This window comes from Acipenser ruthenus, chromosome 11, assembly GCF_902713425.1.
Source record: "Acipenser ruthenus chromosome 11, fAciRut3.2 maternal haplotype, whole genome shotgun sequence".
Taxonomy (NCBI): domain Eukaryota; kingdom Metazoa; phylum Chordata; class Actinopteri; order Acipenseriformes; family Acipenseridae; genus Acipenser; species Acipenser ruthenus.
This window is the reverse complement of record NC_081199.1, coordinates 3,524,348-3,596,436: the sequence shown is the minus strand read 5'-3', so window position 1 is coordinate 3,596,436 and position 72,089 is coordinate 3,524,348. Positions and strand designations below refer to the sequence as shown.

Sequence of the window (72,089 nt, the reverse complement as noted above, 5' to 3'; positions counted from 1 at the left end):
TTATAACACAGCCTTGTGGCTCTACATCCCAGGCCCAGAACCTATTGATGTATTTTTGCGGTTGGGTTTGAGAGATAAAATACCATCTCCGCTTATCATGCTGGCATCTAAAACTGCAACGCAGTAGTGGTCTGGAGTGTGGCTCTGCCTGCCAGAGATTTCACTTAGCATATTAATGAGGTGACCCTCCTGAAATGACTGCAGACCTTCCCATGCCAGCCTTCCTGCTATGCCCGGTAGGCAATTCCAGCAACTGCTGGTCTGCCAGTGATCTGCAGCCAGTGAGAATTGATATTTACTGGTTTTGTGTGTGGCAGTAATTGACTAGACCCCTATCAATTTACAGCCTGCCAAAGCTTAAAGCACAAATACCCTCCACAGTGAGCATTACCTACTAGATAAATGACCCTTACTTTGGGCGCAGGACTTTTAACTGTTGATCCAATCAATTACCTGCACCTACTGCCTACAGCGATGAATATTAATACTGTATTCTGCTCCTGAGTGAACACAGTTATCATTGAAACAGATACAGGTTGAAGCCTGTGTCTGCTAGACATTTCTTTAAGTTTTAATGAGAGGTGTCACTGAAATGACTCCAATTGAATTTAATAAAAGGCTCCTTTCTATTAATATGTTTATATTGCTGTGCCCACTACAGTGCAGAGGCAGAACTGTGTTAGTGGTGAGGATGTAGATGGTGATTTGGTGGCCGTTGACCCATACCACTATGATAGAAACCCAGTCTGCTCAAAGATAATATTCTCATAACTTGCAGTCTTGGTCACATCTGCACTCACTGTTGATACATTAACGCTGTCCTGGGTATCCTGCAGAGGTTCAAGCGGTGGTCAGTAAGTACAGGAACAGGAAAACAAGACCATTAAGGTCTTCAAAACTGTCTCTCTTTCTCTCTCCCACTGTGGTGGAAAACTATACTCTCAAAGCACTCTACCTTTCAAATAATCATATATCATAACTAAAAATTTTTTTTTTAAAAAGATCCATCAGTGCTGAGACGTTAGATTGCCTAACCACTTTAGTAGGACTTGTACCTAATAATGGGTTGGACCACTGTTTGACCTGATCACAGCTTAGAAGCGATGTGACACAGATTCCACAGGTAGCTGTAAGGTGTCCATTGAGTCATGTATAATCTTTCAGACTTGACAAGCCTCTCTGACCCTCATTTCCCTCTGTCCTTCACTGTTTGCAGCCACTGCTGTCTCACTTGGTGACCATTTCCCCTTTGTTTTGTCATTGCTGATACTGTGGCACCTGCTCGATGTTCGCTCACTATCATTCCTGTTAGATCGTTGCCTGTGCTATTCTCTAGTAGAAACAATTTTTAAAATTGTGCTGCTCCCACAGCTTTATAGTGCAACAGAGATCACATGTCATATCACATGTCAACCTAATTTGCATCTGTAATTCAGGGTGATACCAAATCTAATTGGAGAGAAAGGTCCTAATAAAGTGGCCAGGCTGCATGTAATAAAAATTGCAAATAAAGTAAATCAGAGAATGACCTACAATAACTTTAAATGAGGTCAACATGGAAAAATTATAGTCGCACACCTCACAGGATGGTCAGATTTGAGAGTTGACCTACCTGATTCTCATTCAGGCTTGCATCTGCTAGAACTGGGGCTCGTATGTTCAGTCACCATTCTCTTAATCTCTAATCACAGGCACATCCTGCCAAGCCAGAGAGAAACCATAAACAACACATGGGCACATTTATTTAAGTGTTTTAATCCTCATGCAAACCTATTTTTATAATATACCCTACAGGATTTGCGACGACATTACCCAAATTAAAATGAGTACGAGTTCCGGCAAGGGATTTGAACTCCTGATTAGAATCTAGTAAGACATTAAACAGATCTCCATTCTATGTGTTGGCATACAGACTGTCTGCAGACGACAGTGTAATTGTATAGACTTGGAAGTCCATGACGAGCAAACAAGATGACAAAAATCATTAACAGAGGTATTCCACAAGTTATACTACAGGATATGCAACTTGATATTGACGTCTTAATCTTGTAAATACTAGCGGTATCTCTGGAAGCTTCCTGGCTGAGAGAATAGTGTTTTTTTTCCCATTTGGGAGCAAACGTAAATACACTTAAATCGATAGGCTTGCGAGAAGCTGGCCACAAACTCAAGACTCCAGAGTTAGGCATTTCACAACCAGCAGCACAGTACTGACAATGTGTATGCGTTTGTAAAGTTCCTGCACTGCCAACCTGCATCGCTGAATCCTTTACTTTGAAAGCTTGCAGTCGTTTAGTGCTTGGATCCAATGTCTCATAAAAGGCATTTTATCATTATTTGGGTGGGGGGGGGGGGGGTGAATAGTAAGTGCTTTGTTACTTGTGTGGATGCAAAACAAGGCTGCAATGTAACATTATTTTATATAAATATTATTATTAATTCCTTAGCAGACGCCCTTATCTAGGGTGACTTACAATTGTTACAAGATATCACATTATTTTTACATACAATTACATTATTTTTTTACATATTATTTTTACATACAATTACCCATTTGTACAGTTGGGTTTTTACTGGTGCAATCTAGGTAAGGTACCTTGCTCAAGGGTACAGCAGCAGTGTCCCCCACCTGGGATTAAACCCACGACCCTCCGGTCAGGAGTCCAGAGCCCTAACCACTACTCCACACTGCTGCCCTTAGTTACAGAACCTCCTGCAAATCATGCTAGTGCCTTCATTAGTGTACTGATGAATATTTTGTTTCACTGGGTATATGTTGTATCTATTGTTACACACACCCAGATGATGGGTGCCATATTGCCGATGGGACAGAAATTTGTCATCATTATTTAAAGATCCACTGAAGAGCAAACAATAACTGAACACAGTTGGAGACCCAGAAACTAATATGTTTCTTATGCTCTAGGGTTTTGTTTGTATCTATTATTGGCTACACCCCACCCTCCGTTTTCCCAGCAATGCGAGCTGTCAATTCTATTCCCAACAGTTGACAGACGCTTTGGACCAGTAAAGCAATATTGTTTTGGCCCTTTGCTTACAAGAACAATCTGTTCCTATTGCCTGCAAACATCCGTGCCTCCACTCATAATCACATTAGGCCTGGAAGCGACTCAAAAGACGCAGAATTATTTATGAGAACTCTGAAATTTGGATGTAACGTTTCCATGTAATAGAAGGTGCAGCGCTCAGGCAGAGCTATTAGAAAGGAAGCAGGCTCAAGTGAATCATAAAAGAGCCCATGAAATGTAGCAGTTTGACAGTCTTTGCAGCCCCTTGTAAAGAGTTGTGGCTTTACTGCTGCTGAAGTAATGCAATGTTTTCTTTCAAGTGCAATATCGGAAGTCCTCGGAGCCTCTTCAACACCCCCCGCAAAAAAAGAAAACAAATGAAAACTACATATGGCAAACAGTCTAAATTACACAACAGAGGATGGGCACCAGGGACGGTCGGTAAACAGGCATGCAACAGTGAAGTAGAACCTCAAAAATATGAACATTACATTGACAGGTGAACCTTACACACCTGAAATGAGAAATATTATTATTATTATTATTATTATTATTATTATTATTATTATTATTATTATTATTATTATTATTATTCCACAGTATGAAGATGCATGCATTTTATTTCTACAGCACAGGTGCATTAAATCAATTGAAAATACAATTGAAATTACAGTATTTTAGAGTTATGGACACCCCTTCATTCCTGTTGTGTTTGTATTTTGGTGTTCTGCTGTAATTGCATCCATACCGAGAGGAAGGTATCACTTTGTGTCTTAGGCTGTATTTCACTGGGAAACAAGGCTGTTGTTTTTCTTTATGTTTTTGTCACTCCAGGTGAGCATGATTTTGCATATTTTTCAATGTACTTTAAAAATGTTGACGTTTCTAAGTATGATAAAGAGAAAACATAATTGTTCCTTATGTATGACACCAAAAATGCACAGCATTTTGAAATGAGATAAATAGAATAACTCATACCTGCAGACGTGCAGAAAACACAACTCGCTCTTTCTGTAAGGAGGACAGGTCATCAATGCTTTGGAGAGCAGCTGACAGAATTAAGCACGATTACAACAGATTAACTGTTAAGCAGAGAAGCCTAATGATCTCATGCAAAGGTATTCTGCCTTCATCTGTGAAAGCAGGATGACAACTATCTGTTCTGGGGAGCCTAGATCCCAGTAAAGATTACAATGACCTTTACATTGGGAAGTACTAAAACAAGAACATTTCACGAGCAAGAAATGTTTGCAAATTTCGTGTTTATTAAAAAATCTGCAGAATTAATATGCCGTGAAATATATTATTCATACATGTGCCATACATTAAAAGAAAAAGAAGCACAAACATTTATTGCAGCAAAAACGGACCTTGAAGGCCATTAGCAAAATTAAGTTGCCGCAAAAAAATCCTCTTTTACAGTATTTTTAAATAATAATGCCTCGCCTACCTAATGCCTGTCCATTGTACAGCTGTAGGGCAGACTATTTGATTATTCTGTAGGTCTGTTGCCCTGGTATACAGTGGTGTAGGAGACATTACATACTCTAGACCCCGATTAGTGCTAATCTTGGACTGCCTTACAATAGGTAACATTAACTATTCCAGAAGTAGTGTTAATTGGGATCTGTGAAGCCAGACAAATGATGTATAATCCCAAGAAAGTAGTCTGAGACTTATACTGTAGAAGACGAAGAAATAACCAGAAACATCAGCCTTTATGAGGATCTGACTTTAAACTCTGTTGAAGTGGAAACATGGCATTCTGCATCCACAGCTAGCATTCTCATTTATTTTATATATGATTAACTTAGTGAGTCTATTGATTGAAGATCAAATAGATCAAATATATATTATACAATATGCAAACATAGGTCATGGGGGATTATGCCACAGTAAGTTGTTATTTTGGAAATCAGGACACACTAGTATGGTAGTTATGACAAGCTGATATAGCGACTGGTGATTAAAAAGTTTCAATTGACAATATATTTTTAGACAGTGGATTGTTATCAATTTGATTTCTAGCCAGCATGGTGATGAATCTAACAAATCCCCTGCTCGATATGTGCTCTTCATGGGTTTAATGAATAGCCACTTAACTTCCCTGAAGGTATACTTGGCAACCATTTCAGGTCCTGTCAATGCCCTCTCCTTCCAAACACTGCATCCCGTCATCTTAAACAGTGGCTTAAATCTCCTTTTGGACATCAGATGTTTTTCCTTTCAAGCTCAGAAGCTAGGAAAAAGAATACAAACCAGGAAAGAATTAAAAAGGGAGCAATGGTTCACCTTTTGATCCTGGCTTTAACTCATAAATAAAGCAAATATCACAGTGGAGCAGAACAGGTTCCACAATGCTTCAGACTTAGTCATTTATGAAGTAATGATGCTTTTCAGAATGAGACCGAGGCAGGTAGCCAATAGGTTTGCAAAGCATTAACAATGGATGCAGAGGGATTATGGAGTTTCTGGTAGTTTTACACTATCTAAGAGGCAGGTATTTGATTTAGCTGATTGGTTTTGTATTTGTGCAAGGGGATAAGCTGCAGGCTGGTGCCCCCAGCAAAGTAAACCGAAGAGGGGTAGCTGGGGTTGCAGAGGGAAGGTGGAGAAGCGAGAAAACACAGAGGATAGAGCTCAAGGTGGGGATAAACTAAAGGAACCAATTAATTTTACTATTTATTACTTATTTTTTTATAAATCAAAGTCAATATTGTGGTAAATCCTGAATTTAAAGGGTGCAAACATGGTTTTGTGTAATTAGATCTGTGGGAAATCCCTGTAGAGAAAAGTGAAAAGGTTACTGTCGTGATTACAAAGGACATTCATTTTAAAAAAAAAGAAAAAAGAAAAGAAAAGGCTGCTTTGGAACCATTTTGCTTTGTATGTCTGGAAGTGTTCCTGGTGTTCTTGTATTTTCAGATGAGCACAAGGGCGAATGTGGAAGAGAGAGTGGGCGATTGCTCATGGCTATTCGTGAGCAGAGGAGCTGATGAGGAGGATGTGCTCCAAGCTATTTCTGATAGGAATAAGCCAAATTAAAGGGGATTACTTTAAAAGCACTTGAATCTGAATTTACACCCCGCCCCCTTTTCCCCAAGCTGCCAACCCACAGCAGAATCAATGTCAGATGCACTGAATTAAGCAACGTGCTAATGTCATAATGCACTGACACCCTCCATCCCGTCCTCTGTGTCTGGGGCATGTATTCAGTCGAGTCATGCTTGGTTACTAGATTTTTTAGCATGTGTAAGTAAAAGTTAAAGTGCAGTCCATTAGTACAGACAATACAAGCCAATGTTCCTGCTGAGATGGCCCTGTCTGTATGGTATTGGCCTTGGTTGTCACTCAACCTGCTTATGAGTCTACTGTATCTGTATCATAAGTCGCTAGGATCAGCTGCAAAAAATGAAAGTTGATTTTAAGCTTTGACCTAAATCATTTACGTTTTTGTTTTTTTTAGTTTTGATCTGAAAAAAAAATCACTTTGTCAACTTTTTTTTTTTTTTTTTTTAATATTTGAAATGCCATATTCAGATGTGTACAACACTGCCGCCTGCTTAGGATCTGAAGATCCACAAGCAACCTCCATTCCTGCTGTCACATTGATTATTGAAGGGAAGCAATCTTCCAACACGAGTAGCTTGAAAGCAGTAGTTAAAATAAAGTTTGTAGCCAGACTTTGCTATGGCAGCACTGTGGACTAAAACAAGTTAGGCAAAGAAGACAAAAACATGAACATTTGTTTGAGAAAGAAATACTGAAGCAGTGTCAACTGAACTGATACAAGCCTGTAATCAGCAATCATTCATTTGTTTGCTCAGCGCAAATATTTTGCAAACAAATTAAAGCTGGCCTCCTGCAAACATCCAGAAATTGTGATCTTTCAGATCAGGGGCTTATACCACGACTATATTAGTGATACACTGGCATATGGTAACATTTCAAAGAGCATGACAAAGCGCAAATCCCTCTTTTAAAAAGTTTAAGCTCTTCCTCATGAATTTGGCTTATTCTGACCAAAAAAGAGTTCTGGAGTTCATCCTTGCTTTCAGCCCTCCAGCGTGAATAAATATAACAGCTACGGCACACTCTCGTATTAGTGGAATAGCGGCAGTGACAGCCTTATTGAAAAACTTTGTACTGTCATGTTTCTGCAGGTTTATCATTTATCTGATTTAAAACAAGACCGGAGATTTTTCCATTACCATCTAAAACCCACCTTGCCTGTTAGCAAACCAGAAAGACGTAATAATATAGACGTAGACCTTATATTATATTAGATGAAATGTTTAATTGACTAAATAAATAAAAACAATACAAGAGGACTTGATTTTATAGCTGACAATATTTTTGTAAGTGTTTTTTTAAATTGCTTTTATTATTATTATCAAATTTCTTATAGAAATAATAAACACATAGACAATAAAGTTAACAAACCAGAAATAAACAACTCAGCTGTTTTATCTAAGGGCTTGTAGGTAGTCGTTTGCCATTTATTTAAGAATCATTACAGAAAAAAATACTCATGCTAATGACACTTTGGAGTGACTAACTTTGAGAATCTAGACCAGGGGTGGGCAACCCTGGTCCTGGAGAGTCATAGTCCTGCAGGTTTTCTGGGTACCTTTAAATCATCAATGGATAAAGACCTGGAAAAAAAGTTAGTGTTGACCAAGTAAGAAAGTAATTGGTTCAATTAAGTAATTGAGTGGAACGAAACAAAGAAGACCCTGCGGCTCTCCAGGACCAGGGCTGACCCCCCCCCCCCCCTGATCTAGCTCGTACTGCTTTATGCTTAAATACCTAATCCAGTAATTTAGTCAAAGTTCTTTATAACAGTTGGCAAGTTAATTTAGAAGACCCCAAGGGGTAGATTCAATAAAGAAATACACAGCCTGTGCTAGTTCCCTGTAGTGCGACAGCATTCAATCAGACTTGCCGGTGGTGTGCTCTTCATCTGTTTTTAATTAAGGTTTTTCCTATTTTTTGTAATGCAAAGGTGTGTTCAGGGTGTGTCTCTCTGTGTCTGGAATTACAACTGAATTGTGCCATATTCTCATGAATATACTGCATGAGAAGGCCACACGACCATATATACAGTACTGTACAAAAGTTTTAGGCAGGTGTGAAAAAATGCTGTAAAGTAAGAATGCTTTCAAAAATAGACATGTTAATAGATTATATTTATCAATTAACTAAATGCAAAGTGAGTGAACAGAAGAAAAATCTAAATCAAATCCATATTTGGTGTGACCACCCTTTGCCTTCAAAACAGCATCAATTCTTCTAGGTACACTTGCACAAAGTCAGGGATTTTGTAGGCATATAGTCAGGTGTATGATTAAACAATTATACCAAACAAGTGCTAATGATCATCAATTCAATATGTAGGTTGAAACATAATCATTAACTGAAACAGAAACAGCTGTGTAGGAGGAATAAAACTGGGTGAGGAACAGCCAAACTCAGCTAACAAGGTGAGGTTGCTGAAGACAGTTTACTGTCAAAAGTCATACACCATGGCAAGACTGAGCACAGCAACAAGACACAAGGTAGTTATACTGCATCAGCAAGGTCTCTCCCAGGCAGAAATTTCAAGGCAGACAGGGGTTTCCAGATGTGCTGTCCAAGCTCTTTTGAAGAATCACAAAGAAACGGGCAACGTTGAGGACCGTAGACGCAGTGGTCGGCCAAGGAAACTTACTGCAGCAGATGAAAGACACATCATGCTTACTTCCCTTCGCAATCGGAAGATGTCCAGCAGTGCCATCAGCTCAGAATTGGCAGAAAACAGTGGGACCCTGGTACACCCATCTACTGTCCGGAGAAGTCTGGTCAGAAGTGGCCTTCATGGAAGACTTGCGGATAAAAAGCCATACCTCCGACGTGGAAACAAGGCCAAGCGACTCAACTATGCACGAAAACACAGGAACTGGGGTGCAGAAAAATGGCAGCAGGTGCTCTGGACTGATGAGTCAAAATTTGAAATATTTGGCTGTAGCAGAAGGCAGTTTGTTCACCGAAAGGCTGGAGAGCGGTACATGAATGAGTGTCTGCAGGCAACAGTAAAGCATGGTGGAGGTTTGTTAGAGGGTAGTGGGAGTTGTCTTTGGGAGGACCAGAAAGGACGTCACACACACAGGAGACTTGTGGGCAAACCTCAGCGCCAACTAGCAACTGAGTAGAAGTTTATTAAAAAAACAGCAGGGCCAAAACCACAGTCGGTACCCAGGCAGAGTACCAGGTATTCCAAAACAAACACAACAACCCCCGGTAGTACCAACTATGGTAAAACCGGGTTAAAAATAAAAAGAGTAAATAAACCAGTCCCACACAATAATTAAGTAGTGCTCCAAAGGAGAGTAGTTGCCGTTCTCTAGACGGCCACGTTAGTGGTGGTGGCGCTGTGTCTGCCGTTGGCTCCTTCCCACACTAGCTGCAGCGTACTTCAGCACTCAGAATTAGACTTCCGGATACTTCCCAACATACGCTCCAGGAAGGAAGAAGGTAGTCGGGACGCAGGCAGCCGCCTGTTCAGGGGTCTGGAATATGTGCAGAGGTAAGTAGCAACACACACGCAGCAGCCCAGCGAACTCCTGTTGCTAGCCCAGGACAGAGAGCCCGAATGCAGAAACCGCGCAGCCTAAATACTGCCCAACCCCGCCTCCGCAATCAGCTAATGCCCCCGCCTCAGCCAACCGGCGAACACAGCACAGCTGATTGCAGAAAGTGAGCCCGGCGACCGAGCGGTTCCGCGTCAGGGCAAAACGACCCACCACACCAGAACTCCCAGTATGATCGTTTTCAGGTCGTTCGCCCCGACTTCGGGCTGCCCTATGCAACGCCACACGAGATCGGGAGGGCGGATTACAGCGGGACCCTATTACATCCCCGTCACAAGGTTCCTTGCAAGTTTGGGGCTGCATTTCTGCAAATGGAGTTGGGGATTTGGTCAGAATTAATGGTCTCCTCAATGCTGAGAAGTACAGGCAGATACTTATCCATCATGCAATACCATCAGGGAGGCATCTGATTGGTCCCAAATTTATTCTGCAGCATGACAACGACCCCAAACATACAGCAAAAGTCATTAAGAATTATCTTTAGCGTAAAGAAGAACAAGGAGTCCTGGAAGTGATGGTATGGCCCCCACAGAGCCCTGATCTCAACATCATCGAGTCTGTCTGGGATTACATGAAGAGAGAGAAGCAACTGAGGCTGCCTAAATCCACAGAAGAACTGTGGTTAGTTCTCCAAGATGTTTGGGCCAACCTACCTGCCGAGTTCCTTCAAAAACTGTGTGCAAGTGTACCTAGAAGAATTGATGCTGTTTTGAAGGCAAAGGGTGGTCACACCAAATATTGATTTGATGTAGATTTTTCTTCTGTTCACTCACAGTACTCTTTCCTTCATCTTAATAGATGCTAAGACCTTCTGCACAGCTTTAATTCTTTCCACAGGAACTATTCTCATTGTATGGACAACACAGAGGCTTAATGTAAAGAAAGACACGTATAACCGTAGATTACATTACACTTTCATGACTAAAGAGATGGGCAAATGGATTCAGGGTTGTTGTTGTTGTTGTAGTTGGAGTAGTTATAAACCAAAAAAAATCTGACAATGACATTATAAAACATACTGCAGGACAGTTTCTGGCTACCGTATGATTTTAACACCGCTGGTACTTATAAGCTTACAAAGGGGACAAGGACCAATGCCAGGTTAAACTCTGTCTCCCGTGAGGTGCTGCACTGCAACCCAGAAAGAGCTGCTAGGATACGGTGTGGTTGTACAGCTGTTAAAATAGGACTGGTAATGAGATTCCGAATTTTAACAAGAACCAAAATCCTGGCTAATTTCCCATACATGACTACAGCTGTTTACTGGCACTTACTCCCTCAAGTTGGCCATTAGTTATAAACAATGCAAGGTCCTAGAAATAAACAGAACCCATAACTTCAGTAATTATATATGAGATAATCAGCAATGCTGAGCTGCCCAGGGAATATTTTAATGTGTCCAGCATAGTAAAAACACGAACCAGAGGCGAGGGTCAGCACTGGCAGAAGTTTAAATCCTTCCTAAGGTGCATGGTATTGCTATTGGAAAGACATAGACAGAAACACACACTATTAACCAGACCTGGGCTCAATTACAATTGTAATTGTGCAATTCGTAATTCATTGCAGTTACAATGTAAATGTAATTGTAATTGAAGCGGTTCATTTTAATCTTGTCAGGAAAGGGGGAGGGGGGTCCCCACAATGAACCAATGAACCCTTCTCTTTCACTCGCTGCAGCTGATGCTGTGCACACAATGCCATTTAAAATGCAAGGACATTCTCCTTTATAATTAATTAATCAAGCCATCCACTTTTCATCAAAACTCATTATCCATCATTGTGTGAAGTGAATTCAGGAATGCCCAGCTCTTTCAAGCCAGGTGGATGGACAGAGACGGGATTAAGAAGGTCTGTATTGTCTGGTGAAAGGAAATGCTGTGACAGATGTGCCGTCCAGAGGATCGGGTAGAAATGCAGTCTTGCAGCTTCAAGCTGATCAAGGAGTATTACATGACATCTCATTTCATTAAGACAAGCAGGAACATTTTCATGCTTTAAGTTGAGCCAACTTCCACAAAGAATCTGCAGCCTTTCATTCTGTAACTTTGTTTTATGTGTAATGTAGTATCTACTGCTCCTGCCTGCACTCAACTTAAACTGAGGGAACACAAAGCCACTTTTTCAGGAACAGCGGCTTAAAACCTGGTTCCGGGAGACTGGGAGACCTAGTCTGAGGAACCTTTGTTGTATCAAACCCCAAGTCTGTCTTGGTGTGCCATGCAGTGGCCTGAAACCTAGTCTCCTGAAACCAAGTTCCAAGACACAAAGTGGCTTCATGTTACCTCAGATTTAGATTTCAGCAGCATTTGCCTTTAGCTATTTTCAAAGCAACACCAAAGGAAAAACATATTCAGAGAAGAATAAGATCATTTTAACAGTATAAAACATGCATTAAAACTACTCAGAGTTGTTATGTTAATTCTTATACTGTAGCTTCTTCCAGCAAGTATTCTTTCTAGCTTCACTCCAGAACAATTCTGCAATCGTATGGCATACAGAAAATAGCAGTAAACAGTTTCAGCTTTCCTCAGACTGAGATTAAAAACTGGCAGCAGTAGAGGTCTTTCAATTGATGTTGGAGATTCTGCATTTGTATTTAAATGTAAGTTTGCTATATACAGTGCCATGCTATAAAAACAGTTAAACAGGTAAGCAATGAAGGGTGAAGACATTTGCATGTTACAATCTTTTTCCCTTTGCTCCAAGTCCTTGAGTCAGCAGGATCAAAAAAGAACTTTAACTCTGCTCCCCAAATCCCTCTTCAATAAATGACTTCAGTTCTTACCACACATCAAAACAAATAGACATCCTGTCAGCACCCTTGCCATCAGACACAATGCAAAACAGGGGTGGCTTTAAAAGAATATTTCTCATTTCAATTATCGTCATGTCTAACTCGATTTATCCTTGTGTCAGATTTACAGGCTGTGAATGAAGGCTGTGGTGGATATATTGTAAGCTGGGTAAAATATGCAATGTTGCTCTCAGCGTCATATTGATTTTTCAAGAGGATGGCAGCCCTTGAGTCTACCCAGTTTATAAGGATATCAAAGAGGGATTCTATTAAGAAAGCCCAGGAGACCAACTTTAATATATTCATTAATGTGTAATATACAAATATATTACAGTATATTGACTCTACACTACGTAACAGTTTGTTTTAGAATAATGCTAGGAAGTGACATTGAAATATCATCTCAAGGGTTTCACAAAAAAAAACTAAGCTAAAAACTAAGCTGCACTTTCATTTTTTTTTGTTTGTCCATAAAGTTGTCTTGACAGAATTACATAACACAGTAATGCAGTATACTCCTCCTACAGTAAGTCTTACAGGAGGAGTATACTGCATTTTCCTAAGGGTGAGGGCTGCACAAATCTGTGTGGGAGCTGGTCTTCCTCAGAAGGAATGCAGATCTTTTTCAAAAGATATATAGATGGTTTGTAACCTTTTGTATGTGTATTGTTTGGCTTTCTGTAGTGTGTGTGTGTGTGTGTGTGTGTGTGGGCAGGTATCAATGTGCGGACAAAATTTGAGAAAATGTCCCCACAAAGATATTAACTCCTGAAAAAATGACGTTGTGGGGACGTCCCCACTTTGTAAAATACCTTTTTAAGAACTAAATATGCCTTCAAAAATATATATATATATTTAGTTTGTTGTCAGCTTAAACCCAGTGTGGAGTTTTGTCTGACTGGAGTTAGAAATAGTAAATAAAAATATAGTGAGAGTCAATGAGAAGTCCCCACAAATACTGGAATACAAACGTGTGTGTGTGTGTGTGTGTGTGTGCGTGCGTGTGTGTGTGTGTAGGGCGTGCGTGCGTGCGTGCGTGTGGTGTGTGTGTGTGTGTGTGTGTGTGTGTGTGTGTGTGTGTGTGTGCGTGCGTGCGTGCGTGCGCGTGGTGTGTGTGTGTGTGTGTGTGTGTGTGTGTGTGTGTGCGTGCGTGCGTGCGTGTGTGCGTGTGTGTGTGTCTGTGTAGGGTGTGTGTGTGTGTGTGTGTGTATGTGCGTGCGTGCGTGTGTGTGTGTGTGTGTGTGTGTGTGTGTGTGTGCGTGCGTGCGTGTGTGTGTGTGTGGTGTTTGTGTGGGTGTGTGTGTGTGTGTGTGTGTGTATTTCACGTTCATGTATAACAGGTTTAAAAAAGGACATTTCCAGCTCTTCTCTTTCAGATAAATAATTGATGTGACCTCTATGCTAAATGATAAGGTTGTTCTAGCCTAGTCACTTGCTTTATCAAATTCACGATTTGGAATTCAAAGTGTAGGCGTCTTCCCTTGAAAGAGCGAGGGGAAAAAGAGAGACACCTCAGGGCGGAAGGCTGCTAGCTGAAATGTGAGGGGGAGAATTGGGGAATGGAAAGAAATAAGATTGTCAATTATAGCAATAATATTAACTGAACGTACTGTTACTTTGTGAATGACAAAAAAAAGAGCTTTATGGCAGGAGGTGATTCCATCATATCCAGCAACAAAGGATATGTTTAAATGATATCCTCCTGGTCAGAAAGTGAGAAAATCATACTATTTACTATCCCATGTCTAGTCCTCAAAGGAAGTGGATTTCTGATGCATGCAGTTCTTATTTTCACAAAGTATCTGGATGGAACTCAGGAATCACAGGAGAATCTAAATCAATTCATATTTGGAGAATTGTGTCACGTGGGATGGAGTCAAACTGAGTTCAATTAATTAAGGTACTGTGTGGCAAAGTACAGTCAAACAGCGTTTTCTTCCAAAGAATTAATTGTTGTGTCAAACTCCATTGTTTAGGTGACATACTGAAATCGGTTTGTTTTAAGGCTCATATTAAAAGGCATCAACTAATCAAATAAAACAAACTAATTTAATTATTTGTTATGAATGCTTTTAATATATTACATTCCGTATATTTGTTTAGCTCTAAAAATTGATTTGTGTTATATTCTGAGCAATAATGGTGTTCAGTTTAGATTGTTGCTTGGTATCTGTTTTATTTAAATTGTATATATTAAAATAACAGGCTGCATTAAAAGCTTGTTTAATTTCTTGGTCAGACAGGATTTACTTTAATTACATGATCACCAAAAGAGGCCACTAATATGGCTTCTTCATTGATTTCCCATGTCTCAGTTAATGCATTCGCCTGCCAATTGTGTTCACTCCATTTGGACCAGCAAAAAGGAAGCTTATGAAGCAAATGATTTGATCCCCATGTGGTGCACTTTACTTAGGGGAAGAAGTCATTGCAATGGAACCAGATCCATTTCCTTTTGTAAATGCCACTTAGAGTAGTCTGCACATCTCTGGAATACATGCAAGCCTGCTGATATCCCCAAAACAATATTTATTTACTACTTTATAATAATAATAATACACAATATCTAACCTGTGCCGCTCATTATTAGTGTTAAATAGCAATAATTGGGCTGATTTGACAAAGGCTTTGCTTAAACCTTTTCCCACATGACTAGAGGGTGTGATTGAAGGACGGATGCAATAAAAACAGAGAACAGGATTGTGTTATTTCCCTGTTCTATTGCAGAAATAAATACACAGTTATGGATTCAAACATCTCCAGCATCTCAGATGTAGAGAGTATGATTATTTTTAATCTCTAGGAGACCATGATTATGGTACTTATCCTGGCAATTGTGTAACCCTAGGATCTACGGATCTAGTGAAGTATGTACAGTAGTACTGAAAGACCTGATAGAACCAAACCTACTTCACCTGTGAATTTAGTTGGATCCTAAACACTCTAGAGAAACATATTGTTTCCAAAATTCTCTAAAGAATACAAGTTTGCAACAAAATAGCAAAATACAATATAACTCTGGGAGTCAATTTATGTGCATAAAGGAGAAAAAACAGGAGTTATTAACTGAAGTGGAGCAATGAAACATACACCCATACAGCATTAATTCTAGCTGTGCTGTCTCATTTGGAAATTGCTTTGAAATATATTGAATCCTGTAGTTTCTGATTGAAACGTTCTTAGCAACTGTCTCGTGTGATTTTTCATTATTGAAAAAAAAAAATAGGGAATATAATGCATTCTGCAATCTCCTATAGTTCAGTTTTTTCAATCTGGAATTATGAAAAAGAAATGCAATCTGAAGTTTATCATTGGAAAACTTTTACCACTGAAGTTTCAAGTCCAATAGCATCCCACAAAACTCAATCTTATATTTGCCAGTATAAAGACAGACCATTGATAACTTTGTGGGGCCCTATTGTAATTTAAAAACAAGTGTAGGAGTCAACGAAGGTTGAACTAATATTGTGAGCACACTTGAGAACACTGTGCTCAAACACAGCTGTAAAGTGGGAGAATGTTTTCCTACTCACCCAACTCAGGACACAGAGGAACAAGGAATTGATAGAGTGGGGTACCTTTGACCTTGTGTAGAAGAGATGTATGTTCTTTGTCTGGAACAACATTGTAACACACACCAATAAATTGATAGTGTTTAGATAGTGTTAGAAAAACTGAGTGTAAGCAGAGTTCACAAAGTTCCGCTTCGCACACTCACAGTTAGGCAAGATATATAAGACAGGCACTCATTAGTGCAAGTGAGAAAAGCTACCTGAATCCTCTTCTGACACCAGATCATCGCCGTACCTGAGATTTCTCCCAGAACATTACGTAACTGATTTTTATCTGATTTCTGTTCATAACTAGGTGCTACATCCTGTGTCTAATGATAAATGTTTAAGCTATATGTGTGTAACTTTTTAATATTGGAATCTATAAATGGAAACGTACTAACATAGCAATTGATATTGTGCGCACTCATTTGCAGACATCAAATTAGTCTTCTTACACCCTTATGTATACAAGAGATGTGTGCTGGACTAAAGATAATTATATATGTGGGTTTTAACCTGAGGCAACTCAGTCATGCACGCTGTACACAGGGTGCTAGCTACACACAGCGCATGCATTTGCATACATAATATTTCAAAATGACTCAAGAAGTGTGGTTCTTGTATTACCCAGGGCTTAAGACCCTGCATGAGACAAAATACAATTCAGGGTAAGCTTGTTTTACTTTAATGTATTAACCTGAAGTCCTTTGAATTGGAAAGAAAGACCCTAATTCATAGGGGAGTGGCTTGACAGTTAAATTCAGTAAATAACAAAGGATTAATAGATTGTGTTTTGCACTGTGGGTTGAAGAGGGCTCATCACCTGTATGCAAATGACTGAAGTGAAGTGGCTCAGATTCAATACTGTTTTCAAAAGCTTAATAGTTCGAATGTGAAGCAGTTTGTTTTTCTCCCCTTATAAATTATTCCTCTTTTAGACTGATGATTCTAAAAGGCACTTAGTTGAAATGGCTAGTTCCAGTAAGAGACACTTATGCCTTTAGAAAATGGCCTTTTGCATATTTGGTTGATATGTTTTTGTTTTTTTTAAATATAGAGGTAAAGAAGAAATCTTGTATTATTTAAACATTGTACCTTTGTTGAATATTTAAAGAAAATATCTGCAATATAAAGTATATATGGGCATATATATGCTTTAGGCTGTATCTCCTGCACTAACTATTGTCCTAGACACCAGTAACAGGACACCGATTCAGAGCTGTGGCTCAAAGCACCTTGGCGGGCAGTTCACCCAAATCACATTGTTGATTAAACATGAAATTCTAATGCATTTAAATGAGACTCTGAGGTTTGGCAGTCAACAATTATCAGGTCGACACACATATAGAGAAACATATTGTTTCCAAAATTCTCTAAATACAAGTTTGCAACAAAATAACAAAATAACAAAATACAATAGAACTCCGGGAGTCAATTTATGTGCATAAAGGAGAAAAAACAGAGTTATTAACTGAAGTGGAGCAATGAAACATACACCCATACAGCATACACACTGGCTTTATTTTGCTTTGTGTGGAATTGAATTCCCTGCTTACAAAGAGACAAATCAGAGAAGAGAAGAGGTAGCAGCAATCCCCCGAAAAGGACCTGAACACATGTTATGCACTGTAGGAAGGTTGATGCATTGCATCTGTGATCGTATGACTCCATGCATTTCCGTATTGTGCTATCAGTTTCTCTTGCCAAATTATTCATTCATTGTAAAATGCATTGGCTTTTCAACTCACATTGCAATGCATTGTGGTACATTTTACCTGTCTCAGGTACCTTTCACAGCAGGACTACACTTACCAGAATGCATTGGGGTGTGAGTTGAAAAGCCTGAACTGTCCCAAACTGTCCTAGTGTACATGGAGTCATGGTAACCCTACCCCAATCCCTAACTGCACTTGTAATGCTTAATGTAACCGTGACACTAAAACTAACGCCAACCCTAACCCTAACCCTAACCCTAATTTAACCGTAACGCTATTTTTGAAACTTTGAACTGTCTTATCTGCCCATAGGACTTAGGATCAGGATATATGGGCTTCACATTACTCAATGTAAAAAAAACTCTGGAAAACTAAACAAGCTCAAACTACATAAAAATAAAAAGAGACTTTCCAGAAAGCTGTTCTGTTAATAAGAGGTCAATTATTTTTGGATAGCTTTAGCTATTACACCTTTAAAGTGCAGGGGGCTTAGACACAAGCACTCCAAACACACACACACACACAAGCACTCCAAACACACACACACACACACACACGCACGCACTCCAAACACACACACACACACACACACACACACACACACACACACACACACTCCAAACACACACACACACACACATACACACACCCACACATGCTGTACACACACACACACACACACACACACCCACACATACTGTACACACACTTCAGTCGCACATAGTACTCTGATTAAAGCTAGCCCTAGTCTATGTGTTAAAAAAAAAAAAAAAAAATCCTAGTCACTTATCACGAACTTTATTTGTCTTTTTACTTAAGCTGCAATAGAAGTGTTCAGAGGTTTCCACTACCTTGGAGTAGCATCAGAAATGCCACTGAATGGCTTTTCTAAGCTTTAGCAGAGAGAGGCATGTAATACTCACATGACTTCCACATACACTGCAGTGGCATCCCTGGAGATATTGGCTTGAGTCCAGCGCTGCCCTCTCAATTTCCTGAATATTTCAGACTTTAGTGGCACTGTAATTATTATTGCACTTGAACTGTACTCTGTCCGTCCATTTTTGTTTCAGCCATGGATTGGATGTCAACGGAGGTAGGTCATTGTAAGTTTAACTGGGCTGCATTCCATGCTTGAGTGTTTTCAAATAAGCCCTATTGCTCAATGGAATAGATACTATACTGTTTGAACTATACGTGCTCAAACCACATTGCTCTATCCAAACAAAGTCTTGGATACAAAAAAGCACATTAATTCTCTGGTCAATTGGCACGTCTCTTTTCATCTGCCTTTCGTATTTAACAACATATTCTTGATCCAAGCATTGTGTGGGGCGGGGGTGGGGGGAGTGTGTGTGTGTGTGTGTTGATCTATGTTTTAATCTTTCTTTGTCCTGTTTAAAAGAGGCTCACAGAGATCATAAAGATCTTTTCATATTTTAGACATTGTGGACCCTGTTTGGAAACAAGTTCAAAGGCCCATTGTGTTGAGTGAGAGAGCAAAAGTTTATAGAACTGGAAATAAACAACTTAGTTAAAAGAAGGAGCCATTCAATTATTGTTCTGCCTAGTTTCTTTTTAGTTTTACACTGATCGAAATATTTACTTTCTGTGCACTTGATTTAAAATAAGACATTTCGTTTGTTTTTTTTCAACCAACCAAAACACAGAAATATCATTGGTCAGCAACAAGTTGTGCTGCGGTTTACTAGAGTAAAAACAATTGCTGCCTTGTGTGCGTACAGCATGTGCTGTTAGTAACCATTTAAAAGACAAATCTACCCACGCTAGAAGTATTTTACGGATCAATATACACCCTCACAGGTATTCCACTATGTGAACAGTAGAGCTGGGATAAAAAGTGCTAGAGGCTTAAACAGTAGAAAGGATGTTTCCACTTGAAGGATACAGTATTATTGAAACACAAACTCGGCAATCTGCAGGACAGTTCTAAAAGCGGTCTGCATTATACCATGGTAAAAACACAGCAGCCTGTCCTAAAGCATGGTGAAACAAGGCAGAGGACAGATAAGGTCATTCACAGTAAGTACATGGTGTAAAACATTCATAACTAGAAGTGTTTTTCATTGTACATGAATGGAAAGCATGATACACTGCAGGGCCTGGTACACAGCTATTTGTGGTCCATAAACCAATAGTGATGAAATGTGGATAGTGGAAATAGCAGTATAAGCTCTACATACATTCACTGGGACAGAATGGAGGGTTCACATTCACACTGACAAGACTGGTTCACTGGCAAAAGTTTTCCTTATTATTATAAACCTCCAAAACCATGGTGCAAGTCATAAGCAATCACAATGCACCTCATTTAGGATTTAAGGCTGCCGATGGTGGGAATGACACAGAAAATGATTAACCAAGGTGTGACCGGGTGACTGATGGTCTGACGTCAGGCAGAAGCAGGAAGGGAAAAATACTGACACCACCAGGCAAGTACTGCAGTTTAAAGTTGGCGTTTGCCGTTTTATTTAAAAACAAAAATAAATAAAATATTTAAACCAAAAACACACCGTGCTCACCGAGCAAAATTAAAGGGTTAAACAAAACAAAATCACGAACACAAAATAAATAACAAAACCCAGGCTAGGCTGAGTAAATGCCTTCACTGTTCCTGGAGTTAAGTTTCGTTTCGTTTCGTTTACGCTCTTCAATCGCCGTCTCTCTCCTTCCAACACCCACCTGGAGCTAGAGAGCTGCAGCCTTTTTATATCGTGGCCGAGGGGTTTAACTAGCTTGCAATTAATTATTCTATTACCCCTCGGCCACAATCTGCACGAGTTTATTAAATTACTTCTGTGGATGGGACTACCCATCCACGCTACAAAACAAATCGGCTACGCCGTCAAAATACAAAACAATAAAACATACGGCGCTCGCCGTCATGTAAATAATAAATCATAATACAAATACAAAATAACACTGGGGCGGAGGGGGAACCCCCGTTCTAAACTAAAATAAACAAAACTCGCCCTGTTACACGAGGTAATAAACCAGCAGTGTTAGATCAAAACTGTTTCCTAAAACACAGAGGGAAAAGCAGCAGCCAGATTACTGCTTTGAGGTACAAACTTATCAAGAATATGCAAATACTGCTGTTTGCAAACTTCCTTAACACAAGTGAATTGTTTTAGCCTAAAGAAATAAGGGTCCGGACAGGAGCTTGACACAAGTCCAAATATGATTTTCAGATTTGAACAGATTCGGTATGGAGAATCCAGTCCCAGCTGTGAGGAACTCAGGGGATAAGGAATTAAGAGATTCCAATTGTGATTGTCTTATCTGCTGTACCCACGACATCTATACTTAATTAAATCACTTCAGGTCAATGCTATTCCATCATACCCATTAACTCCCTAGAATGTGCCCAATCCAGCCTTAATTGAATACAGGCTGATGAGAGGATCGTTCAGTTAAGTGACAAGTAAGCTGCAAAACTGAAGGGAAAAAATGCACATTAGTTTAAGAGAGGCAGTTAACCTGGGATGACCCACGTTATCATGCCTAGAGAAGGCTGTTTGTTGGTTATAGGTTTGTAGTTATTTGAGTTGGAATACTAAATTAAATTACAGGGATTACAGAGCACCAGTGGCTAAACTGGGATTGTAACCTAGTCTCCCAGTCCATTGGGCTAAAATGCACTTAGCACTTTCTGTCTATGGTACAAGATTTCATTGTTGTGGGTTGTTAAACAGGGACTGACGGCGAGCCTTAAGGTGCAAGGCTAATTTGAAAAGGTCTCAATCATCTGCATATAACTCAAACCATCCAGGTATATGCCTGTGTGTCACATCTCCAGTTGGATTGGCACTATACTGTCACAGTCTCACATTGTCAAGTTAGAGATTTGAAATTCTGCCAGTGGGGATTTCATTTGGACTTTGTATTGGTCGAGGAAGCAATTGAGAATTAAACATTTCAAAAGTTACTAGATAGAAATCATTGCCTTTACAGATACATGAAGTGAATGGATAAGGAACACGAGGAACAGACACCTACCGTTACATTAGATTAACATGCTATGAAAAATGAACAGTGACCAACGGCAATTCATTTGTGCATGAAGGCCACCTTGACACTTTATTAAAACCACAAAAAGCTTCATCCATTAAAGCAAAAGCACTCCTGTTGAATTACTGGGGTAGCAGAGTGCATGCCTGTAGAGTGTATTGACATTGTAGAAATACACAGTGGTTAGGGCTCTGGACTCTTGACCGGAGGGTCGTGGGTTCAATCCCCAGTGGGGACACTGCTGCTGTACCCTTGAACAAGGTACTTTACCTAATTTGCTCCAGTAAAAGCCCAACTGTATAAATGGGTAATTGTATGTAAAAATAATGTGATATCTTGTAACAATTGTAAGTCGCCCTGGATAAGGGCGTCAGCCAAGAAATAAATAATAATAATAATAATAATAAATACAGTTCTCTGTCAACTCTGGCCAGTTATTGTACAGGGTGGAGCAATTAGGAGCCAAGGAGCGAGGAAAGGAATTGAGAAATTACTTTCATTCCTTCCGGGAAATATGTGTATCCCTGCACCAAACGGTGAGTCTTAAATGTCAATTAGGAAGGCGAGCCACTGGGATTAATTTTTAATTACTCACTTACTGTGCATGAGTAGGCAGGACCTGCTCGTGTGGGCTGGAATCTATCCTCAATCATTCCTCTCGCAGGGCAATCAATGCTGTGTTCTGCTGTGCTTTAGTTCTGCAGAGGAATGCAATGCTTGCTACCCCACTGGACACATTTCTTTGTATGAACAGCAGGGACGTGGGTTTTCTGTGGAATCACTGTGCAGACCTTGAACTGTTACTGAGCACAGAGTGCTGCTGAGAACATTGCAGTGTCTCTTGTGTTGTACATATCTCTGGAACATCCCTTTAAAAAGTTACCCATGGTAAAAGTGTTGCATTGTGCAAGCAAATGCTGAGTAAATACTGGATACATTTCAATAATGTTTCATTGGCTTGCATAGGAGTGGCCTCTGAATAACAAATAGTTTGTTGCTATTTTGTAATGATTATTTTTTTAGTCCTGGAAATAATAATAAAATACAAACTGGCCATTATTTTAAAGTGTAACCAAATAGGGTGGGTATTAAAACATAGAGTTGTGTGGCAGATCATAGTTACAACGTATGGTAAACCATGTTAAACGCAGATAGAAGTATGATGGTTAAAGCATGTGGGAAACCATGTTAAATACACAGTAAGCATTTTAACCAAGATTTAACCCACCTCCCAAAAAAGTCCTGATTTAGCTAAATACCTAAATGCTAACAAACACATTCTTAAAAGTTTTGAAATGTGTAAAGATGTTGGCATTGCATGCAGAGGAGACGGGGAAGCGGAGGGATTGGCTCTCAGAATGTAATGGCAGCTCTGCAGCATACAAAATGTATGCTAAGAAAAGGGGACAGCATACATTATGTACATTACAGCATAGCATACGAAACACTGACACTTATTAGGAAGACATTAACATTTTTAGTCTGAACATGTCATGTATCTTGCAATATAATGGCAACGCTGACTAATGGATTGGAAAAAAGTTATTACAAGAAAGCGTGATGAAATGTTGTGTTATTATTATTATTATTATTATTATTATTATTATTATTATTATTATTATTATTATTATTATTATTATTATTATTTTGTTAAAGTACAAATCATAAGGGGCACAAATTCCATTCATCCATTAACTTTCAATTTTAAAAAGACAAAAAAAAAATGTTATTGTTGTTCCTTCACCAGCCATTAGCGATATCTCAGTGATGGTCATTCTACAGGGGGCTTTGTCTCTGCACCACTTAGCATTGCTTTAGCATTGTCAATAGGCCAGTCATAACTTACAGTAATTACACTCTCGCTAGTCCAGTAGGGATTTTGTGTAGCTGGTAAGTTGTTCTGCTCAATGGTTCTTTGTTGTATGCAAAAGTAAAATAGGGTGCATTGAGTGTGGAGTTTCTAAAGGGTGAAGCTTATCACCTGGAAGCCTTTGTTTGTTGTGAAACCTGCAGAAATGATATCCGTACCCATTCAACTGAATTTAGAGTAGATGTTAAGGCTTGTGAAACTGATCTCTCTTGAATAAGCACTGAAACACATACGGATCCACAGCTGCTATGACAATGTGTTATCTACACTGGTGTCGGATTTGAACCGTCATTCCTTACTGTATGTTTTCCTAAGCATGTTGCCCCAGAGCAGTTTGACAAGAGACCTAGACGTCTCTTATATCACACTGCCCATTATATATATATATATATATATATATATATATATATATATATATATATATATATATGTATATATATATATATGTGCTCTCCACTTATAACGGATCCTGTTAGAACGGAGTTCTGTTTACAGTGTTGTTTGTCCCTGCCAAACAACGTGGGTTTTAATGGGGAATTACTCTGGTTAAAACAGACTTGAATGCTGTTAGATCTTTGCCTGCCCCCATTTCTGGTAGTCATGCTGCTCCCACAGCTTAGAGTGCTGCAGGGATCACATTTCACATCACATGATCAACCTAATCTGGACTCCGGGAGATACCAAATACAATTGGGCAGACAGGTCAAGCATTGTACTGTATGCATGTGTTACAAATTAAACAGCAACAACAACAGCATGAACAAGTAAATATTTAATCTAACAAAAAGATTAGCATCATAGTGTTCAGAGCCCTACAGTGAGCTGTATCCAGAGCGTTGGAGAATTAAAGATTTAAAGCAGCACACTAATGCATACCATTTTACACTCATTAACCTTTCTGAATTGAACAATCAGTCACTAAAATGAATCAAACACCAATGTGTCGAAAATATTGATCAAGACATGCTTCTCCAATGCGGCACTAAGACCCTAAATGAATACACAGGCTCTTGGGAGAAGTAGACTGGAGACAACTCTTAGACACTTAGGATACAGGATATGGTAGTTAAAAACCCACTTGCACATATTTGTGTTTGGGAAAATATTGATCCTTCCTGATTCCTCATTTTAAAGTGGTTGGCAATTTTGTTAAAGCCCACCTTGTCAATTATTACCCCAAGCCGCTCCCTTGAGGGGTCCAGATCAGGCTTTTAAAAAGATGAATAGACATGCATTTAAATGGGTATAGTGGTCCATATAAATGAAATCTACAAATTACCTCCTATTTTTAAAGCATTTATGAGTCCTTTAAAACATTATTTGTACAAGCTTGATTTACAATAGGAAATGGGGAGGGGGGTTGTCCCCCAGCACTAAGGCTTATAATTATTTCAATGGTTTCAAAACATTTAATCTATCCATTTATGAGCTCCGTTACCATGGTTGAGCTACTGGCATAAATGGAACTAATGCCAGTCAGTGCCTTCTGTAGCGCCAGTAACACTGTCAATGGACACAGTGGAGAGGTGTCACATGGAGTGATGAATCATGATTCACACTGTTTAAATCAGATGGCCGGTATGAATCTGGCATCCATTAATCAAAGGACATATAACTACAGGATGTTACTACTACCAAACCTTTTTAACACACTTATGTAATGTATTATTAATTACTCATAACAGAAGTACAGTACCTGTATTTGACAGTATTTGTAATTACTGTCACAGTTTTAACCCCACTGCTGTGTAGTGTTAGGTGTGTGTCTAAGAGTTGGATATGCCTTGCATTATTTTAAACATTTTATCTTCAAGGCAAGTACATATTTTATCTGGCTTATTTCTGTTGTGACCTAAAAATAATAATTCAAAAAAGATTCCTAGAAGAATACAGGGAACCAAAATGACATAATTATTATTTATTTCTTAGCAGATGCCCTTATCCAGGGCGACTTACAATTGTTACAAGACCACATTAATTTTTTCATACAATTACCCATTTATACAGTTGGGTTTTTAGGGGAGTAATCTAGGTAAAGTACCTTGCTCAAGGGTACAGCAGCAGTGTCCCCACCTGGGATTGAACCCACAACCCTCCGGTCAAGAGTCCAGAGCTGTAACCACTACTCCACACTGCTGCCCTACTACTCTACACTGCTGCCCTAATAAATCAACAGACGGCTTATGAGCAGATGTAGGTGCACGATATGTCCTAGATTCAGCAAGCATGCCTGTTCTCTATTTGCCCAGTTAAGAATCCAGCTGTGGTCTGATTCATACTTGAACATCAAAGAGATATTCTATATATGTACATTGAAGTTGCTTTGGGCTGACATGCTTAGGAAAACATCTGTAAAAGGTACTGTATTGATGATTAATAACAAAGGATAACAGATTATAACATTTTAATGACATGCTTTTCGTAGAAAGCATATAAAGAAATGATAGCATTCCTTGTAATGCCATTGTTAAAAGTCCTTCGCTATAGCATGATCCTTCAACTAAAGTGGAACAGAGAAAGTTATCTCAAATGTGACTGGTTAAAAGATGCAGTATTACAGCTTTTGTCAAGTGGTGCTGGCAAATGAGATATTTGCTGCAGGCAAGAATATTGATTTTGACCTTTATGTCCTCGCTATTGCGCAAAGCTACCTGCTGTGGAATACATCAACTTGGTGGTTTATTTGAAGAGGGGTGTCGTCTGTTGGTGCAGGTTCTGGATGGAAAGCCAAGTGAAATGGTTCAGTGGGCTGTGATGAACACCAGTACGGACAGATGGAGGGGATGAATCACTTCCGATTGAGTCAGTAAAGACAGCGACGCTCTGAGCACATGAAAGAATAAATGTGAATGCAATTGAGTCAGTGGGGAAAAAATTATAGATTTGGCCTTCAGATCTTACTGGATGCAGACATATGCACATTGTTTTTGAGATACTTCTTGAAGTAACCACACCTCCAGTCCAGACATCTTGCTGTGGCTAAATCTGATCTTCAAACATGTAATATTGTCAAAATCCCATTTAACTCTCAACCCAGTTCCATAAAATATCTACTGTAGCATGTTTCCAACATATCATCCCCAAGTGCTTCTTTACTACACTCATGATTAAAACAGGTGTCTAACACTGATACATGGTTACAGTCTTACCAATAATGAAACTATGACAACACTGTCAGATTCTGATGACTGAAAGAACCCATTCATGAACAACTAGATTAGGTGAAACTGTGTTGTTCTAGTGCTTTTACTTGTAACATGGTAACAATAGTTCTGTCAATAAGGGTGCCCTGTGTTTCTTGTAAGCCTCTTGGTGTTCTATCATTAAAGCCTACATACTTGCCTGAAATTGACTTCTAAAGAATACTTTTTTAAGTAACAATACAACCCCTTAGAGGAAACTGAGTGACTCCTTGTTCAACTTATGTCAAATTAGTAAAGTAATGCCTGGAACTGTAATCCTTGATGATTTATAACTATGTAACCTCATAGTGTCGCTTCAAAATAAAATAGAAAATTCCCCAAAGCAGTACAAGCTACATGGAGTGACTTTCCTTTTTTCATGATTAATTCACTTTCTATCCGCATATTTTGGAGGAAAGGAAGATGAAGTGGGTACTCATGTTGCCTCTTTACTGAGAGGCTACTGGAGCAGTAGACAGGTTTAAAAATAGTGTACCTGCCATGATAGATTAATGATGGTGTGACCCTGTTCCTTTTATCAAATCAAGTCAGCTCCAGTCGAGAGGAAAAGAAAATCCCTTGGTTATGGTTGATGCACTTAGGATACATCTTGCTTAGTTATCAAGTAGGAAGAGATAAGTAAAGTAATCATGGGGACCTAGAGAAATGTTGCTCTCTGTGAACCATGAACACCAATCTTCTGGCTGACTGTATAATCTAAACCAACCTGCCCACTTCTAAAAATCGAAAATGATTGACAAAAAGAGCCAAGTATAGTTTTAGTAATGCCTACCATGTTAAGGATAATCAAGAGTTTTACACTTAGGAGAAAATGTATATATTTATATGTAAATAGACAGATATTGGGGGAAATTGTGAGCTGAAAATGGACAGAACTGCAAGTTATGAAAAGGCAAGCAGAAATATATAATTTTATAAAATGACAAGAAGTTAATAAAAGAAAATTGAACAGCGAAACACTAATATTCTTTTCCACCTCACTTTGGAAAGAAATACAGCCCAAGGAGTCTTTTCAGAAGGTGCTTTGTGTATGTTAATTAAACTGAAAAATACTCTGATAGTGAGTATTGCTTTTCAGTATCGATGGTGTGTGTAGGCTGGCCTATTGGAATTAAACTGGTATGTATGCAACGTCTTTTTCCTCTATTAAAGATCCTTTTAATATATTGGTAGTCTTGACTGCTTTTGTGAGGGCCAGATTGCAGCAGCAGCCTGTTGTAGCTCTTTCTAAAATCTACATCAAGTTACTTCTTGTTGGCACATGTAGCTGGATTGTTATGTCTTTATACATTAGTAATCATTCAACATGTTTACATACACAGACTATTCAAAATACTGCAGCATTGCAGTATACAGTACTGTATACATGGCCAGAATATATTACCGGACACCACATTCTTTGCATGTAGCAGAGTGTTGGAGATAAGGTAAGCCATTTCATTGCATATTGTAGGTCCATCCATTTTCCGCACATCATTTCCCCCAGGGCAGTATCTAATTGCTTCTTGAATGACCCCAGTGTTGGAGCCGTTACAGTACACTCATACATACATTTATTATACTCCTGGTGAGAAACGGCTTCCTGACTTGTGTTCTGAATTTATCTTCCATCAATGCCCCCTGGTCCTATCATTTTGTACAGGGTTTGAAGTGGTAACACATCTTCTGGGGCTTGATACTATCTGCATCATTAAATATCCCCTTATGTTTTAATTAAACCCCCCCTGAACCCTCCAACTTTTTTTCTAGACTGCACAGCATCAGTTATAGGATGCAATGCTATAAAACTGCCTGCTCTAATTTACTTCTACCACCTGAATCCTGACACTGACGGTCTGTCAATTAAATCCACATCAATATTAAATCCACAATTTTATACCAGCTACAAACTCCGAAAGTATGAATGTATTTATACGGTCAAAATCAATCCATTTACAGTTACGTAGAGCCACCATCTGCATTCTTCAATGATTACTGGCTTGCAGTGAAGTTACAGGTGCAAAGCTTATTCTCTTGAATGAAACATGCTCACTTTATTAGTGAAAAACATATATGCCATCTTGGAAACAGAAACAGATGCATGCCAACATCAGCTCTTTGAGTACACTGTATAAGAAGCTATAGAATTGATTCCTGTCAGTTTAAATTGACCGTGGGTTGCTTGGCAATAAAATGTCCAGGTAGTGATGTCTTCAAAACGGAAAGAGTGGGTTGCTATGTTAGAGCTAGATGATAACAGAGCTTGAGTTTGGGAGAAAGAGAAGCTCTGGAGACGCACGATTGTTGTTATATATCTGAATGATAACCAAGGTTTTATTAGCATGGGCATTACCACTGGCCAAATTAGGCCTTTTGGCCAGCCTTCAATGGGGTGCTTGAACAGTCTGCATTGCCCCCATAACAATGATTTCACTTTAACAAGATGCTGTTTGCTATTGAATTCAACTGAGGAGTTTGAGCAATTTTCTTTCAAATACCAGCATGCATAAAACTGTAATGGTACTCCAAATGCCAGGTTTACACGGGAACGATTTCCAATATGCTTGCTGAGCTTTTCAATGCAAACTACGACACTTTGCTAACTGAGAAGCAATTTGCTAGGGTTTGGGTGTAATTATTATTTTATTATTATTATTTATTTCTTAGCAGACGCCCTTATCCAGGGCGACTTACAATTGTTACAAGATATCACATTATTTTTACATACAATTACATTATTTTTTTTACATACAATTACCCATTTATACAGTTGGGTTTTTACTGGAGCAATCTAGGTAAAGTACTTTGCTCAAGGGTACAGCAGCAGTGTCCCCCACTGGGGATTGAACCCACAACCCTCCAGTCAAGAGTCCAGAGCCCTAACCACTACTCCACACTGCTGCCCCAATTGGGGTGACTTGCATCTCATGCTGTTTATTTTACAGTGTAAAGGTCCCTTTGTATGTGGCACAGCATGTTTTGAACGTGTAGTGTCCCCTGCATTGTTATTTATTATCAGTATTACTGCATAACTAGTATTATATTTTAATTGTAAATTAGGCACTCCTGTGCAATAAATCATTCTTCTTGGTTTGCATCGCCATGAATATTTTACATTCAACGCCTATATCATGAGGCATACATTTATTATGATGGCCTCATTTAATTCAATATTCCCTCTGCAATACTTGCTTTGTACATAAACTCAGTTGTAAATGCCGAGTCTCTAGTCTGAGGACTCACTGCTGCAGCTATTCCCAAAAGTTTTACATCACCCTGTAGAATTAACAACTGTTGCTTCATAAAGTCACTGAAACCTGCTGAATAGTGTTACGTTCAAACATTGAATTACATACAGCTTTGTAGTTTTCCATATACTTAGCTAAAAACTGACAGAAATGTGACATTTTGAAATCTAAATACTGTACTACTATTATGGCTTCCAGTAGACTTTTGCAACATCATTTTGTAGTTTCTTTGATTACATGATGTTACATAAAATATATAAATTATGTTCATACAGTTTTTTGTTTTTTTTTAAATTAATGACATCTCAGTCCTAAAATTCTAGGTGATGCAAAACTTTTGGCCATAGCTGTACACAACCATGTGTGTAATTACTGTGTTATTACAGTGCAATTACACTATAGTTTAAGAAACCTAATATGAAGTGTTCCTGCTATGTCAATTAGCCATTTTCCAATGGAGGTTGTGTGCGGTCAACCATGGTTAGACAGGTGGCCATTGCTTTAATGACTGCCGTCACACACTTCCGTTTCTCTGTGGCAATAGCAGCATTGTAAGCCTGCAGCTTGTAGCCTTGCCCTGAAACTAACTTCACTAAGTGGATTGACCATGCTGGAGATACAGCCAGAGCAGACACCCACAGCTTTCCTCAGATGAGATCAGATACAACTAATTAGACTTCAGAACCTTCTAATGAACAAGACCAGCCCAGCACACTGGGGTGCTCAGCATCTACCCGTCTGCCATTAATCTTAATCACAGAGACTAAAATCGTTACTGTTTGATCAGTGATACATCTCTAAGGAGAAGAAGAGGGTTTCATTTACTTAAAATGTTACTTTTTAAGCGTTCCTATCATTGGGGGTAAATTGGTCAAATGTTGCCTGTCAAAAAAAGCACTTCGGGAGAGATTCTTAAAGCTCTTTATACCAAATCATCATTAGCGAAAAAATACAATTCAGAAAGGAAAAAACAGCAGCTGCAATTCTAAAACTAATATGATTAGATGTAAGATTATTTACAAGTCCTCAAGTGAGATGTCTGAGTTAGTTCAAGTTTGGTAAGCTTACTGGGCATGTTTATGTGTCTTTGAGAATCTAGCCCTAGACATCCCCAGTTTTCTTTTTTAAGACACTACAGATGCAATTCACTTACCGGTATAACTACTCCTGTAGTAACACATGGCAATTGTTTTCCTTGTGCAGTGGGTAAATAATGTGATGTAATGAAATGTATTCTATGAGTTATCGAAGAGCAAAAGGACGTTATTTAAAGTATATATCACACTGGATGTAAAAGACAGCAGTTGACAGATCATCTGTAGTTTAGCACAGGAAGAATAGATTTGAATACTCAAATGTCGTTATGCTAAATCATTCAAAATACAGAAAACAATAGTCACTGATTCAAATAAAAACTCAAAAAGGAGCTGAAGATGGATATATAAGGTGAGATGCTGATTTTTTTTTTTTAATCGTTCAGGACACAGGGGGGTTAATGTTCTGTCACTGTGGCCAGGACTTACAGGTAAAATACATGAATCTAAATCATTTCTATAAGGGTCATTCTTTACTGTAACACATCTTCTGGGTAATGCCACTGCCAGGTGGATTATCTGTGACCCATTCTTAGCTCTTCATTCCCTGAAGATGAGAAAGTAACCACTCCTATTGAAGGGTGACCTCCCCCCTGCACAGTGTCATCAAGCTCCCATCCTAGTCGGCTCAGATGGGATTTGAGATTATAACCTTACCTTGCTGGAGGGTCAACCAACTGACAGTCACATGCTATGCCATGGACCCTTCCCTTGAGCATATGTATCTACCTGAGACTGAAATCATCTGTTAGATCTCTTCTCAAATCCCCAAACTTTAGCTAATGATGGATTATTATCAGTCGAAACTATTGCATCAGAAAATATTATTCGCTTTTTTAAAGCTGCATTGCAGGGCAACCTTTTCAGAATGCGTTACAGTTATTTTTAATTGTTTCTTTTGTCCATTGAAAGTTGTTAGACGTGATAAAAGACCGTACCAATGTTTCACCATCCCTGCTCATACAGCGCTAAGCCCATTTCATTGCTATACACAACTCTTGTGTAATTCTCTACCTAGCAAAGATCATGTTGTTACATATTCAGTGTGGAGGTGATGAAAGTTTGCTGTGTGTGCTACATCTCTGACAGCTAACATACGTGTGACAACATGAAAATCTGCTTTAATGACATGTGGTCAGAACAACCACCAGAGTCACATCCTGCAAACTGTATAACACTAGAAACAGTTCAAGCTGCTAAAGCCCCACAACAGATTAGCTTTCTGTTTGACTCTGCAGCTTTGTTGACTGTACAGTTTGTTTTCATTTCCCGAAGGTAGTTTTAGCAACTTGCCACCATTTCACACTGTGAATCAAATAGGCATTTTCCTGCTACTACTTTGAGCTGAAAGGTAATAAATAACACCATCAAGTGTTATTATAGGTCACTGGTGCATCATTTACATGTATTTTTCCCTTCAAAGAATATGTGATCTGGAGCATTAATCAAAGAGGCAAGCAATCTAAATGTGCCTCTCCCCCTCACACACACACACACACACACACACACACATGCACACACACACACGCACACACATCCCCCTTAGTATTCCTTATATATATCTATGGGGGAAAAAAAAAGTGCAATAGCATTCATCATTTACAGAAAGGTGCAGAGAAATTGTCAGTACTGATAGCATGCAGAACGATGTTAGTCGTGACATCGGCTGTCATCCAGTCAGTTTGGTTGCTGCACAAGCATTGATGAGGGAACAAGCTAACCATCCAATGGAGGCAAAGCATATTTAAGTGACTTTCAAAAAGAATGAATCCTCTCTATAAAAAGCAACATGATTAAAAATGCAACAAAACAGCCAGTGAACTAAGTCTTTTTTCTTAAAGGTGCACTTTCTAGATATAAAACAAACAAACGCATGTCATGTATGTGTGTATCTATCATTAGACTGTACCTCTCGCCCCCTGTGACAGGGTACACCCTGCCCCTGTGTGTATTATATTATTTGTTGTATTATTATTTCAAATATCTTTATCTGTGTAAAAACACGTTATTTTATTGTTAATTGTTTTGCAGCATGGATGGGGTTAAACTTCCCCATCCATGCTAAACTCACGCAGAATGAGACCGTCTCCAGATTGATTAATTTATTACTAATCTAGGCGGTCTCATGTATATAAACCCGCAGCTTTGGCTGATTGATGTTAGTGTGTTCAGAGGTTAGTGTGTTTTTAGATATTAGAAAATAATAACTAAAAATAATTGCTATCCATGCTGGTTTTACACCAGCACGATACTTGTTTGGTTTTATATACATGAGACCGCCTCCAAATTAGTAATAAATGAATCAATCTGGAGGTGGTCAATTAGAGGAAATGAATCTGGAGGAAATGAAAAATGTACATTTTTAAAGACCTCTGATGCACTATAGAACTCAGGGGATGCTCAGCATGGATGGGGACTGAAGAGAAAAAAAAACATTGATGGTGCTTTCAAGATATTGATGCAATTAATCTTTTCCCTTGAATCCTGATTTCATATCACCATGTATCAACATAAGCCAGAATTCACGCTTCTTAACCAACATTTATCTCAATCAAAAACATTTTCTTAAAAAAAAAAAGAAGGAAATTGCCTACATTTATCAGTGTTATGTCACTGGCACATAATGAGCAATTTTGTGTTTTTAGGAATGTCAATGTGCTACAGACACCTGCGATTCATCTTGCTTTTCCTGATGTTTAGACCTATTGATTTGTTTTGGGATGTTTACTAATTCCCTTTTTTTATTTATAAAAAAATAAACCCATACATGTTTTCAGTATGTACACTATAATCCTTTCTTTCTCTCTCTCTTTCCTTTCTTTTTTCTTTCTTTCCTTCTTTCTACAGTGGCACGGGGTGATGGTCAGTACCCTAATTCTCCAGGAAACCCAAAGTGCCTTGGGCACTTTCTGAGCATGTGCAGATGTTGAGAGGCTACAGGGTGTGTTCTATCTTCCTGAGCGTGTGCAGATGTTGAGAGGCTACATGGTGTGTTCTATCTTTCTGAGCGTGTGCAGATGTTGAGAGGCTACAGGGTGTGTTCTATCTTTCTGAGCGTGTGCAGATGTTGAGAGGCTACAGGGTGTGTTCTGTCTTTCTGAGTGTATGCAGAGCTTGAGCAGCTACAGGATGTGTTCTGTCTTTCTGAGCGTGTGCAGATGTTGAGAGGCTACAGGGTGTTCTATCTTTCTGAGCATGTGCAGAGCTTGAGCAGCTACAGGGTGTGTTCTATCTTCCTGAGCGTGTGCAGAGCTTGAGCAGCTACAGGGTGTGTTCTGTCTTTCTGAGCGTGTGCAGAGCTTGAGCAGCTACAAGGTGTGTTTTATCTTGCTGCTGGTAGTACATTCTCTTTACAGCTCAGAATAATTGGTACCCAGAGGAAGACAGGCAGAGGCTTACAGTGAAACCCTGGAGAGCAATGTTGCAAAATACAAAAGGCTTGAAAACCTAATACCAGAAAGCATCTGAGGGGAGGGTAAGACCTGGACTGGATTTGGATTTGATGGATGTTTAACGGAAAAACACAGAGTTTCAGTTCAGTTTAATTTTGAGCCAATATGAGCTGTTTTCTCAGACACAAAGCACCTATGTATGTATTATTGTGCCCAACCCTACTGGAAGAACTAAGAAGCAATGGCATTACAAACAGCAAACTGTTTGTAATGCCCTGTTATGTAATGCCTTGTAATAATGGGAAAAACTCTACATTAAATTTCTCTAATTAGTGTGTAGTTACATAGTAGTTACTACATGTGTACTTATACTTTTTCATTGTTAACATCCTGACAACTTTTTACACTTATAACATTGAAGTCTATATCAAAGCTATTTTCAAAATGGCTGCTGTAGTGCACTGATAGTATAAGGATTATTGCCCACACTGTCAAATAGGTAACACAGCAATAATGATCCATGATGTGGTACAGAACAGAAAAGCCAGAGCACTTGTTGTTTAGTTTTGTTTTTTTAGCTGTTTGCATGCATTAATAATGAACAGAGGTCACTCAGAGATTGTGTTGGTTGGGTGGATAATGCTCAGGTTCAATAGCATACCCACTACAGGTGTAAGGGCTGGTGGCTTTACTCGGGGTGTATATGGGTTAGTCAGAGAAAGCAGTGATGACTTGAACCCATTCAGGTACCTTGTTTAGGTGTTTAAGTTATGTTGAGCTATTGGTCTACAGTTGTTTTTCGTCTACAAATAATGGTGTCTTGCATTAAGACAGCACAGCATTTGAAGTGAATTGTTTAAAACCTTGACTATGCCAGAACGTATCGCCCCGTTTTCTTAAATATCCAGCTATATAAAATAGAGCATACAATTTGTGTTATCAATTTAAACTACGTGGTTGGGATCATGGAAAAGCTTTATTTGTCCTCTTTTGCCTTTGTTTGTATCGTACATGTCTGTCTATTCCACGTCTTTCAGGACCCTCATGAAATGAGATATACCACTGATCTTATCATTATCCTCACAATGACATTTTTAAATAACGTTTAAAAAACAATTCTGCATGAAATCTTGTGATGTTTTGGTCTATTCCATTTGTTTTTTCTCCAGACAACCCTTTTTTAAAATATATAGATAGATATAGTTACAGATATAGAGATATAGATATAGATACAGATATAAATATATATATATATATATATATAGTGTGAGAGAGAGAGAGAGAGAGAGAGAGAGAGAGAGAGAGATTACCTTTGTGCTTTTTACCTGTATTCAATGTGACAGTCGCACTCCACACTTAAAATGACATTGTAGCGTGCAGCCCTCTAGTGCTATGGAGAAAGCAACTGGAAACCTCTTCCATGCTCTCCTGGAATGCGCTGCTGGAATGCATTACTGGGAAGCTGGCTGGGGGGAAGCAGAGGTCACAGCCATGCTGCACCTGGTTAACACAACGCAGGGCTGCATGCAGGGCTGTTGGGTTGCTACCAGGGAAGGGGTTCAGCGAGACTAGTGCTCATCAAGTACAGGGATGGAACTAAGACTCCTATTGCAGAGCATTTCACCCATTCCACGTTTTATGGATTATGTGATTAGCCACAGTGTATAGGTAACAACCTCAGGCTGATTAAACTCCTGATAAAACCAGGAATGGATCAAACTGCTATGCAATGGGAGTCTTATTTCCAACCCTGAAGTAATGGCTGCCATTGACTTACATGTATGACTCTGTGTGGCTGCATTTTTTTTTTATAAAGTTGTATTAGAAATGTATTCAGAAACATGATCTTGTTCAGATAACTGTTCTGCTGTACAGAAGTGTTTCTCTCCTTTGTTTTAATTTGATGGTATACCAGGTTTCTTTTACTCCTGGGAGATTTGTTTATTCTAATAGGCTTCTTTGGATCGAATTAAAAGAGAATGTATTAGAATTTTGAAAGAACATTCAAACATGTAAACCCATGTTCTTCCCAGCACTAATATTTAACACTGTCTGGAAAATGCAGAGTGGCTGCAGTACACAGCTGACAAGAGGACATTGTTGACATATCAAGCACTACAGAATTATAGGTTTCAAATGATATTCACCCTCAGCGTCACTTTACAGGCAGTACAGAAAGCATAGGATGATACTCTGACATCTACCATGCAAGGAAGCACATATTGTACTCTATTTCGTGACTCTTCTACCTCCCAGCATGCATTAGTAAGAAAGCACTGCATAGTCGAATCTATGAAAAAGAAGACTTTATTTATAATATATTTGTACTTGTACACAAGTAAAATAAAATGCATATCTATATATACTGCAATCTTAGTGAACAAAGAGACAGCATTCTTTAGCAAATGCTACCTGTAACCACGGTGTGACAAAAAAAAAAAAAAAAAAATAATAATAATAATAATAATAATAATAATAATAATAATAATAATAATAATAATAATAATAATAATAATATAAAGAAAATAAAGGAGAATCCACTTTTTTATTTCATTTCTATTTATAAACATAAGAACCAAAACAGCATTACTTTTTTTTTTTTTTTTTGCAAATAAAAAAAATCTGCCACATCTTCAGGTTCAAGTAGTTATTAGAAAACGTCATAACATTCTCGGTTTTAGAAGCATCTATGAGAGTTCCTTTTATTTTTCTCTTCCCTGTTCATTTTGATATTCATCGTCTATTATGTGAAATGTTGATTGCTTTACAGCAAAAGCCTTGGGGGGGGGGGGGGGGTCTGCAGAGTGCGGTCCAGACACAGCACATAGAACAGAAACTATTTGGGCACCAATTAATATATACATTAGATTTGATGTATTCTATAAAGGCATCCATTTAATTGATTTTTTTGTTTTCATGGTTTAACACAGCTTCTTGTTCTTGGATCTACAGTTTGTGGAGGTCACTGCACTTTCTATGAAACTGTCATCAGCATCAAAGGATGAGTTCAGCCTGTCCTATCCTAACAGATGGCTAAGGAGAGCCACAGCATGGGCAACACCAGTAGGTTCAGTCCCAGGGCTTGGCATCCTTTTCCTTTAGGACACTGGGAATCCAACTTGGCCTTTTTGGAGCACTTCTTCTTTGAGGGGGCCGTGGAAGGCTCCAAGTTGTCTATGAACTCTGGCTTTAACTTGCCCAGGGAATGATCCGGAGTATTGGGAAAGGTCCCGACTGGGGCGTCATTCAGCCTCTGTTTTTTGTGAGTCACATTCTTGGTTGGATCTGTTTCCAGGAATTTGGTCTTGGCGATGTTCTCTTTCTCCTTAAGTGGATTGTTGGTTATTTGCCGGCTGTTGTAAGAGGAAGGGTCAGGAATGCCTTTGTTGTAGATGGAGGACTTATCGCTCTCAGACTCGCAGCACCCGGGAGACCCTTCCCTCTGTGGAGTGTCAGTGCTGGGCAGCTTCCCTGATCGGGTCTTGGTGCTGAAGATGCTAGTTCTGATCTGGTTGGAGGTATCTAGACATCCCTCCAAGTCACTGCTCCTTAGCTTTTTTAGGTCCTTTCCAGCCAGACTTGCAGGAACATGGCACTCCAGCTCAGAACTGGATCCCTTAAAGCGTTTGAACCATTCCCATAGCGACCTGGCTCTGCAGTCACAGATCCACTGGTTATCATTGAGACGGAGGTACTGCAGGGATACCAGCGGGTTCATGATCTCTCCTGACAGCACCGTCAGGTTGTTTTTGAACAGGTACAATGTGGTCAGCTTTCCCAGGTCATGGAAAGCCCTACGGTGCACAAAGGCCACCCGGTTCTCATGCAAAAGCAGCCGATCCAAGCTGATCAGGCCGCGTAAGGTGTTTTCAGACAAGGTCTGGATTTTGTTGCTGTGCAGGAAAAGGTAGGTCAGGTTAGCCAAGTCAAGGAATATGTCATCGTGCAGGGCTAGCAAATTGTTGTCCTGCAGGAAAAGGTATTGCAAAGAAAACAATCCTCGGAAAACCCCCACCGACAACTCAGACAGCCCGCACCTGTGCAGGTGCAATGTGTGCAGCCTGGACAGTCCTCGGAAGGCTGTGGGGCTGATGGTCCTCAGGTTGCCGTTGTCTCCAATGTCCAGCTCCTCAAGCCTCTCCAGTCCATAAAAGGCCCCCGCCTCAATGTGAGTGATGTTGTTGGAATAAAGCCAGAGCACTGTCAGGTTGTGGCAGGAGCTGAAGCTGGTTGACTTCACCACCGTCAGCTTGTTGCTCTGGAGGAAAATCCGCTGGCTTCGAATGGGGATATCCGTAGGGATGGAGACCAGTCCTTGCTGCTGACATGCCACTGAGGTCTTGGGTTCACTGTAACACACACAGACCCCTGGGCAGGACTTGACTTGGGTTATGGAATTTAGCCACAGCACCAAGAAAAGGAGTCTGCTCCCTAAAGAGTATGAGAGAGAGAGGAAGATCAGTAATATATATTGCATTTCGATAACAATCTCTTTGTGTTTCGTAGGATACACAGTAGAGTCTCACTGAGCTTTTAAATTTGAATCATGAATTACATTAGTTTTCTCACTACACTGTAAATGCATAGATTAACATAAAATAAAACAGCAAGCCAATCAAACAAGAGCAACTGTCTAACATTATACGCCATCGCAACCTTTCCAGCCCATCGGATTGCTCATCGGATTTGACTCCTCATTAGTGCTCAAGCAATCCCGGCAAAAAAATATATTTTTGCTTAAAAAACAGGCATAAGAGGGGCAGGAATGAGTCCAGGAGAAGAGTCAGTAACACAAGTGTGGAATCAAACAGAAAACTCAGGGCATCCCTTTCAGATTAGCATTGAAAACGTACAGTCTTTTGAGAAGTAAAGCCAGTTTTTTTCCTTTGGTAGGGCAGCAGTGGTGTAGTGGAGTATTATTAAGGTGTTTAGTGGTAGAGGGGTAGCACCTCAAGTGCACCTTCTCTGCTAATTCCACACTTGAGGAGCACAAGAGCTGGCGGCAGGAATGAATGTATTCTCAGTATCATTGAAAGAGAATACATTAAGCCTGGAGCGAGATATCAAATGACTGTCTGCAACGTATTCAAGGAATGGGGATGGCATGTGTTGAAAAAGTAAAAAAAAACAAGATTCGGTCTACTATCAGCTAATTTGATTACCAGAAACATAGGATTGGATTTTCACTAAGTGCAAACTCAAACTCCATATTGTAAAGAGCAGGGTATCTCAAATAATGAACTTTGATGTAATTACTTAAAAAATAAATAATAATAACTGCACTAAATAATAATAACCTATATTTTATGTTACTATGCAAAAGAGCCCGGCTGGTCTGCATTCATTATAGAGCTCTTTACCTCATCTCACTGACAGGGGTCAGGTCTGTAATGGCAGGGCATCACACAACACTGCTCACAACACGTGTAGAAATGCCAGGCAGCCTCTCTCACTCTGCTGCAAGAGCCACATAATCAATTCAAATTCAGAATACACCAGCATAACCTTGGACAGGTTATCCTCCACCTTGTTTACCGTAGAGGACACCCCAATGCCAATGCTGTACCAAAATATAAGACCAGATTTTCAGCAAAACAGATGAACTTTTTATTTTCTACAACAGCCATTTAATCGGGCAAAGCTGTACATTAAAAATTCTGAGCTGCTTTTAAATGTAGTTTGAGAAAGAGAACTGCTTTTGAAAGAAGTGTTAAGTGCTATTTAGCTTCAATGTTAAAGATAAGTAGATCAAAAAGTCTGCTGTACATTCATGTAAATACCAGAGAGAAGGTTGATGCAGGCAGTCTATTGATGGAGTACATAAAATAAAAAGGTTGGAAATACCAAACTCTGCATGTAAAAGGGTGACATGAACGTCCACCTGCCCAGCACCAGCCTTCCTTCAGCAATATGAATATGCTGTTCAATCCTAATGATTATTTCTTTACATGGTTCAATGCCATTTCATTTTCCCATATCCGTTTGCTTTCTCCCTGGTATCTGGTTTATTTGATGCAGACATTTCTAGACACACACGCAATTATCTGGATGATTCAACATGTTTTCCAACCATATCGTAATACAAAATGAAAGCATGCAAAATAGAACAATTCCAATTTACATGCTCCAGGGCAGAGTCAGTATTTACAGGATTTGCAACCCTGGTCAGATTTAAAATAAATATTGATGACCAATAGTGTCACATCTACTCTACATTTATTACATAGTTATTATACAGATAGTCATCACAGAGTAATTGTTTGGAATCTACATGGTACTTTCAGCATCGTTATGCTTTAACCATTAGTTAACAATCCGATGAGTACGTGGTTGTTGCTTATACATTTCTGACTTTGTGTTATTTAGAATGGCAATTCAAATGCACACTTTTTGAATAAGTAAGCAATACATCCCCTTCAGTCACTGCCTGCATAATTAGTTTCCTATCGATGTATCTATTTTATAATGCATATTTATATGCATTTGTCTGCCGGTGTTTTTTTTTTTTTTAATCCACTGTGGATCGGATCAGATGGGCAGAGATATGGATTTATCTTTCATGGGAGATGGCTGTTTAACTGAATCAGGGTCAGCAGTATTATTCCACCTCCATTTTGCCTGTCGATTCTTGTAAGATAGAGGCTCTGTTCAATTTGCCTCTGTCTGCAAGTAAAATGTACTCCACTGAATAAAAACAAAAGCCCTTAAACACTGAAATGTTTAGCATTCCTGTACTTTCTCATGCTGTTTTTTTTATGAAACTATTGATTGTATTGTAAGGATCCACAATGAGCCCTAACCATATCAATTCTACTACAGTTTCCAGCACCAAGTGTTTCTAAGGTCGTTGCTTAATGGTGCTGGGAGTTAAATCCCCCCACCCCCACCCCACCCTGCCTGATCACAGTGCTAATCAACACCCTCCTCCCCACCACACCCTGCCTGATCACAGTGCTAATCAATACCCCCCTCCCCACCACACCCTGCCTGATCACAGTGCTAATCAATACCCCCCCCACCCCACCCTGCTTGATCACAGTGCTAATCAATACCACCCCCCCACCCCACCCTGCCTGATCACAGTGCTAATCAATACCCTCCTCCCCACCACACCCTGCCTGATCACAGTGCTAATCAATACCCTCCTCCCCACCACACCCTGCCTGATCACAGTGCTAATCAATACCCCCCCCACCCCATCCTGCCTGATCACAGTGCTAATCAATACACCCCACCACACCCTGCCTAATCACAGTGCTAATCAATACCCCCCACCCCACCCCACCCTGCCTGATCACAGTGCTAATCAATACCCTCCTCCCCACCACACCCTGCCTGATCACAGTGCTAATCAATACCCCCCTCCCCACCACACCCTGCCTGATCACAGTGCTAATCAATACCCCCCCACCCCATCCTGCCTGATCACAGTGCTAATCAATACCCCCCTCCCCACCACACCCTGCCTGATCACAGTGCTAATCAATACCCCCCCCACCCCATCCTGCCTGATCACAGTGCTAATCAATACCCCCCACCCCACCACACCCTGCCTGATCACAGTGCTAATCAATACCCCCCTCCCCACCACACCCTGCCTGATCACAGTGCTAATCAATACCCCCCTCCCCACCACACCCTGCCTGATCACAGTGCTAATCAATACCCCCCTCCCCACCACACCTTGCCTGATCACAGTGCTAATCAATACCCCCCCACCCCACCATACACCCTGCCTGATCACAGTGCTAATCAATACCCCCCACCCCACCACACCCTGCCTGATCACAGTGCTAATCAATACCCCCCTCCCCACCACACCCTGCCTGATCACAGTGCTAATCATGAACCCAACCATCCCACCTTGCCTTATCACAGTGCTAACCAGTTTAACAGTTCTGTTTGAACTGGCCCTAGAGCTAGCAATATCAAAAGAGCTTCTGGAGGTCATTCACTATGGAGCTTATCTGTGGGTGAAATGCAAAATAAAGCTGGAATAAAATGATTGCTGGCTGCATTACAATCCTGCTTAAAGCCAGCATCTGTGATAGAAATGCATGCACACATCTTCCCCCATTAAGCTGTCAACTTAGATGTTAGACAGACTGGCTCGCATAAAAACGAACGTACAGCCGGTTGACAGAGGAGAATGGCTAACGTCTTGAATGCCGACTAGGACACAATTAGTAAATAAGCTAACGAGGGCTCAGCTTCCGCGCCTGCTTCAGATCTGACACTGTACTCCTCAGAACAGATGGCTCATAAATAATTGGGAAAGTGAGGGAGGGAGAAGAAGGGTGCAAATTAAAAAACTACAAGAGAAAAGTCTTCAGATCAGCTCTATTTTTATCACAGCGAGGACCATGCACTAATCCACATCAAGGAAGACACGAGAGATCACGTGTTGTTTTTGAATGGAAAACTTGTACAAGGACAATTGTAAATGGACAGTACTTTTGCTGCTTTACCACCAGTCTTACAATACGCATAAAACACTTAGCTCTGACATACTAATTACATTCTGCTGGTAGGAGAGCTTGTTTCTGATATGCATTACAGCTGTGGAACTTGCTACTGGGTGACATCAAGGATGCAAATTCAATAGACTTCTTTGGGGTTTATTGTTAATCATGCATTTGAATGAGATGCTGGGTTCCTTGACATGCACTGAAAGGTGCTACTATATATGCATGCACTGTTTTGAATTGTACGGTGTTATATCTATGAATATTTTAAGTTTGCTGTGTATTTGAAGCTCAAGCTCAAATGGACTAAAAAAGAGGAATAACCAATAGAAACGAATTTTATTTTTTTCTGTTTTTTTCTTTCTTTTTTTTTTTTTCAATTGGAATATCCTGATATTTCAAATGCAACACTATAGCTAAAAAGTCGATAATGCTTCCTGGTACCTAATCACCCGTGATCTAACTGCATTGAGGACATGTGACAATGAAAAAAAGCAAGTGATAATAATGGAAACATTAAAAAAGGAAAAATAATAAAATCAAATCTTTAAGGAAAAAAAAGCAAGTGTGACCCAGGATGCATTGGAAACCTTTTCAAATTCACAATGATTTGGAGAGGAGTGGAAACGATGAGCAGGAATAGTTTCTTAATGGCTCCACCTTCAAGTCATTTAATAAAGTGTCTAATGCACTGTTTACTGCCTTCGTTCCTAATCATTTCTAGTAGATTGTTCACAACCGGTAGCTGCTCTACATGTAAATGTCCAATTTGCACATTCGTTCCTTATTCTTGGACCTGTGGACACATGAAACAGATCTTAGGCTTTTTTGTTGTGTTTTAATACCATCTAATTATTTCAGCTAAATCAAATGTTCCTTTGATGGGTTTATATTTTACTTTTGCATGAGTCATTTCCACTGAAAAATAACCCGATTGTATTATTTTTTAATCTGTGTACAGTTTGAAAAGACTAAATGATTCCCCTAACGACCACCGACTCAGTGGCAACTTTGAAGCAGTGATGGCTGACAAGGGCAAGGGTTTCAATAGCAATCTTTTCTACCATACCGTAAGAAGTGAAACAGGTTAGGAAATGAACTACTAGCCTACATTACTTTTTATTGCACAGTGTAATACTTACTAAAGAGCACCTATGGAGAAGTATATTTATAATAGCATACCATGATGTGCTATGGTACAGTATTTGAAGCACAACCCTACCTTTTCTTTCTATACTGAAAGGATAAATTGCATATTTACTAAAAGAAGATAACTTCTTGAAAGAATGCATGTAGTCCCCAGCTGGCTGAGTGGCTGGTAAGAACTGGTTATTCTTTTTTTAAAAGCCTGCAATGCAGAGGGCTCACAACAGATGTGTCAGAAATTATCTTTTTTAATGTTCTCTCATATTCTGCAGTAAAAGACAGGGATGATAAACATGCATTAAACCCATTAGGATACATTTCAGCATTATTAGTGAGTTGAGGCAGTATGAGTATATTAATTAGATGACTTTCTGGTATAGATTTTAAAGGCAAGAAGACCTTTCCCAAAATGGGGACAGTATACAGTAGGAATATGAGCATAGGAACCGATAGAGGCTACATGCAGATGTACTGTATGTGCTCCCATGACTATAATATACTGCTGAACTGTAACACAAAGGGGTTCATTTGTAAACAAAAAGGGACCCAATCTTATAGTGAGGAAGTGGGACAGCATTTTTGTTTCTAGATCTACTCAACCAATTTTGATTGAGTAGGTCTAGTAGCTTTCATATGTGCTTAAAGTTCTCGTCTGCTTGTGGATTTTGTCCCTTTTGTTGGTGTTGGTAGCTGCATGCTGACTTGCATAGCCATGTTTTAACATAACAATACGTGGGCTGACCAATATGATAAGCAGTTTTGCATTGAGGAAACTAGATTATAGTTCATACACACCATTTAATATTACATCATTTAGACTCAAAGGACAGTTTAAGTCAAATTCCTAACGTTGGTAAGCAGGATAGAATGCATGAACTCTGTCTGACAAAATGCTAAACTATTTTCATCCAGTCTGAGATTACAAAAGAAAGAATAATCTATTGAATACCGCCAGGCATCGTAATCCAACAAACAGGGCAGCAGTTTAAGCCTGTACCACATATAACTCATGCACGCTGTGATAGGTTGTATAACTGATGTATTGAAATGATATGTGCTTATAATAAACTTTTTCCAGTAATGCAGAGCAGCTGTCCACAGCTCAATAGATTGATGCAGCCTGAGATCACAATACCCTAGAATCCAACAAACTGAAACTAATACATTTATTACAAAGCAATTTATTACAAATCACTGGCAATTCCGGCTACATTTACTGGAGTCAAAAAACAGACCCCCCCCCCCCCCGGAAAACACAGTCAGATGAGAAGCCCCCTAAAATATAAGCACAGTGCTCCCTTTTTATTTTATCTGATTTACACATCAAACAAACGTGAAATATTGAACATAGTGAATTAGTCAGGGGTCCTGATACAGGAAAACATAGGACAACATGGTCTAGTAGTTTATGTAGTTTAAGCTTTATTAATAGATAATCTATGACATTTTTTTTAAAGTGATAATAAAGTATTTGAATGTCACATCTTGTGGGGTGTGGCGGTGGTTTTGTGACGCTGCAGGACAGATCTCTGGGAACCTCTGTATTCAAAGAGCTCTGCTCTAGCTGAGTGAAAAGGCACTCAATTATTTTATATTTATTTCTGGAAAAGCATTACATTCTAGCCTTGCCTAGGGGCACAGAACTCCCTAGCACGAGACCCATTGGAGAAAGTCGATTTGCAGCAGAGGGATGAGATAACACTGGGCCAATGAACTCTGATACCTCCACTCAGTGTTAAAGTTACCCTTCAGCCTCACTGGTGTGCTGATAAGCAGACTCTTTACATCAGCCGGTCACTGATCTAATGCCTTTTCATTTAAAGGGCATGTCCATGCTTCCCTATCTCTTGCGCTGAAACGGTTCACTATCATCAGTGTCTTTCAACCGATCCATGTGGAATTTGCATTTATTTGCTGTTGCAGAAGAGCTGTAATCAAACAGATAGCAGGCAGAATGCAGGAAACGTAAATGTATTGTATGTATGACAAGTATAAAAAGCAGTTATAGGGTAGCACTGAATCCCCATTGAATCATGACAAGGAGAATCGAATTCAGAAGGAATGCGCGCTCTCAAATGCCGGTGTACCCATATACCCTACACACCTGCCAGCTCTATTTAACAGGAGAGCATCACAAGCAGGGCTTGAGGAGTTCAAGCTGGAAACCAGGTACGAGGGGAATAAATCGTGAATACAAAGGTTCCTAAATACTCCGATTTTATTCCGGTGTAAAGTTTGTAAAACAAATTCTGAAAGGACAAAACGACCGTAATATCGTATAATCATGCAAAAAGGCACATGAGCTTATATGCCAGATAAACCAAGGTTTTAATGTGCACAGTTATACAGTACTGGTAATATTCTATATAGAACTAGGATTGAAACAATTGACGTGGACATAGGAGTCCTTAAATTAAAGGTTGGCTTCCTACCCAAAAAGCCATTAGTGCTGTGCTAAAGTCTTGACCAGGCCAGAATTGTGTTAACCAATCAGATTGCACTGGTATTTCTTTCCAGTAATTTCCTATTCAAGGGAGTTCCCAGAATATCAAATGGTGTTCCTTGGGGGTCATAAGCATGCGGTAGTGGAGTAAAAAGAAAAACTACAGTAATGTTTAAACTCGCAATAAATTAGATCAAATCTATAAAGCATTTACATTTGCTGTCTGCATATCATAATGCAAGGTTATGATATGCAGACAGCAAATGTAAATCCCAAAAGTGTGGTGAATGCGCAGTTCAAGATGTACACAGTAAACTTTCATGAGGGCAACATTACAAAGTGCATTGACAGCGTACCACCCCAATGCTGCTCCACAAAGCCTCTGTATTACATCTCCTATAGGGCTCACATTCTGGCACCAGTAGACATGTTTATTTGATGTATTTATTTATTTATTTTACTCACGTGACCCACCCACACTCACCCACAAAACACTAAAAACGGGGGAGGGGAACTTGAAAATGTAGCCCCTGTAGGCAATTTTCAAAATGATTTGCAGCCCTGATACTGCCAACTCCAAGAAGAAACATACATGCACAGTGTTAATGTTAATTTGGCACCACCTAATCACAGACACATGTCTAAGGGTTTTTGACCAGTTTATTTACTATACATACCCAAAGGGAGCAGGACCCAGACCTAATGGATATCAATCATTGAGCCAAACAGGCTTGCTTAAAAATCCTAAAATCTTCAAATCCATTCCTTTATTAATTGTGATTAATGATGATGCCAAAATCCCTGCTAAGAGTCCCATTCAGATGTTGACATCGTTTTTAAAAATAGCCTCATCTGTGCCTTCCCAGTGTGAAATCTAAGAAGCGTTATTAGCACAATGAAACTCAGTTAGGAAATGGAGACTGCATTAAGAAGAGGAACCTCAGGAAACATGGAGCTAATATGAAATTTAGCCTTTTTTTTCTCTTCATTCTCTAAAGGTGGGGGGTAGGTTGCTTTTATGATTAGCCATGTAACAGCAATTAAAAAGTGTGTGGTACAGCAACGGCTTACCACTGTGTAGTTGGTTTATACAATGATGGTACCATTCATATGCTAGAGAATGAAAATACCATGCTTTCTAACTATTCATGTAAAATCAGTGTCTCAGCGGTTAGGGTTAGGGTTAGGGTTAGGGTTAGGGTTAGGGTTAGTCAAACTTGTGCAACACTGATATGCTTCCCCACAAACAACTTTAAGGGTCCTTTCATAAGTAAAACGTGGCTGGAATAGTAATTTGTATAATGATATAAATAGAAAAAACAGCAAACAGAACACACATAATAGGACATTAAACTGGTAAGAAATGAAATATAGGAACATGGCAATGATATCACTTTAAATTTTGTTCACGGTAACAGTGTGTTGTCATGAGGCAAACAACAACAACAGCCTTGGCAGGTCTGGATCTGCTACCCAGAATCACAAGGATAGCAGGCAAACTAAAAATAGCTCAACACAACCCAGATTAAGCAGGCTGGGAGGATCACAGCATATTAACTCTACAGCTCAGTTTCTCTTTGTTTTCAGCTGTAACATCAGCATCAGTGTTTTTATACCAAGGCTTAGAAAATGTGATGCTAATTCTCTAACACTTTATGTTTTTTTTTATTAGGGAAAGTAAGGCCTGAACCAGAGTGTAGACGATGTCAGTCGATGTCAGACGAGTTATCTGTTTCCACAGACAGCAGCCTCTTGGCAGAAACGAAACATGGATCTAATCCCAGCAGTGATAACCTGATCCCAAGCAGGCTGACCAAAAATATGAATCCAATAAGATGTAATGCAATACACAAGAGGACGCATGCTATTAGCAAAGAGGAAGAGGGTTTTTCACCCTCGCTGTTAAAACTGAAGAACTGTGTTACAAGCTTTACAAGCTTTGGTTCAGTGGTGTAATAAAGACATTACTGAATCAACAGGGAATACAAAATGATCTCCTAATATTAATATTTAACCTTTTTTTAATGTAGACAAATCCCACTTCTCGCAGGTTTGCATAAGTCACACCTCTCATCTCCATTTCATTATTTGCTGTGGTATATAACATGACACACTCTTGCCCCCTAGTGTTCAGACTGATCCCCTGGGTACCACCAGCATGCATTGAAGGACTGCACCTCTGCCAGCAATCAAGATATGTCCCCACAAGCACACGGACACAGGGAAGCTGATATTAGATCCCATATTCACAAGATTCCTTGGAAGGATTCCATGGTTTTTTTTTCTTTCTATGGTAATTATTTGAGCTCAGATGTACAACAGCTCAGAGGAAAAGGGATTTTAGAACTACCTGGAAAAGGGAAGATCTTACAGATCTGGATTTTTTTTCTGTATTTATATATTTGTTTGTTTATTTGCAAGCTCCCTTTGTACAGACTCTCTGCACACGTATCCCATGAGACTTTGGAGCATCAATCTTAGGCAAATGGTTTCACTTAAAATGATGTGGTTTATGAGTAAAAATGTAGTGAGTTTAAAGATTATTAGTTATACATGATGCCTTTGGTTTTTGGATAACATTTTAGTTTAGGGATGTGTTATAAGTGGTTATATAATCATGTTATAAAATAGCTTTGCTATGTTACAGAAAAAAAATCTTAAGTATATTGTAATTCAGTGTTATTATTTCTCATCACAATCTATTACTGTTAATAACATATTTAATAACATGTTCACCGGTGGTATTTTGTTAGAAGGGCACCTGGCTTAAAGGAATGAAAACCAATGCTTTACAATGCCTTCTTTACCTTCTATTAACTTTATTATGTAATCACTGGTCTCCCTTTTATTGTGCGAAGAATATTTGGGGGGGGGGGGGTGTTGTTTAATTTTTTTGAATGCAACTTTATTGATGAACTGCTGCATCCTGGTAACTTAACTGTTGAGGGCATGGTCTGATTGCAACAAGACCACAAGAAGCTACAGCAGCTTTTCATCTCTAGGGTTGTCTTTGAAATATCTTTAAGGTAAGAAAGTGGATCTCAAAACCTTGCTTTGCACTCCATCAGGGCAGCTACAAACGTGCAGCTGACTGCTGGATAATTCAGGCTTCACTGTAACATGTAATACACTGCAATATAGTAACACTATAGCAAGAATTCATCAAATTCAGCATTGTGGGCGCCAATCATCAAAAACACAAAAACAGAAACAAATACTCAGAGCTCCTGTAGTTACAGAGCCTTTCACAATTGCTAGCTAGATCGATCCCCCATTCCCTAGCAGTGTATTGCACTGTCAAGATGTCAGGCGTGTTTTCAAAAACATGGCAAGCAGAAGCTCCAATTACAGTCACATCTGACTTCAGAGGTTATTGTCTTGCGTTATCCGGTTGTGCATGTGTATGTAAGCTGTGCTGGAGGAGCCTGCAGGCACTGAGAGGAAAGGCATAGGGGATGTCTGTGGCTAATTGAGAAGAGAATCAGCATAGCTCTGCTGTCTCAGGTGAATTGAGACTTAGTATTCCGAGGTCTCCCTAATTGAGATGCGGTCACCTTAAGTGTTCACTCGGCAACAAGAGCGTGATTTATAAACAGGTATTGCCCTGTTTTTCAACGCGTCTCCTATAGTATCCTTGCAGCTCATCAACACGGATTATCTTCCTTCAGATTCATCATTTCCAAAACAGTATCCGACCTTTAAATAGCAAATATGTGTTCTAGACACGCCCCAGGTTCAGCGCGGTGCTGCAGGACTCTCATGTAGTATATCTTTTTTTATTTTTCTGCTCATTACTACACCTTAAAGTTCCTTCAGGTTCTGAAGGCTACTGACAGATGCTGTTGAAACTTGAAAGCCCAAGCTTAGCGCATGATTCATTTTACCCATATGTTCGTTATTTATTTCTATAACTCAATTTTACCATTTGAGATTAAGACTTTAGCAGAGTGGTATTATCCAGAGTATGGCAATAAACAGATACAACTGTCAAGAAAGCCAATGTTTTGTAGGTCCATTTAGTCGTGTGCTGCAGTACAAGATGTCAAATTCATGCAACAGACTCATTCATTTATGCTCGTGCGTGCTTTAATATATACTTTGATATATTTTTTTTCAGAATCTCCACACGATGAATAAATTGTGATGAGTTCTTTCAGACTGCATTACGAAAGCTCTCGTTACTGAGTGTATTTTTATTCTTTCATATCAATTTGATATCTCTTCAACAAACGCAAACGCACAGTTCCACGGCTCAGATTACAGTAAAGGTCAGACACGCACATAACACTCCTTATTGGGTTTTTAAGACCTTCTCATTGACTTCCATGGAGTGTTGATTTGCAGGACTTGGGTTATAGCATGCAGGTATCTGTGGGATTCTTTTATGGAATCACTGTGTTTCTCGTAGCTTGTTCAGTCATACAGCATATTACTTTATGCTATTCCTGTGCTATTCTAAACTACAGGGAGATATCAATGACTATAATAAAGAAAGATGGGGCTAAAATAAATACTCGTGCATTGAAACATGTTCAAATACATCCCAACGTACACATTCACACACAGATTTACAGCAGCAGACGTCCATGGCTATTGTGCATATGTATGATTACTCCACCCAGTCAGCAGGGTTCAAGCCCATTGACCTGATGGCACATTGTTATACATTTGGATATAGATCAAATCATACAGTGGGATAAGGGAGGCCCATCTGCTCTTCACAGAGAAAGTGGGCTGGGTGTAACTGTAAAGTTTGACAGGATGCAGAGATCTTGGCATTGCAAATAAAAAAGGATTAAAGCAGTAATTTCAACTGAGTTGCATAAAGGAAAGCCAGGGATAACCGGTTGCAGGACATCCTCTTTTAAACGGTATAGTAATAAGTAACGCTGGATTATATCTTTGCGTTGTAACAGATTTGATCACTTTTTTTTTTGTTTTGCTCTTTGAGACACTGCAATCTGCAGCAATAGGTAAGCAAGAATGTTGTGGCTGCACAACCTTTGGGATGCTTTTCACACTGCACTTAGCAATCCTGGAACACGACTGGTTCTTTCAAATGTATGGCTATCTATAGTTTATTTGGTGAGGGTATGGACACTGATCACACAGCCAATGTCTGTCAAGCATAAACAAGGTGCTGTGCTAGTGGACCCGGGGGAAGCTTAATACCAGGAGATAGTGGGGGAGACTGTTTTTTTTTTAGAGAAGTTTGGAAATATATATATTTTTCCCATGATGAGGTTTCCCTTTGAATAATCAAATGTGCTTGCGCTTATGTTGAGGAGATGCACTTATAAGCGAGGTAAGCGCATGAGTTTGCACGCAGGACTATATTAGAAATTCACCTACAGGATGTTAATATGGTATTATATCAGCGTTACTAACACAACTTACTATGCAATCGAGCATTTGTTGTTAAATTGTTTGAACCAACTGCTAAATCACAATGGAGTCAGTTTATTGCTCACCTTACTGCATTTACCATTATCAGTTTCCTTTACTCATAAACTGATGTTTTTCATTGCTGTTTAAATAATAATAATAATAATAATAATAATAATAATAATAATAATAATAATAATAATAATAAATTATCTTTTATTAATAACTTGAAATTGCCTAAATAAAACCAAACATTCACTGAGTAATGGTTATACTGTATATCCTCCATAATTGTAAATAATATTGTTTAAAAATAAATGTGGTTATTGAAATAAAACAAAGCTCGAGTGTATTGAAACGATGTCGCAGGAAATTACGGTATGCTAAGAGGGACGAGATAGAGGAGTGCGATTAGCAAACCCGTTCATCGCAGAAATGAACTGCGATTAATTGACAGCCCTAGCTATTATGCATAGTTACAATGTACTTAATGTGGACATCTTTTTGCATGATATATGTAACTACCCAAGTGAATCAGAAAAGGGTTTGGGTTATTAGCATGAAATAAAGATTTACACATTAAGTACATTGTAACTATGCATAAAAAACATTGTAATTATGTGTAAAGTACACCTGTATTTACTAAGTAACTACTATGTAAATACACAGTAATTAGAAACACTTAATGTAGCGTTACCAAATTTGATTGCACTGTACCTGTAATTGTCTGGTTTTTGCCTACATCTGCTAAGACTAATGTGTCTTTCCTATAACAATACAAACCTGGCATCAATGTTCTCATGAAGATACAGTACAATACAACACAGATGTTTGATGAAGGTGGCAACACCGATTCCCTCTTCAGGGAGAAACATCCTGCTTTTGAAAGAGTACAGACCATGTGTGACAGTCTCTGAAAGGGTCTGCCGGCCCCTCCACTCCACACACCTTCTTAAACTTGAAACAAAACCAAGCCTTTTAAGTGCTGACATAACATGTTTGGGTTTTTTTTGTCTTTTTACAAGTAAAAGCAAAAGGCGCTTCACATTCAATGCTTCACTCTTCTGTGTGACTGAGTTTGAATGGTGTCTTAGTATTCTTTTCTTTTGGTCCTTTTGACCTTCCGTTCTAAAAGGGAAATGCGTGTAACAGCATGTGAGATTAATTGTGGCTGACACATCAGAGATGCAATCCATATCATACGTATATATGACACTTGAGCAACAAAACAGAAACTGCACTTAGCAGGATCATTTTGTAAGAGAAACTGTACACACTGACTGTTAGTGTATGTGGACAGACTATCTATCGCAGCTGAAATATTGATACCTAATTTGCAGTGTGAAATAAATCCATTAAGTTTTGTTCCAGTTACAGCAAATCCTAGTCCTACAGTATTTATGCAGATTTAAACACAAATGTTTCCCTGCCTATTCAATGCACATGGAAACCCTGCACAACACAGTAGTAGTCTCTGGAGGACTATATAGCTGACAGCAGGGTTTTTCCTTATACACAGCAACCTAGTTTAAAGGCAAAATTACTTAGAAAAATGCAACGGCTGCAACATATCAGACTTTAAAACGAGACTAGCACAGCAGGTCAGAAAAATATATATAAATAGTGCAATACAAAACTAAAAGCAGCATCTGTCTGAATTATAAACCTGAAAGGCTGACATGAATGGGGCTGGATAGGTATTTTTTGTTATGATGGTGAACTGACTCCATTAGAGACTATTGGTTACATCTTGGCGCCATGCAGTGGATGGTAAGGAGATCAAGTTCTGTTTATTTTCTTTCAATATACTGTATTTCGATGATAAATGTGCTTCTCCTGAAAGACGATCACTGCAGATTAGTCCCGTGTCATGCCACACAGGCCAGCAACAGAAAAGCTACACATACAGTACAACCCTACCCAGCCACTACAGATGGTGACCACCAAGAGATAAGAATTAAAGCACATGTTTCCGGGTTTCTTACTAGATACACAGCTAGTTGAAAAAAAAAACAACAACAATTACCGGGAGATTAGTTTCAGAGTATCACTGGCAGTAATTTACTTTAAATTGATTTATTTTTTCCTTCTGCTCTTTGACCTACAGCTTCCTGCGCCAGCATGGCATGTTGTGCCAAGAACACTCAATGAATCCTTCAGCTATTATGTGAAGAATGCAGTGGACTTTTCTTTTTTGAGGACCTGGGTTTTAAGATAAAGTGAGTCATGGACAGCTTCTAATCTGAGTCTGACCGTGCTGTGAATGGAAGCATTTCTGACGTTTGTCTATCGAAACTGCACTGTAGAGCCAATTAAATTGAATTGCACTATGCGTTAATTCATTAACAAAAAAAGCCATGTAGTAACACTATGGTTTGTAACAGGGAAGTAGGTTGTCCATATTCTGTTTCTATATTATTCATAATATTCATATTAATAATGCTTGATTTGCAATTCCTAATATATTGTGCACATCATTTAATGCTAGTACTTTCAGGCTCTGTTAAGGATGCTTTTAAAGTTCTTGTATTTTTCCAGTCTGCTGACTCTCTCTATATCACAGCAGGCCTCATATGTTCAAGTGTGCATAGAAAGTGTTAGGAGGGTTTTTGCTATTGCAAAGCAAAAGAAGATTGAATAGGACATGGGTGCAGATCAATTGCGCTCTGCAAGAAGGGACCAATAATTATCACTGTAAGAAACAAAGAGTACAGTAGTTATAGCAAGCCAATTGAAAAAGATCCATATTCAATTCAATTCAACATACTCATTCAAAATACGAATGCTTGAGAACACACGCAGGTAGAATAAATGGAGATGCTGACCTACAGGACACAAGAGGCCAATGCTCAGGACTCAAAGATTAGTTGTAGTCGTAGTATATTGTATGCAGATCCCTGATTGTTAATTAAGTGTTACTATTCTGAAATGCAGACACGGTTTATCTAAGACATGTTTATTATTTTATAATTCCCTTTGTAACTGCATGTTGTGTTTTAACTATCATGTTCTGGTGAAATGCTTAATTCACAAATCACTTTCATTGGGATTGCAATGTTTCCTCACAAAGCCTGTTAGCTAGTCTTCTTGGCACATATCATACATAACCTGGAATAATTCAATCGGATCAACACATTTCTGAGGATCCGGTAGGGACACAGAAAAATAAAGTCAATGCAGAGCTTCAGTCGACTGTAAATAGGTTAAATAAGCTTTGCACTTTACTCTTAGAGGACCCATAATTCCTCCTGGCTTTGTATAAGGTGATTGTGTTTTAGTTGCTGCCTATATCTATTTGATGTTCCACTTGTTTCTGATATGGATCGATGGGAAAGGACTAAACAAACTGCAGCACAACTGGTGATCCACTGACAGAGTCACAACCATCTATTAAGCCACCAGTGCTGATCGAACATAAAAAACAAACCGAGCCAGCCGGTTATTAAACACTAGTTTGATACAGACAGACATACTGGGAAAGGGATAGTGGGCATCATTTTGATGTCAGTGGGCATATAATATTATCATACAATGACAGAGAGTACTGTTTACATCCTTTACAACCCTTTGTTTCCCATCTGGAATAGGGCACATCTATGTGTAGTAGAAACTTGTTTGGTTCTTCCGGTTAGGTAATACACATTTTCAGATCCTACCATTCATTATGTCCATAATAATTGGTGTCTAAGGATAATGCACCATGACTGATGGATAAAGTCACCGACCAACCCAAGGAGCAGATGCTAAGCATGGTTGGGTACCTTCAACACCCCTCATGACTATAAACTGTACCACCTTCAACACCCCTCATGACTATAAACTGTACCACCTTCAACACCCCCCATGACTATAAACTGTACCACCTTACCACCTTCAATACCCCCATGACTATAAACTGTACCACCTTCAACACCCCTCATGACTATAAACTGTACCACCTTCAACACCCCCCATGACTATAAACTGTACCACCTTACCACCTTCAATACCCCCATGACTATAAACTGTACCACCTTCAACACCCCCCATGACTATAAACTGTACCACCTTCAACACCCCCCATGACTATAAACTGTACCACCTTCAACACCCCCCATGACTATAAACTGTACCACCTTACCACCTTCAACACCCCCATGACTATAAACCTCAACATGCCCTCTTATCAGCTCCCACACTTAGCAGCAGAAAGAGAATAAAAGTGAAAGTTTATTAGAGTCATATGGCATTAACTGTACTTCCTTAATGAATTACAGGAACACTAATGATTATGCTTAAACCCCCCCCCCACGTTTCACAAGACAGCCCTCGAATTACAACAAGCCAAGGTCATATAAGGTGAAAAGAGCTTTATTTGTGATGCGAACACAGACTTCAGTCATTATTAAACACTATATCCTCTCAACATATCCCAAACCATTACATACTCTAATTTCCTGAATTATGGCGTGACTGGAGGATTTTCACTTTTTCCAGAGTTGCCCGCTGAAGTGCAGCACTTAACGCTCTCGATAGACACAGAGGCTCTGCTTGCCAATGACTGTAAGATGAAAATCAATCGAGGCTCCCATTGACTTTTAGTTTGCTGTAGTTTGAAAATGACCCCAGAGTCCCCTTCCTTAAAAAAGAAAAACAATAGCTTATCAACTCTCCTGAAGCTTTAGTCAACTAGTTAATTAAAGGCCCTGTTTTTTATCCCACCTGATTAACAATTTATAACCCATTCAGTCTGCTTCTCCACCACATCATAATCAGTAAAACGAAGATAACCCCGCTCTCTCCCAACCCACTGTCCATCGGCAGCAGATTAAATGATTAAAATTTCATGTAGGACATACAGAGGTGCTGACAGGGGCTGTACTGCACAACCATTCAAGAACACAGTAGACATTTAGTCCTTTGACAATTAGCCTTAATCCAATTGAGTGTGTGCAGCTAACGGACATCTAAATGAGTGAGAGATGGGCCGGCTCAACAATTAGTTAAAAGATTTATGCGTGCTGCGTTTGGAAGGGGGTCTAAATCCTGATAATCCATTTTATCAGCCCAGCAAACCATTATCAAGCCACCACAACTTCAGCATAATCCCTGTCTATAATCGTTTGTTTGTTTCTTTCTTTCTTTTTTAAATGCTATATTGCACCACCACCTATTAAATTAGGCCCCCGAGAATGCATGCTCCAATCTATCTTTTCCTCTTGTCATTTTTATTACAGCACAAAAACCATTGCGTTTTCTTCCCATGCAATAAAGCACTTTTCCAAATCCTCCTTATTCATCCACTTAGCGTCCGCAGCCTCCCTCAGGAGCTCATTCTTATTTATAAAATCCCAGGACTTCCTGAACTGATCAGTCAGATACAATCTGAAAAGCTCTGGACTATCGCAGACACAGAGAAATGTATACATATACTGTATATATACATTTTTTTTTTATACAGCATTGCCGTTTCTCCAAAGGTGTGTACAAGCAGAAAATTAGATCCATCACATCTGAACAGCTTCAATTAGAGCTTCAGAATATGCAACCCCTTATCAGCAAGATTCTTATCCTTTAGGGACTGGTGTGTGAGCATCAGAGGTTTGTTTAGCTATAAATATTTTGATGTATTTTAGGCAGCCTGATTTTGATAGAAATGCCTTTATTTCATTTAACAGAAACTGGACTGATACTTGCACATTGCAAGCAAGTTATAGCATTTGAATTGGTACACACAGTTCTAGCAATGTACATCTTTTCTAGAACCAGTTCAAATGCTGTCATCACATGTGCAGTACAATGCTATAAAACCAATTGGAATATAGGGTGGTCCCTTATTTTTTTTTAGCTCTAAATCCACAGACACTTAATTGGAGCTGCAACAGATCAGCATCCATTTGTGATTTGTAAAAGCTATATCACTAAATCATGTAATAATAAGAGTATGTAACTACTTGCACAGTACCAGTGTAATAACAACATAATGACACATGAGGTTGAGCAGTTACAATTCAATGCCATGCATGCATTACAAAATAACAAATGTTGCCAGTTGCTAGCGTCTGTACACACGGGGTATTCATTTGCAATGTAGCTGCCATGTAACCACACATGCAATGACAGTGTTATTGCAGTGCAGTTTGAGACCTTGAATGTCAGCATTGACACACACTGATTAATACAGTGTACGGATGACTCTGTAAACTTCATTTAAACATGTCATCTCCAACCCCTTGAAAACCCTTCCCTTATTATGTATGCTTGCTCATACTCGTATGCTCCTCCTTTCCAGTCTGGCTGGTTGATGGTGGTGACTGGTACCAGTATTGTGTGCCCAAAATATGTCTTTGGTGCAGCATCTAGTCATGGCTCTACAGCACACACGCAACAGACTCCCTGGCGTTTTCAAGACAGATGTTTTGGAATATATTGAGTGAATGGCAGATTCTGGTACAATGCAACTACTGTGTTGACAGGTTAAGTGCATACAGTAATGCAAATCAATGCATCTCAGCCCTAGCATGATTTAAGAGCCAGACCAGGTCTTGTTTTTTGTTTTTCTTTTTTTAACAATATATTTTGGTTTTAATAACCCCTGTTATTATTATTATTATTATTATTATTATTATTATTATTATTATTATTATTATTATTATTATTATCTCACATAAAGGATACATGTTCCTCATTATTGCATCCTATATAACACATGCATGCAGATTCATCTTTACAGGTCTAATATTGTGCATGCAGATTTTGGTATGTGGTGTTATATAAAAAGTGAGTCTCAGCAGCACAATGGACACAGTAGAGAAAGCAGTAGCCTACTTATTTCACACTGGCATTGCAACAAGCACAGCAGGCCTGCAGTGTCTCCTGTCCCTGAGCCTGACAAGAGAACAGGCTATACTGTAAGAAGATTGTGGATTGCCATCACTATTATTTCAAAAAGTCTCTGGTGTGACAGTACTGCACTGCCCCGTTCTACTGCAGATTGCACCATAACGGTTCTATTCAGAAGCCTTTAGTTTCATATTGAAACACTTAGGTTCTAGAACACACACGGAACTTTTTTGAGAGTATGGTTTAAAACTCGTATAGTTTCCATTGGTATTGCTGTTGAGACTGGAGCCCCAAACATCAGGTAGGGCGTGCCTCCCACAAAAGGGCTCAAAATCGCAGTTTGACAGGTAAGAACAGCTTCCTCCTCTGTAGTTTTCATGAAAGGGGTATCTAAAAGCTGCATGCTGAGTAAAGGTTATGCTTGTGTGAACACACTGCATTGAGCAGAATTGATATCAAGAATGCCTCCTTCAATATTAATTTCCTAGCAGAAGTACAGTGAAAGTGTGCAAGTCATGCACGTACCCAATGCGTATTGTATTGCGCTACTCTACTGCGTGATACAGTATTATCGCTTTGCATTGGAAACTTGTTTCAGCTGAGGTATAGTTCTAAGATTGCTGTCCTGCTTTTAAAAACGTGGATATACATCTACATCTATATAGATATTGATATATATATATAGATATAGTTTTTTATTTTTATTTTTTACAGCACAGCATTAAAATAGATAATTAGCAAGGCATCCACAATCTCCCTTTGCGGTAACTACAGGTATCCAAGTCAGATTTCTGGACATAATGCTGCAAAGGGATGTGATGTACAATAGATGTACATATGGACATGATTAAATCACTAAAGTGTGATAAATAAACAACACTAAATGACACAGTAACGCACCAACGCTTCATCTGAGTGAAAATCAAACCCACGGATATGCAGACCTTTTTTTTAGCCTTTGTGCATTAAATTAAATGATCGACACTGCCTCGTTATTACCTATGCATGCAGGTATTAAAAAACAGAATCAAACACAAATACTACATATAAACTGTACTTGTATGTAGAAGCAGTATAATGTGATTCATCAGAACCCTTATTCTCCGTGTTAAAGAGATGCAAAACCGTGAACTTCTGCTCAGATTACAAGCAAAAGCGGACGCCTGATTTGGACTGTAAAGATAAAGGACGTCTCTTCGTCTTCTGCAATATATTGTCACTTGGGATGCTACTGTGCCCTTTAGAAGATTAAATGCAATAATTCTGGAGACAGCTCCCTAGCTACACAACTCAGTTTAAATATACATTTGTTATGATTAGATTGAGTTAATCTATGTGCCGAAGAAGTAACAATTATTATAAAACTTAGGTTTAGATCAGCAAACCTCGTCTTAATTTTATATATTCCCCTCGTCGTCATACAAAGATCATATATAGTACATGCATTTTAAACGAAAGTTTTTTTTTTATTATTGTTATTATTTTAAGAAATCTTGAACTAAATGTTACCTACCGTCAACAACCGCGATCTTCATGTTTTTAATGCAACGCAATCCCACCGAAGACAGGCACCCTGTTAACGCGAGCAGGAGACTTGATTGGTGCCGCGTAAACAAAGCAGGAATTCAAAGATAAATACAACAAACAATAATCACAAATCCAAGAAAATCACTGGCAATCGGTCCATGAAAACTTTAGCCAGAGGTTTTATTAAAGATCCGGATTGGAGAACCAAGTCTCCCCATTAAAGCGCGCTCAGTCATTTGGGGAGGCAGGCACTGCAAAAGGCTGCAGGAAACATCCAGAGTATCCCTTTTTGAAAATGAATAGAGCCCTCACCAAAAAAACAAAAAAAAACAATCCTGGGAGTAACGAAACCTCGAACGAGTGGCAACAACAGGGTAGCAATCCACTGAGTTAAACAAGCCCGATCCAATCGCCTCGGTGTGTCTCTGAAGTAGAGATATCCCACAGCATGTGTATCCTGCGCTTGTTGCGGGACATTGACGATGGTGTTACTCAGAATAAGCCTTTGCTCAGGATTACATGGGAGGAGAAGGCGGGGGCTCGTGAGTGGGAAAGCAGAGATGAATGTTTTATGGGGCTGGATCAGGGATTGAGAGCTGATTAATGTTTTATGGGATCATGTGGTTTGACGTGAGGGGAATCAGACTGGATCAGATTTGCACACACACACAAAAAAAACTGAAATCGTGAGTGAGAGAGGAGAAGAAACTAGACAGAACTAAATAAGCGAGGAGGCGCCACGCGTTAAAGAGCAGCAGTGTCACAGGTTCTCAGGTGAATCGGTCGTGAGGTGGTGGCTGCGTTTTGTGTAGGCGCAGAAAGTTAGCAAATATTGAATAAATGTTGAGGTGCACGGCGAATAAATATTTTTAGGAGACAATAGCATTTTAATAATGTTAATAATTTCAAAGAGAAAAACAGAATGCGGCATAATAAAATATTAGACCCACAAAGGGTTTGTATTTATAACAAGAAAAACGTCTGTATTGTAAGGACTCATTTTCTACGATTAAGCATCGTTATTTATTTATTTTTAAAAGCCACGATTAAAAGACTTCTTCTTACACGAAACAAGTGTGCAAGCAGACTACAACAAATGCAGACGCTCTGAAAACAGACGAGATAAAAGCAGATGTAGTTCCAGTTTTAGGAAGAGACGGACACAAATGAAAGCTTGACGCGCACCAGCAAGTTGCTGTGGCAGCCGGAGAGACTAGTCTGGATTGTCACTACTGTCTGTATTTGCGTCAAGGTAGACCCAAGGGGTGGGGTGGGGCGGGGTGTTGGGTTATTAGTAAGGGTGATATGCCACCTAGTGGTTAATGGTTAAACAGCATGCACGTGTAGTGGCGCACATTTACAAGTTATGGTTTTGAATTACAAACACCTGTGCTTTAAAAGCGTTTTTCCCTTTAGGCCCTTGAGGTGTATATAGCACATACACCCCCAACCTGTAATATAGTGCGTTTGTTCTTTATAACTGATGGTAAAGGAAACTAATTTTATTTCCGTGCCCAAACCAAATATTTACAAGTCACCTGAACTCGGTGCGTCCTTAGAGTATGGATAAGAAGTATTGCCTCAGATACTAAGAATAGGAATCAATTAGTCGGATTAGTATAAGATATATTAACACTTGACTCCTGAGTACATTCGATCCAAACCCAACTGCACAGTGTGAGCTAGCAGACGGTTCATTTAGACGAGGGAGCGTTAGGTTTGTGCAACATGCCTCTTACGTATTTCCAGATATCTTCTTACTCCACTTTCTTCACCACGACTGCCATGCCTGCTGTCCAGCTGCTGTTTGCTGTTACACAGGTGTCGTTCAGAAGATCTGGACAGACAGCGATCTATTACAGATAGCCAGATTGCTTTGCATTGATTTTGGACCACAGTAAATGAATGTAGTGCTAAAGGAGGTGCAAACAATGAGAAGGATATTGTGCCTCCAAATGCTTCAGGACTTAAATATTTACTTTAAAACGAGAGCCTGCAAGAGTTACCACCTTAAATGACTGCTGCATGCCCTGCATCTTTATCACTTACCCCCTATCATAGACTTTTACTAACTTTCTCATTCACAATCATCTATTATACATACAGCAGCACATTCATTCAGACATGTATTGATCCTAAATTGCATTGTACAGTATATTTATCCTTTCCACAAGCAAATGTTATATAGGATGATTTAAAATAGCGCGTTGCATAAAACCACTCTCTCTTGCATGCACAAAATAAATCACTTCATATCTTCACTTTGCTCCACCTTTCCCTCTTCCTATTAAATTATGAAGCACATGTCAACCTCAGTAAATCCCCAGCATTACCAATTACAAACATGTGCCAGTAGCTTCCTCTCGCCAATTTAAGAACTGTAATATACATCACGGAATAAGATGCAGGAGCACACTTGCGAATCAGTCATTTGAAGTAATGATTGCTGCTTACCATACAAAGCTGCACTGTGTACCCCTTTCTTTGAGAATCTTGCACATGTTAAAATATGTACCTTCATTCAACAGAACAGGTTGACATTAAGTTGGTGGAACTGAAATAATAAAAACACAACATTTGCCTTTTTTTTTTCTTTTCGAAGTTTCATAAGATATGGGCCCACGTTTTCCCCTATTGGGAAATCACCATCAAATCTCCTCTGTGGTAAATGAATCAAGTGGGCAATTTGCCCTAAGTGGAAAATCAAGCCTTTGGAATTGGGACAAGGGGTATACAGTGTTCTCATTGCCTGCATTTACAGTGCTTCACTGTGGTTTGCATGCACTATACATGACCATATTTCAATGTGAATGGAAAGAAGGCTGGTTTGTCTGTAAGTTTGAAAATGAAACTTCGGATTAAAACGGTTCTGGTCCACATTTGGAATTCAGCTCAAACACACAACATCCTAGGGTCTCTTAATCCCATCATCAAATGATCGAAAGGAATGGTCTATAAATCACGAGCACATGATTTCTTTTTGAAAGAAGGACTCTTACTGTCACGCCTTACAGTGGATGATGGATGACAAAGAGCAGCAGTGTTGGCAATGTGATGTGTTTTGAAGATATTGCAAAAAGCACCTGAACTGCACTGTCAGATTCAGAAATAGCAGGCGGGATGACAAGACCGTGACACGCCTTTTTGAACTTACTTGCACAATGGCTTTATTTTTTTGGGGGGGGGGGAGGAGGGGGGGGGGGTGGAATCAATGGTGAAAACGTTTAACATTTTAGTAGAGTGTCCATGTCCACATGTAGTTCACTGTCATGAGTGAAAAAGGAAATCCACTGACGATCCTGATTATGGTTCACGTATGAGAAATCAACCAATCACATTTGTCAGAATGCCAGTACATTCTATTCTGTGTATGTAATCCCTGTGCATAGAGTTTAACCCCTTAAGGTCCACAAGCAATTGAGCGCCTGTTCAGACGGTTTCTTCTTCAAGGACATTTGAGAGCGACTCAAGTATCACAAGGAAATTGACAATTTAGATGACCAGATCCAACCTGTCAGTACATTTTAAACCCTGCTTTGTGCACCTCGAATAAGAAAGTTAGCATCCTTTTATTTGTGGGACACATGTGTCCCTTGTACCCTAAGGGTTAAAGTCTCCATTCGGAAGTTAAGCATGAAAGGTCTACCCAGGTCACTAGAACATGGTCCTCCGAGCAGTAGGGGCTCTCCCCGTCTTGCATGTTTTCGGTTCCAACCATATGGAACCTCTGCGCTCTCATGGGTATCTGTTTCCCAGCCCGAGCGAGGAAGCTCCTCTAGGTCCTCTGAGTAGTGAGAGTCATGTCTGTCCTGTCTGTCTTCTAACACTCAGCCCTCATATGCGCCCCGTGAAGTGCCTTTTAAAAGTGAATACCAATTATTACTGGGAGAAAATTGCAGATACTTTCTTTTATTATTTAAATACTGTGAGTCCTAAAAAAACATATACATAAAGCTAAAGTATTCCTTCTTCAAGACCTTTGTCATTAAAACTCAATGTAAACCAATTTTGAAATTTACATCCCGGAAAAGCAATATCTTTGATAACACTGTATAAAGTATATAAGTATATTTAATTAAAACAATGCTGTACACTTTGGGTTTTGAGGAAAACATACATATATAAAAGCTAAAAACACAAAGACAAATGAATTGCAGGAACAATTAGTTATATTGTTGTTCTATCCCTAACCCTAACCCTAACTCAGATGTGCCTCTCCTGAGCACTGACTTTCAGATATATGTTGTAACTACTGTAGCTAAATGTAGTATTTGCTTGTCTGTTTTGGCATCTGAAATAAAATCCATGATGACAGCAGCTTTAGCAAAGCATTTTCATAGTAAACAGATTGTCACTAATGTTACAGCAGTAGGTCAGATAACTGAGGCTCATTCAAATGAAAATTGTTCATTGGAGGGATCTGCAACCAAGGTTACTTGCAGAGCAACCATTATGGTGTATTTCAGTATGCATTCATATGGAGTCACTCTTAGTAGGATTAATAGTAGGATAGTAGTAAGATTGAATAGGTAAAAGTCAAATAGGTTGACCAGTCACCACTTTACAACCTGTATTTATAAATCATGTATTTTGTAATGTCTGGTGCTCTGTTTGTGAACTCAGTGGAACACTTTGCTGTTTGTGAACTACATTTTTCAAAAGGATTTATTAATGTTCTGAAATGTCATTTATATGTTAATGGATTTAAACCACAACAGCACTTGAGTCTGTCTGAAGCCTGCACGCCTTACAGTTACTTTACAACATGTGACGTGTGATTAGTCGACCACCAGCTTTCTTTCTTTCTTTCTTTCTTTCTTTCTTTCTTTCTTTCTTTCTTTCTTTCTTTCTTTCTTTGATGGCATGATTGTGTGTTCTCATCGCTTGTGGTTTGAATATGCAGGACTGATATTTAATGTTAATATTGCTGGTCACCCTGATTTCATTGTATTTTCGATGAGTTCAAATGTCACTGTAGAAACAATGCTTTAATCTTATATTTATATAAACAAAAAATGTATATACCTTAAGTGTCTCTAATTACTGTGCATTTACACAGTACTGTAGTTACTTAGTAAATACATGTGTATTATGCATAGTACAATTAACATAACAGTAAATGTTTTTACAGGATATATGTGAGTACACAATTGTATCAGAAAAGGGTTAGGGTTAGGTTTAGGGTTAGGGTTAGTGTTTAACATAATGTAAGAGTTAAGCGTTATTCTTTAAGTGACTTAAAACTTTGTGAATAGGGCTCACAGTAGCTCCAGGGGAGCCTGATTCAAACTTGGCTTTTTCGATACGATCATGTCAAATTATTCCGGCAGTCTACCGGAAATTAATTTGCTTCTTTCATTAAAAAAAAGTGATGCTTTGAAAGTCTGAATAATTAAGGTTCTTAATCCCTCTGACAGCGTTTAAACCTATTGTGTTGTTTTTTTAAGCAATATGGAAATCACTCCCAAAATAGCAGTATTGTGCATTTTAAATGCCAGGCTTTGGGCTGAAATAAGGCATTCTCATACACTGTATGTATATTCATACTGTTAGATTAATATAGTAAGGTTCAATTTGTCATGCCTGATACAGCTTTTCTTTTTCTCATTGAATGTAGAAAGCTGGGATTTTCCGAGCGTTTCAATAACAGTCTTACTGTGGCATGTGATCAGATGCATACAGTAGTGTCAACACAAGCCAATGGGACTATAACACTGTTATAAACCTCAGAACCCGTGTCATCCTATTCATAACCATCCGAATGTCTCCTATAAATAAAAGCATATTCTCCTAACTTTTTTACTTAGTGTCCCTATCATGTTCAGATGTGAATGAAATGCTTTTATATGCACGTGCGAGCAGTATTAAAGAGTCACAATTAAAGGTACTTTGATTTTCATCTGGTTTGAAAAGTGACACCGAATAGAATTGTTGGTCCTAAATCAAAGCCTTGGTTAAACTGTAAAGCTGCCCCCCATTCACTTCATTGTCATTAATTAGGACTCCTCTCTTTGCAATAGCATGAGCAGGAACACTGCGGTCTTTTCAACTGAGTTCAGCAAGTCGCATCATGTGCCTTAATTCAAACGCGTCTGTGTTGCAGAACAAAAATATCACAAGTTTAATTTCCAGCTCAAAAAGGACTTGTGCAGGTCTGAGAGAACTACACAATTCCGAGGTGAGAGAAGACGGTTATCAGTATCTTTTAATCCACTCTGCAAAGCTGGCAATCTGATAGAGTCACTCAGCTCTCCTGTCACTGTCTGGTGCCATTTACAAGCCCTGGCAAGGCACGCACTACAGTAGCAAATCTGCTAATCTACGCTCTAAAGCTAATAAAGCACAACATAGCAACACTGGTCAAAACGGTTCACCTTCGAGGATACTGTAACATATAGTTGTCGCTTTTTTATGTGCTAAAAACCTGCACTGAGTGACAGAAGGATAGTGCCATGTGATGGTGGTAGTGCTGGAAGGGAGTGGGATCCAAGACTACCAAAGCAACTTTCTGCTCTGGGTTTTCTCCACATTATCGATGATAACTTGAAGTCTTTCTGATCCACTTGTGCACCTCACAGTCTCTGTGGCAGGTCTTGCTGGTTCAGGAGATTTAATGATGGTTTAAATGTTGGTTTTGTCGCCTCTTTTGCTTAGAATTCCCCAATCAGCTGACTCTTGAAGTACAGTATTTATTCAATGCCAACGGATTTCAACACAAGATAATGGTGTGCATCTTAACACCACTGCCCTTACGTTTATAAAGCTACTTTTGGAAACGTTCCCATGGACAGTGTTTTTAGTGTACGTCCTGATGTTAAACAGAGGGTGTATTACCTCCAGGTACTGGTCACCACCGGCAGCATGGTTGATCCCTCTGGGATTTAGATTTTTTTTACTTTGAAAGATTAGACTTGGGGACATGAATCGGCTTAAGCAATGCAGGTCAACAGGATATGTTTCAAACACTGTGAAGAACAGCACACCTTGATCCTCCAACACTCAAGTTTCTTAAATCCTTCTCTTTACAGATTATTTAGGGTTTTAATACCTTTCCGTGAAAGGTAAAGCTGATTATACACAGGATAAAACTGGAATTATTTCATTTGCTCCACAATGTATATTTAAAAATACGTATATACCCATACTCTATTCTTTATCATTGTGCTTGGTATGCATTACTACAATAGGTGGTATATGGATAAACCTCATGCTACACACTTTCAAGATGTAGAACATGCCAGATTTAAATCCCTGAGTACTCTGGTATATTTATAAAACACATTGCCCACCATGTGGATACATTTTAGAGCAGAGAAACTTTTTTTTTTTTTTTTCACTTAACTATACATGTGAAGGAAAAAAAAATAAATAAGATTGGCCGTGTTGTTTCTTATTGGCAGATTATATTCTGACAGTGTCTCTGTTTTGTGATTTGTGATATAGAGGTGAATCTGGGCATGCTGTCCCGGGGGAATGTGTTTAGATTTTTTCTGTCACTTGGACTTTCTGACTAATACCTCACCAGACTGAGCACTAGTAACCAGCACGTGTATCTCAATGGGTACATCAATAACAGGTTATGTCAGTAGAAACGGGCGGAAATCTGCTTGGTGGAAGCCTGGGCTGTGGAAGCTGTGCAATCTCTTTGATGTGATCTCTAATACTCCTCATACCCTCACAGCACAGCCTGGGTGCCATTAAGGGGCCCTCACTCAAGCTGTTCCCTGCCTCTGTGATTACTCCTGGATTGGCTTGATGCTGGTAGGGTGCATAACTAAGGATTCTCCAAGAAAGGTCAGTGCGAGCCAGAGTCAGGCATTAGCGGAAGTTAATTAATATGAACAATTACAGTAATTGGGGCTATGCATTATTTAGAGGAGGTGAAAAGAAAAAAAACGTCTGGAAAATATAATGGAGAAGTTAATTAATTAAACACAGGATTGTTTAATTTGCTTCTTTTTTTCTTAGTCAAGAAGTGATCGTGCTTCATAACTGTGTGGCAAGTGTGAAATATCTATGCAACAAGAGAAGTAAAAGTTTATACGTGTTTTTAGTGTGTTGTTCACATTCCCATCTCTCTTTTAAAACCTTCTTGCTTTAAATTCATCTCACAGCTTGTGCAAGCTTATGCTAATGAACCAGTAAAAACAATCTGTCCTCAAATCAATATATTATGGATCACAGCTGGAATATTCTGCCTAAAAAGTATATTAAAGATGTTTGTAACTTTAGACAGTGACTTGTAGACACGTGTTTAACCTTCTGCAAGGTTATACATAGTAATGCGCTTAATAAGATGCAGGTCAACATACAGTAAATGGAAAAACAGAAATCCTTTAAGCACAGTTACTTATGGTCGTCTGCGGAAATGAACATGTGTGCTCTACATATCTGGGACATCAAACCGATAAAAAGGAAATCATTTTCAATCTTTTAATTCCCAATGTCTATTGTCTGTGTCATGAACAGCAACGCCAACGGGAAACAACATGCAATTATTAAAATCCTGATATCTATTTTTGTGAAGGATTAAGAACAAGATGATACACTGGAAGTGCATGACAGGGTGTGGCTGTTTGATTTGTAAAGGTGAACTCACTCTTTCCTCGTTATGCCTTGCGGAACTCAGGTCACATCTTGTAGGAAAGTGGGTCATTGACACTCACAGGGTATTTCAATGGCAGGATTGTGCAATGAATGGCTCTGCGCTGGCATTAGCTATCACTCATACATAAAGTTACTCGTGGCATACAAAGGGAAGGAATCCTACAGACTCCAGGAATCATAGAATTATTGCGGTTTATCCCACAAAAGCAGTTCCAGGGAGAATACTGTGCTGCTGTGCTGCTGTGCTGGCTTAACTTGATAAAGTTCTCAATACGTTCATTCTCTCCAAGCTCAAATTAATGCTAAATGGACTTCTGATAAAAGACATTACTGGTGCACAACCCAAGTGCACGCCTGGTGGTAATTTTTATACTGGTCTCATTACAAAAATTCCACCTTGCACATGCTTGCTCACAGACAGTCCCCTCCTTGTGACTTTAACAAACATCGCAAATATTCAAGAAATAATGATTAAGAACACTTCTCATTGTGATAACACATTCAATAGAATACAAATTCAGAGAGTATAAGTTTTCATATAATAGATGTCAAACATATTCAGGATGTTCAGCAATTTGAAGACAGACTATGGCTATCGCAATGTTCCAGTGGCTCCTCAGGGTAATCATACAGTATGCGATGTTTTCTGGGAACAGCCTGTGCTTTAAACACCCCAACCACCTTCCTTAGCTCGTTCTCTTTCTACCTTCCACTTCGGTACACAAAGTACCCCAGTGACAAGATCAGTGAGACACATCAAGCAATGAAAGATTAGCACAAGGATAAGCCACACTCTTCAGTTCCAACAATCTCATTGTCAAAGGCTCAGTCTTTCAAAAATAAATTCAGTCTTTGCTGTCCTGGGTTGCTTTGTCTTCCATTGTCTGACAAGCCTTTTTTATTGTCATTTTGGCAAGACGTTTGATCAGTGATCCATGTTTTAGTGCAGGCAAACACTGCTAATAAAACAATTATTCTTCCATTTAAAAAAATAAAGAAATAAATAACAGATAAAACATCAGTTTCATACAAACAATGACAAAATAGATTAACCACCATGTTCAGTAATCCAGCATATGATTGCAAGTCTGCTGAACAAGAACAAAAATAGATCTGGAGTGGTATCCTTTGACACATCAGGAGCATTTTACAGTAATAAGAAATTCCCTTGGACTGCATCAACCACTTATCCCTGGATAATCACAGACAGGAGATTGATCCAAATCAGGGTGATTCTCCAGTGCTGTAAAATGCTCTAAAAAAATCCCAACTCTTAGTCTTATCCCGGTGGGGTTTAAGAGGATCAGATAAACCCACACGATAACCTTTGCCTTCATCAGTGTACCCTTATTACAAACATACCAACAAAGACATTAGCCAACACACTTGTCTGCTTGACATAAATTAGGATTTATGTCGAAATGCTTTTGTACTTCTAGTTGGGAATTGCAACACGCACTGCTGTCTCTGGCTGGTTACAAGTTAGAATTTAGAATGACCTAATAGTAAATTTCACAGTAGACTGTAGTCAATTGACTGGAGAATGTTGCGTCTAAAAGTATTTCAAATGTACTTTCTTTTCTTGAACTTTTGTAATCAGCACTGGGCATTGCTGGAATGCCAAACAGGGCATGCAGCTAAAGACCAATGTCTTTTAGATCAGCCTTTTATTAGGCGATTTATAACCAATGGTTGAAACTGAAACAAGCCTTACTTTGTTGCAAACAGGGAGACAGGGTTACCGTGAGGGATCTTGGGGAATTCCAAGAACCTTTCTTTTGACTGATCATGGTGCAACACCCCCATTTATATCAATTTAGAACAGTCCTGGAGGGCCATTCCACTACAGGTGTAACAGGTAAAATGATATAATGAACTACTTCAGGGTCTGGATGGAGGTTTAATTAAATGAAAAGGGTTGGAACAAAGACCAGGACTGGAAGGGCCAACTTTGGCCACCCCTGATTTAGAAGGTCGAACTATGTTCCTTCATCACAGGAACTCCTCACAACAACTCCCATCTCCAAGCCAATTGGCGAACTACCAGCCTCTGGAGGACAAAACACAAACTTACTGCTCAATTTCAGTAATTGTAAACCATCCAGAATTATTGCAAAAATGATTTAAAAAAAAAAAAGGAAAAGCATTACCAGTTGGTAGGGTCTTTTGTAATTACACTTGTGGTAATCAACCTGGGATTGCGTATTTACAATGCAGTTACTACATAAACCGCTCATGCAATTAGTGTGTAATAACAGTGTTAAGTGTTACCATCGAGGTACCGTGATGCACTTCAAAACACTGAAATAATGAGAGGAGGAAAAGCAGTTTATAGCTATGCTCAAAGGATGGCAAAACCACCACAGGCAATTCCCATGGCATGCTTTCATTTCTACCCACGCTTGTGAAAGCAATGAATATAATTTGCAGTCCTAAAATAATATAGCATTGCGTCCCAGCGGTGCTACTTTGCACATTGCTGATGTATTTCACAAAAAATATAAATAGCTGTTATATGTGTGGCGAGGTTTTGCTTCTCATAATTGTTTCTCGTAAGGGGGGGCTTGGGGGAGATGGGCTGGGGGCAGGCTGCTCAGGTTTGTGTTACTGTATGTTTTGTTATTTGTTGTTGTGACTAATCTTCAAAATAAAATTTAAAATTATTAATCGCAAAAAAATGTATATATTTGTTTCTCGTATACTGTTTATATTATGAGCCAATTTCAGAAAAATGGCCAGCTCACCAGTTAAATTAGGTTTCCAGTTCTTCGCCGCCAGAATTTGGAGCTTCTCGGGGTATATTATTATTATTATTGTTATTATTATTATTATTATTATTATCATTATTATTATTATTATTATTATTATTATTATTATTATTTATTTCTTAGCAGACGCCCTTATCCAGGGCGACTTACAGTCGTAAACAAAAAATACATTTCAGAATCACAGTACAAGTAATAATACAATTAAGAGCAAGATAAATACAATGACTTTGGTTCAAGCAAGTACAAGTATGACAAAATACGATTCAATAACAAAGCAGATAACAGTGTCAGTGATAGTTGCATTAGGATATAATCAAATACAAAATACTACAGATTAAAATAACACTTGACAAATTACAATAATCTAAAGTACAGGATTAAATG

General features: G+C 39.1%; 1 protein-coding gene across 1 annotated transcript; it reads right to left on the bottom strand.

Annotated features, from left to right (window-relative positions):
• Positions 1–36,980: 36,980 nt before the first annotated feature.
• On the bottom strand, positions 36,981–60,886 carry LOC117426537 (reticulon-4 receptor-like). Its single transcript, XM_034044204.3, has 2 exons — positions 60,317–60,886; positions 36,981–38,973 (listed from the first exon to the last, which is right to left on the bottom strand). The coding sequence occupies exons 1-2, from the start codon at positions 60,336–60,338 to the stop codon at positions 37,565–37,567; spliced, it is 1,431 nt and encodes a 476-aa protein (XP_033900095.1). The 5' UTR covers positions 60,339–60,886; the 3' UTR covers positions 36,981–37,564.
• Positions 60,887–72,089: the final 11,203 nt, after the last annotated feature.

Coding starts and splice junctions, on each gene's coding strand:
- LOC117426537 (XM_034044204.3), bottom strand. CDS start 60,338: ATGAAGATCGCGGTTGTTGACG. Junction 38,974..60,316: donor GAAGATCGCGGTTGTTGACG/GTAGGTAACATT, acceptor CATACTCTTTAG/GGAGCAGACTCCTTTTCTTG.